Source organism: Podarcis filfolensis (assembly GCF_964270895.1).
Source record: "Podarcis filfolensis genome assembly, chromosome: 3".
Taxonomy (NCBI): Eukaryota; Metazoa; Chordata; class Lepidosauria; order Squamata; family Lacertidae; genus Podarcis; species Podarcis filfolensis.
The window spans coordinates 98,771,506-98,843,401 of NC_139606.1; the positions used below are offsets into that span (position 1 = coordinate 98,771,506).

General features: G+C 46.1%; 1 protein-coding gene across 1 annotated transcript; it reads left to right on the forward strand.

Moving 5' to 3' along the window:
• Window positions 1-4,695: 4,695 nt before the first annotated feature.
• PKDCC (protein kinase domain containing, cytoplasmic) lies at window positions 4,696-48,369 on the forward strand. The gene is made up of 7 exons (XM_083605277.1): window positions 4,696-5,825; window positions 24,750-24,872; window positions 26,233-26,504; window positions 29,315-29,394; window positions 30,623-30,730; window positions 44,083-44,256; window positions 45,786-48,369. Exons 1-7 carry the CDS (start codon window positions 5,094-5,096, stop codon window positions 45,869-45,871), a joined length of 1,575 nt encoding a protein of 524 aa, XP_083461403.1. The 5' UTR covers window positions 4,696-5,093; the 3' UTR covers window positions 45,872-48,369.
• The last annotated feature ends 23,527 nt before the right edge of the window (window positions 48,370-71,896 follow it).

Consider the following 71,896-nt stretch of genomic DNA (forward strand, 5'->3'; position numbering starts at 1 on the left):
GGTGCGATGGTTAGCATGATGGACAAAGACTGTATCAACCGAGGCACAGATCCCCACCCAATCACAAAGCTCACTGGCTTTTTTTAGGCTAGCCAACGGTTTCCCAAACTTGGGTCTCTGGCTGTTTTTGGATTACATCATCCCTAGCTAGCAGGATCAGTTGTCAGGGATGATGGGAATTGTAGTACATAAACTGCTGGAGAATTAAATTTGGGAAACCCTGGTAGTCAGTCCTACCGCGCAGGGCTGTTTTGGCAATAAAATTGAGGGGGCAGGGGAAGACCCATGCAGATCACTTGAACTCCTTGGAGGAATACATAATACATATGGTAATAAAAATATGCATTGTATATACAGTGGTACCTCGGGTTAAGTACTTAATTCATTCAGGAGGTCCGTTCTTAACCTGAAACTGTTCTTAACCTGAAGCAAAACTTTAGCTAATGGGGCCTCCTGCTGCCGCCGCGCCACCGGAGCACGATTTCAGTTCTCATCCTGAAGCAAAGTTCTTAACCTGAAGCACTATTTCTGGGTTAGTGGAGTCTGTAACCTGAAGCGTATATAACCTGAGGTACCACTGTATATACTATTTTAGAGAATGATTGGGCTGTGTAGCCACCTAAGTGCTACCTACCATATTTTTTGCTCTATAGGACGCACTTTTTCCCCTCCAAAAATGAAGGGGAAATGTGTGTGCATCCTATGGAGCGAATGCAGGCTTTCGCTGAAGCCTGGAGAGCGAGAGGGGGGTAAGTAGGCTTATTGGTCTACTCTGAGTATGGCAGAGTATTCCACAATACTTGGTCAATGACACTAAATGCTCAGTTGCTTGTTATTGTCAAATGGCCCTTGCCAACTTGGGGAATGAGCTTCTGCAGATGATCTCAGTGACTGAGCTGGGAATTAAATGCTCAGGCTGTCCCTGACTTATTCTGGACCTACGTTGCTCAGGGTTTTGTAACTTAATAGGAGAACCTTGAGCCCAGCTTGGTAGTCGATGAGCGGCCAGTGAGGATGCTGTAAAAATGGTGTCCCATGTTCTCAGCCAGATGCTCCTACTAGCTGTCAGGCCACTGCATTCTGCATCAGCTACAGCTTCTGACAATCCATTACTGTCCAAAAATAATCCTAGGTTCAACCAGATATGGGCAAGCATGCAGTAAAGATTAATCCAGTCTAATTGCAGACCTCAAGGCTTCAACATCCTGCCTGGTTTTTGTAACCCCCTTTCCCTTATTCCCCTTAACTCCTGCTTTGGGTAACATCTCTAGCCCAATGGAAAAAATGATGGCACACTTGACAGCTTGTGCACCATTTTGTTACATTTTGTTTGGTTCGGCTGTGAGCACGCACAGGTACATTGTCCAGCTATGGATTTTAGAGCTCCCCCCCCTGCTTATGGGCAAATGCAGCTGCCTTAAAAAGTAATAATAATAAAATCTTGTTATTCCCCTGAGTGAGTCAATGAGTCAGTCATTCCCAAATATTTCTATACAGACAGATAAGTCACTGTCTCCTCACTGTAAATCTCCATTCATTTTATTTATCTCTATACATACAAATAAGTGTCTGTGTTCTGTATGGTAGACCACACATATGTGCCTTTCATACATTTCTCCTTGTCCTTGAAAACAAATATAGGTTTATGACTTTCTCAAAGAAGTCAAATTCAGCCTTAATTGTAAAACCACACAGAACTCAACCCTGCTGATGTAGATTAAATCAACTCCCAAACTGCATAGTCTCATCCCAGGCACACTTTTTTTCCAGCAGAAATAAACAGGGTTTCTTCCCAAGTCATTAGGGGATCTTTATGGTGAGGCTAAATACACTTTCTCAAAATCAACAGGACATATGCACACAAACATATTTAGGATGGAGACAGCAGAGTACAAAGGGGGAAAAAAAGTCCAGTCTCCTTTACCTAAGCTTAACTTTGGAGGTTAGATCAAAGTGGCAAAAGTGAAGGCGTGAATGACTTGTGCATCCACAGTTCACACTTCTGATGAATCTTGTGGGGTTCTTGTGGGTTTCACTTTCAGTGATAAAAGCCTATTTTATATTATATTACATTAATAATACAATACAATACAATATAATATAATAATAAATGGTAGCTATAAAGTTTATTTAAACCACCTTTAAAGGCCCATGGTTTGTTTCAAAAGAAAGTTTTAAAAAGCCTGGGTGGATAATCAAGTCTTAACCTAGTATGGAAAATATTGTAAGGGGGAGGTTGGTGAGCTTCTCTGTGGATACTATTTTTTAAGTGGGGTGCCAGCACTGAGAAGCGCTCCCCCTTCAGTAGCCACCTGAATTCATAAAAAATAGTAGCCACAATTTATAAAAATTGAAGAGAGGAATGCATTGCTGATGGAGCTGTTTTCCTCCCTTGCCAGGAGCCTTTCCACCGAAGACCAAAACTCAGGAGGTGAAATTAATTGATTCTGCTGCCCGCAAATCTTCCGGCTGGTGGCGACTGACAGTTTCAACGCCACTTTCTTTTGTGTGGGTGACATGAGCGGCACCACACTCCGCCAGCCCTTTTTCTCAGAGGACTGGATTCGAGCCGGCTGCCTGGAGCCGCCGCCCTTCTCCCCAGCTCTGATGCGCTCTCCCTTTGTGTTTGCTAATTAGTTGCTAACAGCGCCGTCATGCAGACATTGATGGATAAGCGCACCATTAACACCCAGACCCTGCAATTCACGTCCTAGCTGAGCCGGGGGATCAAGGCCAGCCCCAGCCCGAGAATTGTAGGTTTAGCATTGCAGCTTTCTCTGAGGACCAAGACACAGGACACACACAACCTCCCTCCAACCGAAGTTTTTGTGTGTGGAATCAACTTCTCCTCTTACCAGAGAAATCGATCCACGCGCAATATTTGAAGAGGAAGGTTTAAACACTCTGTCGCTAATTGAAAGTTTGTAGCTCTTCCGCCCCTGAGATAAAACCTCACAATTCTTTGTTGATGGATATGCAGAAGTGAGTCCCTCTGGATGAATCTCAGTTCTATTACTAGCATAACATTTGTGTCTAGTGGGGTTTACTCTCAGGTAAGTATGTCTGAGATTGCAGTCTCAGGCAATCCCATTAACCTCAACGCGATTTACTTTTGAGCAGATAGGCACACAGGGGACTGAGCTGGGAAATCTGAAATATTCACTCGCCTTAATGAAAGGCGCCCGGCCCATTTAAGACTCGCCTAGTTCGCAAGTCCGGAAAAGTAAATTTTCTGTTCGCCTCATTTAACACCCTCGGCCAACCTAATCGCGGCGATTTATCGCGGCATTGTTGCAACTGTGTATTTTAAATCGGATTTATGTCTCTCCCTCCAGGCAAAGGCGATTCAGCGCCGATGGCTGAGCCCCGCCTCCCATTTACACAAATGGCTTTCCAAACGACCCATAATTTGTAGGTGTTATGGGGCTGGCTGGTGGGGGGTGGGATAGGGGAGGTAAAGTAAGGTTGAGCTTCATTCAGTAGCCTTAAAATGCGGTGATGCTGAACACCGACATGTTTAGAGTAGACCCATTGATTTCAGTGGGCCTATCCTAAACGGGACCAAGTCTGGATCCTACCCACTGACTTTAAGGAAACCATCTATGTTTACACGGGAGTAAACTCGACTGAGTCCCGTGAACCTTGTTTCCTTCTCACGTAAGCAACCATCGATATTTGATATTGATCTCTAGCAGTACAACCGCCAGCTGCGAGCGTGGCACAAGCACAGTCTGAAATAAACGTTTATTCCTGTTTATTACAAACAGGCATTTGTCCATAACTTTAAATATGTACAAATTAATAGGGAAAGCGGTTAATCAGCGCTGCCATAAAGAATAAATGACCTCATGCAATTCTGAAGCTGATATTCGGTTTGGGACATATTTTTGAAAGGTCAGCAGTGGGGGGAGAAAAGCAACTTTCCTCGTCTCACCCACCCTTCTTCTGCTGCCCACTTCCCTGGCTCACATCGGCATTCCGACGTGGGCGCTGCCTGTTCCACAGAGGCTCCTTCACGCGTATGATTCATGGGACAATGCCAGGAGGGCGGCAGATGAAGGGGCGCGGCGGGAGGGTGAAAGCGACGGAAGTATCTGGACAGCTCTTGAAGCATTTAAAAATACACCCCACCCACCCACAAAATCACCACTTGATCATAGATAGAATCGTCACAGCATCCTCAAAATAAGAGGTTTGGAAAAGATAGAGGATGTCAGTTCGTCCGGCTACGACACGCGCACACGTGCGCTAGAGTAAAGGGATGAACTCCTGTCTTCAGATAGACACCCTGGGGCAGTCGGATCCCCAAATCCAGAAAGGTCGAAGCAGAGAAACAACCTTCCAAGACACCCATCCCTACCTCCCGCCCTCCGACTCCTGACGCTTACAAGCTCTACTTTCCGCATTCCGACGACCCCCTTCCCTTCCCTGCGGGTCAGGCGGCGATGCCGCGAACCAGCCGCCGGGCAAAAAGGGGCCCCAACCACGGTCCCATTCACCGCCGTCTTCTGCGGGCGACACCGTTATCGAGCCCGCGGCAGCCTCCTCCAGGAGCCCCCTTTCCTCTCCTCCGCAGAAGCGCCCTCTGGGACCCGTAGTCCTCCCTCCCCGCGCTCTCCATTCTCCTCGCCGAGCGGGAGACTACGTTTCCCATCCACCCCCGGGCCGCCCTCCGTGTTCCGCGGGAGGCGCCGAGCCGCCAATCAGGCGGCGTCACCATGTGTGCAGAACGCTCGGAGGATTCCAAATACATTTCCCTCCCCCGTTCCAAATGCGAACTCCCCTCTCCCTCCTGGCAGGGGTGCAGCTAATAATAAGCGCTTCGGGGAGGCTTTATAAAGGCGGCGCTGGAGGAGGCAAGTGTCATGAGGGTGGCAGGGCAGCGGAGCGGCGGCCGGGCAGCGTGAAGAGGCGGCTGGCGGGTGCTTTTATTTTTGGGAGAGCCGCTGGTGGTTTTCTTTCCTTGGCCGTCGCTGCTGCGGAGCTGGAATGTTGCAAAGGAGCTCGCGGCAGCCAAGCTGATCAGCAGCGGCAGCAGCGGAGGCAAGCAGCGGCGAGCCGCGATCGCTGCCCTGCCCGAGCTCTCCGGGGCGATGAAGCGGCGCAAGCTGGCCGTGGCCGCCGGCTTCTGCATGTCCTTCCTGCTGGGCACTTTGCTCAACGTCCTCTTCATCCCGGCCTTTGATCCCCAGCAGCAACAGCAGCAGCAGCTCAGCGCGGGCGTCACGCACTCGCTGGCGGGCTCGCCGGGGGAGGCGGGCGGCAGCAGCAGCAGCAGCCGCCCCCTCCCCGAGGACCTCGCCCGGCAGATCCGAGAGCGCTACGAGGAGGTGCTGCGCTACCAGCCGCCTCGGGAGGCAGCTGCCGCCGGCGCTCGCCTGGCAGTGCGACCCCTGGAGCGGCGGCTCATGGATCTCGCTCCGCAGCGGCTCTCTTCCTCCTTGTCTTCTTCTTCCACGGAGCGCAGCAGCAGCAGCCGCCCCAAGCTGCCCGGATCCCGGGCTCCTTCCTGGGGCGGCGCGCCCTGGGACCACCCGCGAGCGCAGCTGGAGCTCTCGCTCGGCCCGCTGGCGCTCGGCTGCCGGGACATCGGCAACGTGAGCAACGTGCACTACCTGGGCTCGGGCTACACCAAGGCCGTCTACAGAGCCGTGCTCAACCGGAGCCTGGCCGTGGCCCTCAAGTCCGTCGATTTCGGCGGCCACGACATCGACAACTGCGTCAAGCTGTACGGCTCCTTGGAAGGCTGCTACCGCCTGGCCTCCTACAAGATCGCCAAGGAGATGGTCTTGTTGCAGAGGCTGCGACACCCCAACATCCTCCAGGTAAATTGGGGGGGGGGATCCCCGGTGTGAAGAATTGCGGGGGGGAGGTAGAGAGACGCAGACACACTGGTTTTATTCTTTATTAATTGTGTGAGCGATTGAGTGAAGCATCCCAGTTACACCTTGGGGTTGGATTTTTTGTTGTTGAGATCCTGCCTTATTCATGGGCAAAATTGTTTAGACGTGTATTGCATTAGGAAAAAAAGGGGGGAATTTTGGGAGGGAAGCCATTGTACTGCCAATTCCCGGCGGGGCTGTATTCTTTGCTTCTGGAATAATGATGTTTTAATTGGGCTCTCTTGGAACTGGCGGGTTTGTGGAAGGAGAATTAATCTGCACCACAGTCCTCCTGACGCGTCAAGTTAGGGAAGTTTACTAGCGAGGCCGGCCACGTGCGACCTCTCGCTGTTGCTGCTCGCTCCTCCCAAGGCGAAGATGGCACCTAGGTGTGATTTGCAGTGTGATTTGGGATCGAGCCGTCTGGCAGCACATCCGAGACCCGTTTGCTTCTGGAAGTTCCCTTGCGATCTGTCCGAAGGCAAACATGCGCTGCCATGCTCTCCAACCCAAGATTTATAGTTCTAATTTTTATAGTTCCATTTTGGTCACCTATGAACTTCATTTGGAAATAAATCCTAGAGAGATGATATTTTGGGTGGGTGTGACAGAGAACTCTCTGAATTTGCACTTCCAGGAAAAAGTGAATAGGATCAGGTCTCTTGATTTGGGTTAGACTGCTTTCCCGATCCTCGACACCTAACGCTGTCTCCTCACAAGGAAGTCCCAGTGAGTTTCGTGAAACGTGCCCTTATACAGTACTTAAGGTCCCGGCATAAACTGCAGCCTAAATCCTATGAGATTTGCTTCCTTACGTTAATGTGCCAATTAAATCGCTTTGGTTAATCCACAGGTTGCAGTCCTAAACGCGCAGACTTGGGAGTAAGCTCCATTGAGTTCAATGGGACTGCCTTCCGTGTATACATGCATAGGATGTTGCCGTTCCTCCGTGTGTTTGGGGGTCGGGATGCTTGAGACAGCTGTTCTGGGGGTATTTTCCCTAAACTTCGGAAATTCTAATCCGATGGGGGAGAATGCTGGATAAATCAGAAATATTTGGCTGCTTTTATTGCGCTAGAGAGGGCCGCAATCCTGAGGAAGCCCAAATTGGAAATATTCTAGTGGGTTTAAGACCTCGCCTCCTGATAAATTTGCTTAAAACCCAGCTTAAAAAAAGAGAGGAAGGGCCCTAGCTCACTGGTACAGTCTGTTTTGCGCTCCGAAGGTCTTTCGTTTAATCCTCAGCATCTTCAGGCTGGGGTGGGAACCCCGCCTGAAATGTTGCAGCTCAGTGTGGAGACGATATAGAACTAAATGGTCTGCCTTGGTTTAAGGTAGCTTCGTAACACAGAGATACACAGCTAGCAAGGTGGAGGCTTAGAGCAAATTCTGTCGAGAGCAGAACGTGCCAAGTTTGGGAGTCGCACAGAGTTCTTTATCTGTTGCTGCCCGATGATTTGTGCTGTGTTAACAGCCTGGATCAAGAAGAAAACTTGAGGAGCTGGGGTAGACAAATAGGACTTTTCTTATGTCGATTGGGGAAACACTTCTTGGAATGAAGGTCTGACTAAGCCGCGACGGTGGCAGTCCCGCGTGTTCAAACCCGCGAGTGCCACTGTCGTTTAGACGTGGGCGGGCGACGTGTTCTAGCATCAGAAAGGATCCCCCAACCAGCTCTCCGTTTTAATCTCTCTCTGAGCTGGAGACAGGGGAGTGCCAGAAACCCGGGAGAAATCGGGCAAGCTTTCAACAACTCTTGGGAGGTTCGGTGTCCCGTCGAATCGATGTGGATCTTCTCTGAGATGAGGGGGTCGCGGGGTTCACAGCTTCGCCACGTCGGTTCTCTCAGTAGCGCGGCGCACAGTGGGATTCTGCCTTTGCACGGCGGCACACGAGCGCGCCCGGAGGACTAGCGCCGTGAATGCCTAATTGGAAGAGATCCTTGGCTTTTCGCTTAATGGAGAGAGCCGAGCTGCAAACTCGGAACCGATAAGCGCTCGCTTTAAGTTGTGGGTAGTCAACCGGGTGTCTGCGTTCAGCAAGACACGGGGCCTCGATAACATTCAGCCGCAGTTCTTAGCCGACGAGGGCATCGTGGCCGATCTTAGATCGAGCAGGTTTGAATCGGGGATTTTAAATACTCGTATTAGAAAGAACCCCTTTTCCTCGCGGAGGTCAAGCCTCCCGATGGTGCCCGAATGTCTGTTCCCGGTGCTCCTCGGGACAGGGAGCTCATACATTCTCCAGTTTTGTGCAAATATCAACCAGTTGATGTCTATGGGTAATAAATCACACCGTATTCTGGAAAACTGAATCACTTGCAAACTTCACACACACACCCCACCGCGGATGCATTAAATCAAGCCTTCACTTTCTCCCGTTGAAATGGCATGGGATCTGAAAACGATTAAGCTGGGAATCCTATTCCCGCTTACTCGCGAGTAAACCCACCCGAAGTCGATAGGAGTTCGTATGCGAGAGGAGCTTTATAGCTTCTTCTTCTTTTTTTTTTAAAAAAGACCACCCGCTATAATACACTTGTAATACAGAACCACCAAAATAAAATCCTGGTGAGTACGTGTGTGTGGAGGGGCAATCTGTCTAAACAAGAGTCTTGGCGGCCTCGACGCCAAACTCCCCTTGCTCTGTGACAGCAGGCGGCGATCGGCAAAGCAGTTGAGCAAGAGCCTGTTCCCATCGGCTTGGGTGCCCCTGAGAACAGAGACTCTAGCCGGAGTCTCTTTGGAGGAACCAGGCAGGCTTCGCAATTTCGAATCTAGGTGTTTTGACCCGGTTTGGCAATCGCTTCCAGCTCAGGAAGGAGAAAGAGAAACGGCTCATAGCTACGATCCTGCCAGCGAAGGGGTGGGGAGGGCGGCGAGGAGTCGGGAGGGGAGATGACCCGAGAGAGAGAGAGAGGGAGAAAGATCTCCCCTCTCCAGAAACAGCAGCGAGAGGAGAAGGAGGTCTCTGTTAGCAATTTTGACTCGGGAGCACATCAGATTGGTCTTGTCAAAAGCGCAGACAAGGCGGTCGATGGAGCTTGACAGCTAAAGCTTCCCTCCCCATCCCCCTCTGTTGTTGTTTTTAAAGAGGACTTTGTTTCACCTTGTGTTTCTCGCTGGAGATGGGTGTGCGCAAGTTCTTCCCCTTTGGGCCTGTCGACAATGGCATATTCTCAGATAAAGGAGAGAGAGATTGAGACTCCCTGTTTGTACCCCTTCTTCCCTCCCCTTGCCACTGTTTGGCTGCCATCCTATGCCTGGGAATAATCCACAGTGAATCTGCTGATGGGTCTTGCTTTCCAAATCAATAGGCGCAAACCTGACTGTAAACCCCTCTTCTCTCTCCCCCCACCCCAAGCAATACCCCGACAGCCTCTCATTCAGGCAGTTACATTTCCTACAGATGATCCCTTTTCAGGTCCTCACTCAGGACAGAGCCACGTCTTTGAACTAGCTCCAGTTTTGAGAAAAAGTGTCTTTGGACTAAGCCACCTTTAACGCAAAATCTAACCTGTCCTTGGGAAGGAAGTTTCGCTGAGTTGAAATGGGCTTACCCCAAGGAGGCATGGCGAGGAATACCAGCCCTAGAGAATTCCCAGAGGCCAATTTATTAGGGCTCCAGGGTCTCTCCGACAGCCAGGATCCGACTTCATCTCAAGCTGTAGCCATCGCTTTCAGGCCTCTTTAAGGACTGTGCTTGTTAACAAGAGCTTATGTGGGCTTTTCGGTGGGGTGGGGGACCCACACAGAATTTGGCTGGCCTCCTCACACAATGAAAGCTCGGCCTCTATCAAAAGCCGGGCATTTAGCCTCTCTCTCTGTAGACACCCAGCCGCTCTGCAGAGAAAAGATTTGTTTTGAGCGAGTCTCTTCCATTAGGCCCATGAAAATTAGAGGAGGCGCAATGAGCTGTTCCTCTTATTTGTAATTCCATGGAGCACGTCTCAGAAATGCCTATCTTCTCTTCCCCCTCCCCAGTTCCTTTTGTGAGCAAATATCCTGATGGGGAGGACCCTGAAAGAGAATCAAGGGCCATCTAGTTACCTCCTTTCAGAGCCTCTTTCTCCCGCCTTGGTCAATTACGACTTCATGGATTAAGTGCCACCCCAATTATGAGTAAATTTCATTTAAATAATCAGAACCATATTTGCCAATGGGGTTTAGATTGCTTTGGCTTCCTCGCAGGCTCAGTAAGGCTTACTCGAGCAGGATCCCCAACACACTGGAGGGAAGGTGGATGTGAAAGAAGAAAAACCGCCAGTATAATTTCATTTTTTAAAATCCTGGTGAAATGCAGACCAAACACTAAATGCTTCCTAAGGCATTACAGGCAAAGGATTTGAATAAAAAGGAAGCCAACAGATCTAGCTGGATATTATCGTGGACCCACTCCCACAGATAGATCTATTGTTGCTCTGAGCACTTTTGAAATAGCTTTTTCAGAGGATGTTTGGGGTAAGACCAGAGTGCGGCTTTCTGTTTTGTGTATTCAATATTCATGCTTTTTAGAACACCCCCCCAAAGGATTTCAGTCAGCTTTGAGGTTGTATCAAGCTACAGATGTACTGTGAATACTCCAGTCTGATTCTTTTCTGCTCCAAAATAGTGAGCAGCAACCTGTCTAGGACCCTACAGAAGATTGCTCTCAAGCAGCGGTTCCCAAATGCCCCCCTTTCTGGACCACTTAAATACTTTTCTGCCTGTGGTACCAATTGTAATTCCTTAGACTTCAAATGCAATATAAGAAAGAAAAGAAGCAATTAAAAAGTACATTAAAAATTAATATCAAATATTCAGTGAAATGGATGTGCCCATTTCCCAGCTTCAACCACAGATCTGCAGGCACACTGTGGGACCCCTTGAATGAAGATTGTAGGCCACAGTTTGGGAGCCTCTGCTTTAGACCTTCCCATTTTTAAACTGAGCAGGATTTAATGGTGCGTTCCAACAAACCCCAAGACAAGCCAATATCCTTTTAAGAGTTTAGAAGGCTGAATCTGTTCTGTCCTTGAGAGGTTTTGGAATATGGTTTAAGTGCGGGTCTCATTCCATTTTAGCTTTAAAGTGGATTTTCTTTTTCAACTGGGCTCGTCTCCATGCTGGAAGCTGGATTCTGTAAGGATGCTATGGAGAGCCCTGCTGGATTTCAGCAAAGTTCCATCTAGTCCAGAATCATATTTTGAATGCTGGCCAGCCCCAATATTTTTGGGAAGCACCCAGCACAGCCCGAAGCCTCCTGTTTTAATTGCTGCACTGTTGCCTTAGTGTATATTTTAATTACGAATGTTTATATCTTAATGTTTGTGCAATTGGCCTTTATATTTAGAAGCCTATTTTTGGCATCAACCAGTTTTTCATTAAATACTACTACTATTACTGCTAATAATAATGATGATGTTAAAAGCAGAAACCCCTGCAAACTGTCTCTCCACTTCTGCCTCAGCATAAAGAGGGTCTTCTAAACACGGAGATCCCATTTAGGACTGCCTGCCTTCATATAAGCCTATCTGTGTTTTAAGTTTTTAGGAAGCTGCTTTATGCTGAGACAGACTATCTGTCTGTCAAGCTCAGCATTGTTGACACTGACTGGCAGAGATTCAGATCAAGGGACCCTCCCAGCCCCACCTGGAGATGCCGGGGATTGAACCTGTGACCTTCTGCATGCCAGGCAGATGTTCTGCAACTGGTCCTTGCCAAGCCTTCTTCAGAGGCTGCCTTCTGTTTGCTCCCCACATCTGAGTTAAGGTGTATAATAGCAATGAGAGAGACAGGGCCTTCTTGGTAGTGGTGCCGTTCACCTGGTGCCTACTACTCTGTCCATCTTTCCAGTGCCAGTGGAGTCGTTCATATTTTCTAGACCTTTTTAATGGTTTTGCTTGAGTTTATCTCATTTTGGTTTTACATGTTCTTTCCCCCTTCCCTTTTATTTCTTATAAAACCACCCTGGCAAAAAAAGATGCAATACAAATATTATAATATAAACACACAAACAAAGAAAAATAATAATAATTTGAACAATAATGAATATTAGCCTCTCCTTCATGAATTTGTCTCATTCTTCCCCATCTGAGTTTCTGGCCAAGACTTCCATAGATTAATTTTGCATGCATTTGTGTGACAACATTTCTTCTGCCTTATAATCTTAGTTTCTGATTTCATCCTTCGTCCTCTGAAGTGAATAATGGCAAAACCAGCCTCTTGCAAAAAGCATCACTTCACTGATCTCTTTATATAAATTTCTGGAAAAGCTTGAAACTCCATCCCTTGGCACCCCTACCCCAGGCCCTTCTGACTTCTGATTTAATTTTGACAGGAGGGGACAGCCTTTCTAAATAAACCCAACCTGTTTAGGCGAACTTCCTAAAGCAAAGCTCTTAGTGTCCAGAGAAAGTGTAGAGAGCTTTCAAGAACAGAAGCTCATTTTCCTTTTACTGCTTCCTTGAGTGCAGGGAATACACTGGAGACCACCCATTCTCCTGCTCTTCTCTCCAGCTCAGCAGCACATCCATCTACGGTGAGTGACGGGTTGCCACGGGCCTCCAAAGCATTAGTGAATTAGCCTATTTATCCACAAATAGCCCCTTATTCTGGAGCAGCCTGTAATCTCCAATCAGAAATCAGAACTCGTGGCTTGGAATCTCAGAGTATATATGTGTGTGTGTGTGTGTGTGTGTGTGTGTGTGTGTATATATATATATATATATATATATATATACACACACACACACACACACAGGATCACTCAACACAAACTATTTACCCTTTCAATTCCCTTCAAGCAGTACTGGCTCCAGACAATCCCATACATGAGTTTTAAAATCCACGTGGCATCCTTCCCTGAGCAGTGAAAATATAATAGTAAATTCAGTGGCAGGTTGACATTCTTTCCCCATTTTTGGATCATTAGAAAGCTTTTACTGTTTCTGAATGTGGCAACTCTTGCTCCATTGGTGACCCATGCCTCTGGAAACTCAAGGCTTGATTACTGCAACACAGTTTCTGTGGGGCTGCCCTTGAAGGTGACTTGGAAGCCTTCTTACCTGGTGCAGAAAACTGCTGCATGCCTTCTGATACTCATCCTGTTCTATGACAGCTACCAGTTTGCTCCTGGGCCCAATTCAAGGTGCATGTTTGAACTTTGAAGGCCTTGCATATCCTGGGACTTTTGTATCTCAAGGATATTCTCTCTCTCCTCATAATCCACATGAGTTCACTCACCTGTCAAGGTACATCATTGAATATATGGGCTGTCTATATTTGCAGGAAGAACAAACTAGGATGTCTTGGGGCTGTGTACTCACAGTGCCAGCTCCAAAACTGTAATCTCCTACCAACAGAGATTAGACTGGCTTCAAGAGCAGTTTCGTTAGGTTGACTTTTGGCTGAATACTTTTTCTGTGATTCTTCACAGAAGAGTGGATTTATTTTAAATCCAAGCACCTCTTTTGCCAGCTGGGAATGGCAGCAGATGAGGGGAGGCAGAAATTTATTATTTATTTATTTATTTATTATATTTTATATACCACCATATACCCACAGGTCTCAGGGTGGTTCACAGGATTAAATCAGAATATAAAACTGCGAAATACATTATCAAATAAAAACAAAACAACCCAATTACACCCCCCCCCATTTTAAAAGGGCATAGGATGTCAATCAACCAAAGGCCTGGTTAAAGAGAAATGTTTTTTGCCTGGCGCCTAGAAATAAGAATTTCACATTATGCAAACATGGACAAACTACTTTTGTTTTTCAGCTGGGGTGCAGACAGGCAGCTAAATGTCTGTTTTTGACTCTTGGGGTTTTTTCTTAAAGGTAATAATAGCTAGTTCATATTCTAAAAATAAAGTGCCCCCCTTTTTCCCCTTAAAGCATTTAATGGGATATAAATAGACTGAATGCACAAATGTTTCTGAACAGCTGTTTAATTTATAAGAAAATGTAATTGAGTGATCGATTGCAATTTGAATCAGCATGGATGCCTTTAGTCGAATGATGACCCAAAAATGTAAGGAAACTGATTCTTTTTTTTAGTGAGTTAAAAAAAGAAAGAATTCCACCATATTTTCCTTTTCTGTGTACTAAATTTTGACAGGCGCACACATATATTAATAAATAAAATAAAATAAAATAAATAAGTGTTCACCTTCAGGAGTCCAGATGGGCCAAATGAGAATGCAAGGAGAACCCCAGCAGATCAGGCCAATGGCCTGTCCAGCCCAGCATCCTCTCCTCACCGTGGCCAATCAGATGCCATTGGGCAAGAGCACCCTCCCCACTTACACTTCCTGGCCACGGGTATTCAGAAGCATATTGCCTCCGACACCAGAGGTCACCCACAACCATCACAACTATGATTGATTAAGGCTAGCCATTGACCGTTTTATCCTCCATGATTTTATCTACAAATACCCTTTAAAGCAATTTGAGTTTGTCAACATCCCTGCACCTTGTTGATAGCAGATCCTGTGGCTTAAGTTTGCTCTGTGTGAAGAAGTGCTTTGGTTTTGTCTGTCCAGGGTTTTCCAACATTGGATGGCCAGAATTCTAGTATTATGAGGGAGAAAAACATAATTCAGTTGAATCAGACCTCTGTGACGTCCCCCTCTTACTTGCCTTCTTTTTTTCGAAACTAAACAAGCCCATGCCTTTTCTTATAAGGACGCTGCTCCCAGCCCCGTGGACATTGAGAAAATCAGAAGAAACACAGAGAACAAGATGAAGGGATATGGGGGAGAGTTCAGCTGTGGAAGGCCTGTCAGTGCCAAAAAACGCATCTTTGCAAAGAAAATACATGAGCCCCTTACAACTACTTTTTTCTAAATAACAACAGTAACAACTGCTTCTAAATAAGAACAACAAAAACGTGTGTGTATGTATGCGCGTGCGTGCGTGCGCGCACGCGCACACACACACACACCTTATGGGGCATTTCAAGTTGCTTGTCAATTTCAATTCCTCCACATGTCGCACCGAGTGTGGTTCCACCCCCGCCAGCCATTGTGATGGGCAGGTGCAGATCAAAATGAGAATGTCGTTTGTTCTGGAATGAAGGGAGGTGGTGGAGGAGCAGCGGAGGAGAGTGTCTCATTAAGGTTGATTTAATAATGAGGGGCATTTGAGAAAGGGGGGGGGATCTGGGTCACTGACTTATTGTATCTGAAGATTTAGAAGCCCCACTAATTGCTTTGCAGCCCTCCTCCATCAAACTCCGCTGATGGCCTGTCTATCTCTTTTCTCCTGACCTGTAAGTGGGGAGGGGAGGGGGAAGAATCGCCAAAGTCCTGGATTTTTACCATATAATACTGTGGAAAACAGCAGGCATATTCTTATATTGACTCTGTACCTGCCGCCACCTCCCAGTCTGGAGAAGACAGAGAAATCCTTTGCTTGGTAACTGCAGTAACTTAGCTGTTAATTTCAAACAATGGCTGTGATTGTAAAGAGACAATAGCGATGTTTGATTTACTGTAATCAAACATAATTATAAGCCTCATGCGGGCTCAGCCGGTCATAAACAGCTCGTCTCAAACAATTCTTCTTCTGATGTTAGCGCCAACTGGCAGGAAAGCTGATTGTAACCGTCAAGGGACTTTGGAAATGTGGTGTATTTCTCTTAGGGTTCTGTTCACCCAGTAGAGGCTCCCTGGGAATGGGGTCTGTCCAACCAGCTCTCTTATTTCCCCCCCACCGTGCAGTGAAGACTTTATTGGAGGGGTGTGTGTGAGTCTTCAGTGTATGTTGATAAAAACGAGCTTCTACTCATCTGTTTCCAGCTTTTAGCGGCTGAACTTGGCAATCCTAGATGCATACATCTGGAATGTTGCTGGCCATGGGAAAAAAATGGAAAAGTCATTTTAACATGTGATAATTTTGGTCTTTATGTGTTTCTTTGGTGTGGTGGTTTTTTGTTTTGCTGAAAGCCTCCTTGGGGTCCATATTAGTACAGGCATCCCCAAACACGGCCCTTTAGCTGTTATGGAATACAATTTCCATCATCCCTGACCGCTGGTCCTGTTAGCTAGGGATGATGGGAGTTGTAGTCCCAGAACAGCTGAAGGGCCGAGTTTGGGGATGCCTGTATTAGTAGAATAGCTACTGATTAAATATGATAAATGTTTTTCTGATTTGCCAGTAAAGTCACCCACATAGGGCCCTGTCCAACCACAGGCTAGATATCAAACTCTCTCTCCCCTTGTGATGTCATGAACTTGAGAGTTATCAGACCAGTAGATGCTGATTCAAATCTCTGCTCATTCAAGAAGGGTGAGGATAAATCACCATCCTAATCTTACCTCACATGGTTACATGAGGACAAAATGGGGGGGGGCGTGATGCCCTATGTTCTGCTTGGACCTCCTTGGGGAAAAAGCAGGAAACAAAGATGCTAAAAGTAGGTAATAATGTAGTTAAATTTTCTGTGATAAGTAACCATCAAGTTAAACCTACTGGAGCATCTGCAGTCTCCTTCTTCTTCTTCTTCACTGACTCATGATGGCCCCAGCAGAAGATTTCTTGCTGTGGACAGGACATCTCAAGGTGATGCATGTATCCAGCCAGATGGGCGGGGTATAAATAATAAAATTATTATTATTATCCTGGTTGGTTCTTGATGGAGGGTGAAGTGAGGTGGCAATTTGCTGGAGTCCACCGCGGTCCAAGGAAGGTTGCTGGAGGGGGCTGGCAGGAGACAGGAGGTGGGTTGAAGGAGAAGACAGATGCAGCTTGGTGTGGAAAGATGAATTACACAAAGTGCTTCTTTCTTGCGAGAATGCTTCCCCAAAGGCCCAGATGTTATCCTGAGCCTTTAAGAGTGAGGAAAGGATCTGTTAGCAAGAACTCTGCTGCCGTTGGAAGCCCAGAGCTGATACAATTGCAAACCAGCCATAACTATCCGTGCCATTATTAGACGAGTGCCGGAGGTCTCTGCTCTGAAAGGGTTGGACTGCAAATTCTTAGGGGGAAATTGGGGAAAGGTGAGGGGAGGCCCAGTGTAGTTTTTAACAGGAAGAGGGCAAAAATGTACCCAATAATGCTGAATAAAAGGCCCTACCTCCCTCGCTTTCCAAACTGCCCTTTTTCTAAATAAATGCAGCCCAATTTATCAAGTTGCATCTTTCGACACCCTCTATTATTCGTCTCATGTAAACCACTCCCTAAGGAGTCTGTTCCAGTTTGCTGTTTCTTTAATAGGAGCGGGTGACAACCCTCATCTGCTTTTTCTTCAAAATCCTCACCACAAAAGGCCTGTTCTTGGACCCGTTGTGACTAATTTCAGTAGCCTTTCGAAACAACTGAGGTTTACAACAGAAGGCAGTTTTATGTCGGAACAGGCATCTAAAGAGCTGGTTGAAGAGTCATTCCATTTCGCCAGCCCGGGAACACTGAGCACTGTAGGAAGTTATGCAAGGAGAGCCAGGGATACCTAACTCTGAATTCTTCGCACTTTCGCTTTGATCCTGTCTACGCTACACATTTAAAGCAGTAGAATACCGCTTTAAAATGACATGGTTTCTTCCTCCAAAGATTTCTGGGTGTTGTAGTTTGTTAACTGCATCCTTACCCCACAGATGCCCACTTGACAGCTTCAGTCTGCGGAACTGACACTGTTACAACTGCTACGTAACAGTCATTCCACATTTGTAAGAAATGAGTCTTTTAGTGTGGCAACTTTGGAACTCCCTGCCTATTGAGATCAGTCAAGCGCCTTCACTGTACTCTTTCTGGCACCTGCAAAAACCATTTTTTTTGTTTATTGTTGGTTTTAATTATGTTTTGAATGTTTTAAATAGTTATTTTCAACTATTTTTTACTGATGATTTCATCCTTGTATTTTATTCTTCTTGTGAACTGCTTTGAAGCTTGTTTTTTTATTTTTTGTTTACAATTAAGTGTCACATAAATTTTACGAAATTATATAAATCTGAAATGCTTCTTGGGAAGCAATTAATAAATTAAATACATGTTTAGTTTATTTTAACACACCTCCTCATGGTATTGCTTGTCATGAAAATAGCATATTTTCCAGGGCACACAAAAAGCAAAGGTCTGTTAGAGAAGAACTTAAAAATAAAAATCCACAGCTTGAGTGATGACTTTTATTAAGACCAACCAAACAGCAGCCACTGCTCTCAGGTGACACAGAAAGATGTTGCCCAGCTGTGGATTTTGGGATTTTTTCCCCCAGGGGCATCATTTGAAGTTGTGATTATCTTTTTTGGTGGGGAGTGTGCCTTTGTGTGTATGTATTTGTGGCAAACCTGTGTACGATTCAAGATGCAATTTCCAAAAGCATTGTGTTAAGAACACTTGATGCAGTTCTTATTACCGTATTTTTTAATGCTTCTTGATTTCCAGGGGATGGAGCAGCAGGGAGAAAATCTTGACGAATAGCAACATGCCTTATAGGCTTTTCATCTGCTGCTCTTGACTACAGTTAATGTGATGCTGTTTAACTGCTCTTTGTTAGCTTTCCTTTCTTGTGATCTTTTTTTTTTAAAAATAAAACAACAACCCGACAACTTATTTTTATTTTAAGCCACCTTTTTAGTTTGATTCCCTCTTGGAAAAGTAGGAGATAATTATCCAAATAAAGAATGTGGTCTGAAAGGCTGAGTCTGGCCAAATGTTCTCGCTCTTCCCTAACAGTATCCTTGCATCTTTCGTTACTTGGCTGCCTCTCAGGGTGAGCCAGCATGGCTCAGTGCTGGAGTATGTGAAGTGGAGTAATAGAATATTTTTCAGTGGCATTTGCTAAGCCCTTTATTCAAACATTCTGAAGGGCCGTGGCTCAGTGCTACAGCATCTGCTTTGCATTCTCTGGCATCTCCAGTCCAGGTAGTGATTGTTGGAAGATTCAGGACAGAAAAAAGAGAGGACTTCTTCACACAGCACATTGTTAAACTGTGGAACTCCCACCCACAGGAGCCAGCAACTTGAATGGCTGTTCTCTGCTTCCACGGTCAGAGACAGTAATAAATAATAATAATAATAATAATAATAATAATAATAATAATAATAATAATAAAAATTTATTATTTATACCCCGCCCATCTGGCTGGGCCTCCCCAGCCACTCTGGGCGGCATCCAACAAAACACTAAAATACAATAAATACAAAAGCTTCCCTAAACAGGGCTGAAGGGCTGCCTTCAGATATCTTCTAAAAGTTTGGTAGTTATTTTTCTCTTTGACATCTGGTGGGAGGGTGTTCCACAGGGCGGGTGCCACTACTGAGAAGGCCCTCTGCCTGGTTCCCTGTAACCTCACTTCTCGCAGTGAGGGAACCGCCAGAAGGCCCTCAGCGCCGGACCTCAGTGTGTGGGCAGAACGATGGGGGGGGGGGGAATGCACCTTCAGGTATACAGGACCGAGGCCGTTTAGGGCTTTAAAGGTCAGCACCAACACTATGAATTGTGCTCGGAAACATACTGCTTCTGAATAACAGTTTCTGGTATTCTACAGGAAGGGAGAAGGCTCTTCTGCTTGAATCCTGCTTGCGAGTTTCCCACAGGCATCTGGTTGGCCACTGTGAGAACAGAATGCGGCCTAGATGGGCCATTGGCTATTTTTATGTTCTTAGGTTAGGGCTGTCACTGGCATTGCAGCCAGGCTAAGCAGGCAGGTAGGAAGTGCCCAGGCACAGACAGCCAAGGTGTCCTTCTGTGGCTCAGATTGTGAACCAATCCGGAGGAGAACTGGGGCTCAGCATTATGGGGCAGGGCAGATTCATAGTGGTTCCTCCCCTCCCTCTGGAATTTGCCAGACTCCCTAGTTCCATTATTATTTATAAAGTGCCACTGGAATAAATGACGCTTCCATAGTAACGTAAGCAAAAGGCAGGCGTTCACCACTGAAATTTACACTGTGTGCCAGTGTGTATTTATTTTCATTTAGCAAGATTTTTTTGACCACTTGATCAAAACTGTCTAAGCTGTGTACACAACTAAACTGTCAAGAAAACACAGCTAGAATACACACAAAACCATTGATGTAACTGTATATAGGAACGAAAACACATGCAGATAAAATCTGGGAAACATTTAAAACTAGTATAAGTAAACAAATTATTGGGGTGGGGGTATCTCTCTAAGTAGGCCCATTGATGATGATGATGACAACAACAACAACAACAACAATTAATTTATTATTTATACCCCACCTATCTGGCTGGGCTTCCTCAGCCACTCTGGGTGGCTTCCAAAAAAATATTAAGATACCGTAATACATCAAACATGAAAAGCTTCCCTAAACAGGGCTGCCTTCAGATGTCTTCTAAAAGTCTGGTAGTTGTTGTTCTCTTTGACATCTGGTGGGAGGGCGTTCCACAGGGCAGGTGCCACTACCGAGAAGGCCCTCTGTCTGGTTCCCTGTAACTTGGCTTCTCGCAGCGAGGGAACCACCAGAAGGCCCTCAGCACTGGACCTCAGTGTCTGGGTAGAACGATGGGGGTGGAGACGCTCCTTCAGATATACTGAATATTGAAATTAGTGAATTTAGCTTAAGTCATGTCTACACTGAGTATTTATTGTGTTTTTATCCAAGGTGCTCAAGGTGGCATAGATGACTCTCCCCCTCCTCATTTAATCCCCACAGCAACCCTGTGAGGCAGGTGAGGCTGAGAGGCAGGGACTGCCTCTCCCAGTGAGCTTCACGGCAGAGTGGGGATTTGAACCCTGAGTCTCCCAGGTGCCAGTCTCGGGGTTTGTTTCATTTGGGGGAAGAAAGCTGGGGGGTTAAGTCAAAGCATTTGTGGATGTAGCAGGCTTTAATGTTGGTTTGGAAGAGAGAGAGAGAAGAGAGGCCTAGGGGAATTCCAGGCATTTGGAGCAGCGAGGGAGAGTGGTCAGAGGCGGTAACTAGAGCAGAACACCTCCATGCAGTGCCGGGTTGGATTATAGGAAAAATGCCTTTCTGCACTTGCATCATCCTTGCTACATAGAAGCTGGCTTTTAACTGTTTCTCTTTTTGGAACATTTTGTCCCTCCCTCCCTCCTCCTCCTCCTCCTCCTCCTCCTCCTCCTCTCTGGGCATAGAAAAGCAACACTTTTGCTAAGGCCTTTTCTTGGCATGTGTTCTTTTCGACAAATCCAGCTTTGGAAATCTCACTTAAGCCAGAAAGGGTTTTCTGTTTGTCTATCTCTACCCATTGACGACAGCTTACTAGGGGTCTTTTATTTTGTGTTTCGAACATGTCGGGTTTTGTTTCCTGTCTGACCTTTGGCTTCTGTTTGGGCAGGGGGCGCGTCTGAAAAAGGGTTCGTTCTCGTCGCCGTAATTTGTTGTTCTCTCCCACCTCCGAAGGAAATCAGAAGGAGCAGAAAAGGCCTGGCTAGTGGTGCAGTGGTAAAATGTGGCAGATACACACTGCTTGGATGTGCCCAAGGAAGAATTCGATGGGTGGGAGAAGCCCTGAATTAGATGCAACAGAAAGAGGTGGAAACAAAACCTATAGTGGTTAAAGTGAGGTTGAGAGGCCAGAGTTTGAACCCCCACTCAGCCATGAAGCTCACTCAGCCTAACCTACCTCACAGGTTTGTTGTGTGCGGGTAAAATGAGGAGGGGTAAAGAACTGCGTATTCCACCTTGAGCTCATTGAAGGAAAGGGTGGGGGAATATACATGCAATAATAATTAAATTAATAAGGGGGAGAGCGAGTGAGCGAGATGCAGGTTTGCAAGCTTCACCCCCTGGAATTTGGCCCTTGGCAGAGTACGCCCAACAAAATGCAGCCGTCTCCAGAACAAAGGTTGACAATCTGGGGTCTGGGGTCACTGCAAACGGTGCACAGTTCCAAAGGATTTTGCTGCCTTCACGTTGTTGTAACAAGTAGCGTTTGGCATTGAAAACTGCTACTAGTAGGAATCACTGGAATTAACAACTAATCTTCATGCTGTTATATGTAGGCCTCCATCCCAGAATTGGCATCACTTTTAATTTGTCTTGGTGGACTCCAGGCAATTCCTCAACACAGTTCCCACTGCTGATGTCCTTCTTTTTCCCCACCTGAAGGTGCCAGCTGCCTCCTGCTTCTGTTTGACTTTTGCTTCTTTCCCGCTTTCTTGGCCTAACACTCCCTTCCCAGTTCTCTGCCCCAAAAATTAAGGTGTAAGAAAACTGCCACAAGTACAGATCTGATGCCAAAGTGTCTATTGCTGGTTTCAGTTTCCTCCCCCCCCCCGCTTTTAACATTCCCATTTGTCCGATGCTCCCTTTCCTAAAAGCAGTGTTTTGATGTGCAAAGGCACTTATTTCAGACAAGGAGTAATTACTTCATACAACCATACATTTTTTGAAAGGCTCGGTTTCCCCAGACAATGACAGATCTCTGGCATGGGGTTGCAAGAGTCAAAGCTGGTGAACGTTCATTTGCACATTTTAAAGCGGCAGTAACTCCTGTGCAGACTTACCTGGGAATAGGTTCCACTGGAAACATTTGATTTTGAGTAAGATTTCTATAGCAGGGGTGGCTAACCATTTTTTCAGACTGGGTACCACCTTGAAGCTTGATCAGTCCCCCAAAGGGCTGTGTGTCAAAATGTGTGTGGCCAAAGTGCAAAAGTAGGTAGGGCAATGAAAAAGGGGGACACACACAAAAAACCCCTTTGTATAGCATTGCACGGTAAAATTCTCTTGCTATGATAGAAGGAAAGATTGTGGCAGCTTCTCCTTCCCTTTTTCCCCTGGTTCTACTGCCCATCTCCTCCAATACAGTGGTACCTCGGGTTACATACACTTCAGGTTACAGAGTCTTCAGGTTACAGTCTCCGCTAACCCAGAAATAGTACCTCGGGTTAAGAACTTTGCTTCAGGATAAGAACAGAAATTGTGCAGCAGTGGCACAGCAGCAGTGGGAGGCCCCATTAGCTAAAGTGGTGCTTCAGGTTAAGAACAGTTTCAGGTTAAGAATGGACCTCCAGAATGAATTAAGTACATAACCAGAGGTACCACTGTACAGTCATACCTTGGGTTGAATGTGCTTCGAGATTAGCACGTTCGAGTTGCGCTCCCCGGCAACCCGCAAGTCACGGAGCCCGTGACTTCCGGGTTTCGCTGCTTGCGCATGCACAGATGCTCAAAATGATGTCACACGCATGCGCAGAAGCGCCAAAACGTGACCCGCGCAGAGGCGCGGACACGGGTTACGTTTGCTTCTAGATGCGAACGGGGCTCCAGAACGGATCCTGCTCCCATCTATAGGTACCACTGTACTGTTTAATTGCTCATTGTAAATAGGCCAGACTGCATTGAAATATCTAAATTAGGGGTGGCTTATACATGGGCCGATTCTGACTCCCCACTTTTTTTGTGCACTCCCAAGACACCCCCTCTCAGTAATTTTTTTTAATGGCTGCTCCCGTGGGTCCCATGTTGGAATCAATATCCCCCATGCCCTGCGCAAGAGAGAGGTATTGCCAGGCTTGGCAAAATCCTGATGTTTAGGGGATCCCCACGACAGCTCAGTGGGACCTCAGTGAGCATGTTCAGTGGTCCCAGAATGCTATCTGAGTGTTGAGGGGGGCATAGTAAACCAAGGAGGGGGGGATGGGCTGGACTGAACAGGAAGCCCTGCACACTGCAAGATTTTGTTGTGGGTTCCACTTGTTTCATATTATGTTGGCAAACCGTACCAAGGACCTACCGTATTTTTCGCTCTATAACACGCACCGGACCATAACACGCACGTAGTTTTTAGAGGAGGAAAACAAGAAAAAAAAATATTCTAAACAAAATAGTGGATATATGATTTTTGTGGTTCATGCTGTGGCCACAGACATGTGATCTGACAGTGAGTTTGGAGTAGCCCAATGCAAAAATCCTGAGGATCCATGTGGATCCATGCTTTGTAACCATGGAGGAGGGAAGGAAGGGGAACCATGGATCCTCTGCTCACGACTGCAGCAGATCCCCCCCGCCACCCGCAGGCATTCGCTCCATAACACGCACAGACATTTCCCCTTACTTTCTAGGAGGAAAAAAGTGAGTGTTATGGTGCAAAAAATACGGTAACTTTTGAAAAGGTAGGATGTAACCATTTTTAGAAAATAAATGCTGATCTTTTCATTGAGGAATTTCAAATACACTTCTGAACAAACACCAGGGTTTCTTGACATGCTATTTGGAAAAAAACAAAAACAAAACACTACTGATCTAAGGGGAATCCTTTATAAATTATTTGCTGTTGAAGATTTTTTCCCTCCTGTATTACAACAGTGCATGAACACAGCACATGTTTTATTTCAGTGTTTATTTTCTTTAGTTTATTTTCTAAAAATATATCAATCAATAAATTTTTTGACTTGTCTGTCAAGCTGTATTTGGGGGTGGGTGGGGATTTATTGATGTAGTCCAGCCTTCCCCAAACTTTACCTTCCAGATGTTTGGGACTACAACTCCCATCAGTTCCAGACAGCATAGCTGGTTGAGAGTTGTAGCCCAAAACATCTGGAGGCTGAAGGCTCTGGGCTAATGTGCAATCACTTAACTTGTGGAAAGGTCTCCCCTCTAGATGCAGCCTGTAAGGTGATGGTGCTTATCTTCCACCTGTAAAAAACCTCCCTGCATCTAAGCACTTAAAATTTCTAAACTAGCCTTCACTCCATCCTCCTTGAGATACTAGCTTTCTGCTTGCGGAGGGTGGGAGCTTTTGGGTAGCAGAAGATTTAAGCAAACAACCCCTCTTCCTTCTGCCTAAACTGAAGTATACCAAAAGAGCAATACTGTCAGGTGAGGGCCTCTTAGTCTCTAATACACACCGGAGGGGGAGTTCAATGCACTGATGATATATATATATATTTAAAGCATGCTTACGTTCAAATAATGTACTTGTACTAATGCCTCCTTTCCTCCATCCACATTTGCAGCTTCATGGATATTGTTACCAAGACAGCAATGACATCGCAGACACCCTGACTGCCATCACAGAACTGGGCTCACCTCTGGAGATGATTCAGCTTTTACAGATTTCCTGGGAGGACAGGTTTCGCGTAAGTAGAGTTTCAAAGCTGCAATTTGAAGAGGCATTAACCATTGGTGGAGGTTTCAAAATATGTGTGCAGAATGGAGCAGGATCCCCAGGACCAGTGCAAGGCAGCTGGCAGCTGAATCTTACTTTGCCCCCTGTGGTAGGATAACATCACTGCACCTGAGGAAGCATGATAGTTTGGGGTGGCTGGGACAGACCATGAAGCATACAGAGCTGTTTCTTTCAACAAAGTGGCCTTAGGAGGAATAGACCAGAGGCTGCCACTTGCCCCCTTCCCCCTCGCATTGGCCGCCTGAGGCAGTTGTCTCACTTTGACCAACGGTAGGGCCAGCTCTGAGGAACACACCTGCTGTCTCAAAACCATCTCAAAAGCAGCTGGTTGGGTGAAGTGGCAGCACTGCCTCTGCTGGGCCCTCTCCTATATTGGTGGTCTGTGGTGGGCTTATGTGAGAATGGCAAGTGGCACCACTGTGATCAGCATGGAGAAAACTTTGAACTCCCGCAGTGGTGCATTCCAGATGTTGAGGACTCCAGTTCCTGTGTTTCCTGACCATTGACCATGCTGGCTCTGGTGCATTGTAGTCAAAAACGTCTGAAGGGTACTCCTTTGGCTTCCCCTGCCCTTGGGTGATGCTGTGTTGTGGGCAATTTTAATGGCAGCTCCTAGCCACCTGATGTAGAGGATCGAGGGCAAGTGTCTGCACAGCAAGGAGCCCCACTAGCTGCCTGAGGATGCTGTCTCCTGATGCTGCTTCTGGTTGCCTCCAGAGCTCAAGCCCAGGGTTTCCCAAACTTGGGTCTCCTGCTGCTTTAGGACTACAACTCCCATCATCCTTAGCTAGCAGGTCAGGGATGATGGGCACTGTAATCCAAATACAGCTGGTGACTCAAGTTTGGGAAACCCTGCTCTAGCCCTACAGATGCTGCTGGGGTCCCCAGCCCCTCATCAGCCCCAGCTACCATGACCAGTGGTCAGGGATGATGGGAGCTGTAGTCCAATGATATACGGAGCACAACTGGCTCTTCACTCCTCCAGTAAGCCAAGCCAGAGATGGGATTTGCAATCGGTCTTGCAGTGGTGTGTTGGCTTTCCAAAGATTAATGTGTGCACCTATGTGGTAAGCCTACATTTCCCTCTGGGACATCTAAGGGGACAAACTTGTGTGCTGAAGACCAGGGGAAATGATGGAGAGATCCTCTTGTGTGTGCACTTGGCTCTTGCAACCACCCAATCTGTTTCTAATGATGAAAGGGCTGTTGTCTTTTTAATTTTTTTTCATGCTCTGCAACAATAAACAGATCCTTCTAGGACGGCCTTGTTAGGGAAGCCAGGCGTGACAACGTGGCTCTTGTTCTTTCAGATCTGCTTCAGCTTAGTTCAGCTTCTGCATTATCTGGCCCACTCTCCCCTTGGCTCCGTGACTCTCTTGGATTTCCGACCCCGGCAGTTTGTGATTGTGGACGGAGAGCTCAAGGTGACGGATCTGGATGACGCCAGCATCGAGGAGGCCTCTTGCACGAGCAGCAGGGATTGTTTCATGGAGTTCCCGGCAAGAAACTTCAGCCTGCCTTGTTCTCTGGAGGGCAAATGCCAAAGTATGAATGAGAAGAGGAATCTTTACAATGCCTACAGGTATCGAAGCAGCTGGAAACGAATGGCTATGGGCTGTCAGGAGTGGGAAACCTTTGGTTCCCCCCTGTTGAGGTTCACATTTCCTTGGCAGTGTTGGGATCCACCTCCAGAGCCCTTCCGAATGTTAGAGATGGTTTTATTTCAGGAGTGGGGGACGCTACCATAGGCTACATTCCCTATGTGGCCCTCCAATGTTGCTGAATAACAACTCCCATCATTCCTGCCCATTGACTGTTAGGGTTGATGGGAGCGATAGCTGAGCAACACCTGGAGGACCACGGTTCCCCACTCTTGCCTTAGGGCCTGCATGCTGACAGCGAGCAACACCAGATCCCAAAGTGGGCAGGACTGTCTAGTGCATCCCGTCTTTTTCTGTGCTATCTCATCTCTCACCCTCTGTGCCACCTTCCACCATCCTGTCCATTTCAGCTCCATCCGTCTCCAGGGTAATGTTGCACCCTGGGCTCACTATCTGACTCACTATGGAGCAGTCATATTCCCTTCTCGGTCTCCCCAATTTCTCACCTACTTTCTTACACCAACTCTATGGGGCTGATGACAGCTCAGCTGTCCAAAGTATGCAGACTGAGCTCCCCCAAATCTTGAGGGCCCGGTCGCAGTAATGGTGGGCCTTGTGGCCTCCTCCCGACACACATGATGTCACACGCGCAGTGACAAGCTCTCTCTCATTTCACATGAAACTCTGTGCCTCTGCTCACACAAAACATAAAAGAGAAAGAGACCCTGAAAAAAGAAGGGCCTGGAGAGTCCCGCAGTGTCTGGTGGGCTGCATGAAATTAGGACAGGGGGTGTAACTTCCTCACGACTTATTTTCTTCTTGATTATCCAGAAGGACCACATTTGGAAGGGATGTCTTTAAAGACGCGCAGCAAACACAGTCTGGCTCTGAAGGCCAAATAAATGCTAAATTTAAAGTGTTACATTACTCACACTTTCTCCAAAAACACGCTCAAGATGTTTGTTTTGAAGAAAAATCAACTGCAGGGCCCTGAACTGCAACATACTCCCAACTCAAAGTAAGGAACAGCAACAGATTCTTGCTGAAAAAAAATCCCCCCTTAGCCTTTTGCTTCTGAAGGTGAAATTTGCCACAAACAGTACATTTTGCAGGCAATTGGGTACATGTTCTAGACATGAGCCCTGCAGCTGATTTTTCTTGAAAATATTTTTTTTAAAAGCATTTTGTTTTAAAGTGTGAGCAGTGCAAAGTGTAGTTTGGCCTTGACTCTCTATGGTTCATTTGGTGATCAGGATCATATGTTTACTCCCCATGTGTCTTCATGTTCTCAAGGCATGGTTTGAAGGCATGCGATGTAGCAATTTACTGAAGCTAAGCATGTCTAGGTCTGGTCAGTCCCTTCGGTGGGAGACTGCCTGGGAACCCTATAAAATAAAGCAACTCTTTATAGTGTGGCTCATACAAAACCACTCATCAGAGCTGAGAAGGACTTTAAACTTGAACCCAGCTCTGTATTCTATTTGCAAACCAACAAATCTTATATTAATTATTTCCTATGACTTCACTTAACACACATGCAGCAAGTGTTTTTATTTTCTCTCCCAGGTGTGAGCGACTTTTTTATATAACTGACAGCAGGATCTATGCATGCAGAGAAAATGTTATTTCTTACTTTTTAGGACAGGCGTAGGGACAGGGCAGCATCCATTGAAATGTCCTATTTATGTTACCAATCTGCCCATGACATAATAATTTACGTCTCATGGGTCTGTTTATACTGTCCATCTTGTTAAAAGTCACTCTGAAAAAGAGACTTGATAGACTGCAATGGTAGTATGGGATTGGCAGAAGAAATTCAAATTTCATATCCCTTGATAAATCATGCCATTGTGGTTTAAAAATTTTAGTTTTCCGGTAAGTTTTGCCATTTCTGTATATTCCAAAGGTTTTTGATCCATTCTTCTTTTGGAGTTTAGTTGATTCTGCTTAACATTACCTGCACCCCATCTTGAGACTATTATAAGCTCCAGACTTTCAGCTTACAAATATTGCTCAACTTCTCCCATTCAACCCACAAGTTTGATTAACATCAAGCCTCCAGAAAAATTCTAGACAACTCAAAAAAGTTTAATTGCTACTTAGTGACATTTTGATTGGTCCAAATAAGGTTATTGCCTGACTTTGGAGCCTTTGTGTAGCAAATTATGCAGAGCCACTAATGAAAATAGGCTCATTTAAAAAAGAGAGAAGGGGCGGGGGGGGGGGGAACCTATTATGAGGCATTGTAACTCAAATTCCAACAATGTGAATTAGAATTATAAACCAAATTCTGTCGACTGAATTCTGTGTCTTACATAAATTGTGTCATATGTGCCATACTTTTGCCGGGAAGCACTGAAAAATATTAGTGGTTTGATGTCAATCTGGCTGGTTGCTTTTTGGGATTGGACATGTGAAAGACGTTTTGAATTTACAGTCCTTAAATAAATAAAAAGCCTTGTCCAAGCAGAGGCAGACAGCTTTACAAATAGATCAACTTCATGGTGTGTGTGTGTGTGTGTGTGTGTGTGTGTGTGTTTTTACTTCAAATCTCTACATTAATAAAGTATTTACAGGTAGTTAGTTACAAGGTGGCCTTGTCCAAAGCAGCTCTGTCTATGCTTCACCCAGCAGCTGTGTGAATATAGCCGCAGCTCTATATTTAATTATAGAATATGATTCTATTTCCTGCATAGCTCAGATACTTGTAAATTACTGGAATTTTATTATTCATTTATGATGTCCTGCGGTTACTAAACTCGCAAAACTAACAACTTTCACTTCTTTGTAGGTTTTTCTTTACTTATCTTCTGCCGCACAGTGCCCCTTCATCCCTGAGGCCATTGCTCGATGCGATTGTCAATGCTACAGGTAAGGAACGTGTCATGATCTCCATTGGATTAAACTGAAAGCTTCCCTTCTCTCCAGCATCCTGCATCACACTGTGGCCAATCCAACGCTCTTCCTCCGTCGGAAGACCAGAACTCATGGGCATCCTATGAAGCTGAGCGCTGGAAGATCCAGGACAGAGAAGAGACAGAGAAGATGGATCTTGCTCCTACAGGAAGCACAGTGATGGCCGCCAACCTGGATGACTTTAAAAGAGGATTAGATGCCTTTGTGGAGGATAAGGTTATCATGAGCGGCTATGAGCCATGATGGCTGTGCTCTCCTTGGTCGGAGGCATTAATGCTTCTGAATACCAGTTGCTGGAAATGACAGGAAGGGGAGAGCACTGTGGCGCTCAGATCCTGCTTTGTGGCCATGGGCATCTGGTTGGCCACTGGCCTGATCCAGCAGGGCTGGTCCTGTGTTCAAGAAGTCTGGATGTAGGATTTGAAGGCAATACAGTGGTACCTCAGGTTACAAATACCTCAGGTTACAGACTCCACTAACCCGGCAGTAGTACCTTGGGTTAAGAACTTTACCTCAGGATGAGAACAGAAATCGTGCAGCGGCAGCGGGAGTCCCCATTAGCTAAAGTAGTCCCTCAGGTTAAGAACGGACCTCTGGAATGAATTAAGTTTGTAACCAGAGGTACCACTGTACAGTGGACGCTTGGGTTGCGAACGTGATCCGTGCGGGATGCACGTTCGCAACCTGCAGCATTCGCAACCCTCAGCGGCACGTCTGTGCACGCACGGGTTGCAATTCAGTGCTTCTGCACATGCGTAAAGTGCAATTTAGCGCTTCTGTGCATGCGCAACCTCTGAAACCAGGAAGTAACCAGTTCCTGTACTTCCGGGTTTCGGCAGGTGTGTAACCTGAAAAAACACAACCTGAAGCATCTGTAACCTGAGGTATGACTGTGGAGAGGTCTATCATCCCCCAGCAACTGGAATGCAGTGGGGGGAACGTTAAGAACATAGGAAGAGTCTGCCAGGGCCCCCCATTTGCTGCTCCTTGGAGAAAGACAGAAGTATGATTAATAATAGTTTCGTTTGTTCTCCCTTGCTGCCCCATCTATTGCCCCCGACTTCTGTCATTTTGCCCCCTGTTAGCCTCCACAATGAAGCTACACCTCGCCTGTCTAAAGCTCCCTTAGCTGTTGTTGTACACCAGGTTTCTTTCTGTCTCTAAGCTGTTTCCCTTGTTATAGGAGAACTTCAGTGGGGAATAGACGAAACGGCTGCTCAGCTTGAAAGAGTTTTGCATTTATACAAGAGTGGCGTGTATCTCCAGAATTCTACACGAACACCCCGGTCAGGTAAAGTATCATTCCCTGTGGGGCAGCAAATTAGTCCTGACTCAGGATGGCTGCATGCTGCCTTTCTGGCTAGGGGCCTGGTTGTTTTGTTGCAGTCCCACATGGGTCTTGATGGAGGGTGAGAATTCAAAGCAGCGCCACCTTTTGGTCTTCTTCTTCTTTGGCGATCACTCGTAGCAGAGTAAGATTGTCTTCCATGAACACAGTCTTAACAGTGAGATCGTAAGTGACTGTGGAGACCAATTCTGGATCCAAATGTCCTTTCACAGTGGGGACATAGGTTTCTGGGCAGGAGTTGATCGCAGTGAGGGTTTGGCAAGCATGCCTTCCGCCTTGCTCATTTCTCCCTTTCGTCCTGAGTTTGAGTGTCTTCAACGTCCATGACACCTTTGGTAAAGGCTGTTCTCCAATTGGAGCGCTCGCAGGCCATTGTTTCCCAGCTGTCTGTGTTTATACCACATTTTTTTAGATTTGCCTTGAGAGAGTCTTTAAACCTCTTTTGTTGACCACCAGCATTACGCTTTCCATTTTTAAGTTCAGAATAGAATAGTTGATCTGGAAGACAATAATCAGGCATCCAAACAACATGACCAATCAAACGAAGTTGATGTTGAAGAATCATTGCTTCAACACCGGTGGTCTTTGCTTCTTCCAGTACACCTTCTGGTAGCTCACTGACAGATCAGGGGTGGGGTTGGTAAAGGTGTCATTGGATTTGGGGTCTCAGAATCCTAATGGTGATTGAGCATCAATCTGTCTGTGTCTTTTTATCCCGGCTTGAGGTCTCTTGGCTGTGTGGTGCTATCATATGGGTAGCAGAACTATAGAAGTATTATCAAGTAGCATCCAGGTAGTCAGATGACCTCCCAACCACCCTATGGGTAGGCTTTGTGTATGGCTAAGGACCAGAGGGATGAACTAAGTCGAAATTTCAGTGAGGGGACTGTTGTGGGAGTAGTTCCAATCCTGGTTGTTGGGTTGAAACCACCCCTTAGGGTAAAAGCTGAAAGTTCAGAGCTCTTGACTGGGTTTCCATTCTGTTCCATAATTACTTAGGGAGGAGATGAGGCTTGCCAGTGTGGACAGCTCCAGGGTCAACATCTTAGTAAGAAACTGACAGGAAAGATTGGTACAGGTGCTCCTTTAACTTTTCATATTTTGCCGTTTTCCATCACGCACTTTGCTGAGTGACAGTGTCAACACAGCCCAATTGCATTTCAGCTGCACAATCCACCCTTGGTTGGGAGAGTGCCAGGATGCTGGGAATTATTCTGGGATGTCTGCTGAATCCAATTTTAACAGCATCATTAGAATAGTACAAGGTTCTGCAGAACACCCTAACAGAAACAGTGCGTTGGCCTGCTAAGATGGAGCAAAGCTACGCTGACATTCAGCTGGAGTAACATCTATTCAGACTTAGTTTTTATTCCTCGGGAACTCATATAACAGCAACTTGTTAGCATCCAACTACCTCTGCTTTGGGGACGCGGGTGGCGCTGTGGGTAAAACCTCAGCGCCTAGGACTTGCCGATCGCATGGTCGGCGGTTCGAATCCCCGCGGCGGGGTGCGCTCCCATCGTTCAGTCCCAGCGCCTGCCAACCTAGCAGTTCGAAAGCACCCCCGGGTGCCAATAGATAAATAGGGACAGCTTACCAGCAGGAAGGTAAACGGTGTTTCTGTGTGCTGCGCTGGCTTGCCAGATCACGCTGGCCACGTGACCCGGAAGTGTCTGCGGACAGCGCTGGCTCCCGGCCTCTAGAGTGAGATGAGCGCACAACCCTAGAGTCTGTCAAGACTGGCCCGTACGGGCAGGGGTACCTTTACCTTTACCTCTGCTTTGGAATTGACTGAGATCCATTTTGTTTAGAAACCATTACGATAGTTCTCCCTAAACTGCCAGAAGAGGCTAGGCTTTAAATCACAATAGTTTTTAATTATCTGTACATTTCATCCCTGGTCCAGAATCCTACCTGGTATCATGCAGGCTATCCCATCTATTTCAGTGGCAGCAGCAAATCTGCCTTTCCTGTTCAACGCTCGAATGCCCTCTGCCGCTGCTGGACTGAAGGTTCCTTATCAATGTATAGGTAAAAATGTTTAGAATAGCCTCGCGATTGAGCCTGAACTGTTTCCCAAAGCCTTTTCCCATGCCCAGTTAGTAAGGGAAAGTGTCAGTGGAAAAGCAACTTCATGAAAGTTCTTGTCAATCTGAGCTTTCCCATAAATAAACATTAACAAGATAAATCTTGGTCATGTTACAGAAGGACTTGGGTCTTAAGCTTTCACTGTGCTTTGGTTGTAAAACTTTTTATAGTGCCGTAAATTATATTCTACTTTGGACTTCGCTTTAGTGACACAGAAACAAAGCATGTGTGTGTGTGTGTTGCGGGGGGGGGGTACTTTAATAGTCATGTGTGTTTTCCCTAATCGTAAATCACCCCATTATCGAAGTTTGTTATCTGGATGCTGGGCTATTTAAAATGATGCTGAATTCAAGAATACTTCTACAGGTGTTTTTTAAATACAGGTTGCAATAAACCCTGAAACAAACAAAACAAAAAAGACTGTAAACAGGGAGGGCTAGTGGATCAAAATATAAACTACCTGCCTTTGAATATATTTATAGGTGGCACAACAACTAGAAACAAATATTCCAAATTTTAGAAACAAGGGTTCTAGTTCTTTAATTTGCTTATCCCCATATTTACTCTTGACAGTATCAACAGGAGTAAAATGGCTTCTGAGTAGCTTTTATGTATACTTATTTAGAAAATAGCTATGCCAATACTGCTTCCATTTGGAAAATTCATCTCCCTGATATTAATGGGCAGTATCTGAAGATGTGCTTCCAAGCATGGGGGAAACTTTTCTGTTTGTTGCTGATGTTGCATCCTGGTCCTGCTTGCAGGATTCTCATAGCCAACTGGGTGGTCACTGTGAGAACAGGATGAGGGACTATCCAGCAGGCTCATGTTCTTTGGATCTCAGAGAGCAGAGGTTTTCAACCTTTTTGAGTCCACGGCTTCCTTGATCAACTGCATTCTTTCTGCAGCACCCCTGTGGGGCTCAGGTGCCCAGTTATGTCACCCTTTGCCTACAGAGCTGGCAGCCTCTCACCCTTTTTTGAACAACCTCCCTTGGGGAGTGTTCTCTCAGCCTCCTCTTCTCTTCTTTCTCCTTGGGAGTCCTCCGGTCAGCTGCTGCTGCCATCCCTGATCTCTGAGCTGTGCCCCCCCCCAAGAGAGGTGCCTTCCTTATAGCCAGGGCTGCTGCAATAAATAGCTGCGCAAGCCTTTGGCAGACAGAAGCACGAGAGGACACCAGAGGACGAAGGGAAGGGGAAAGAGGCACAGAGGCCAGTGTTTCCCGCAGCACCCCTGACCAGCATTCAAGGCACCCCAGGGTGCCACAGGACACTGGTTGAAAATGACTGTCATAGTGGCATCCTGTAACGGAAAAGGATTGTTGATTACCTCTTCCATTTGTAACGCTCTCACTGCTACAGATGCTGTTTTAAAAGTCTTTTCACTCTTTACTGCAGAGCAGCGGTTCTCAACCTGTGGGTCCCCAGATGTTGTTGGACTACATCTCCCATCATCCCTGAGCTCTGGCCTTGCTAGCTAGAGATGATGGGAGTTGTAGTTCAACAACATCTGGGGACCCACAGGTTGAGAACCGCTGCTCCAGAGGAAGCTAGTAGCTGTAAATAGGATGGCCGCGTGTCCTGGTTCACAGAAAGAGGGCAGTCCTCTGTTTTGAGGCAGCCACTGTTTGAAGGGCTGTTTGGTGCAAGTCCACCTTGAAGATGGAAAACGTAAGAAAGGAGAGCTGGGAGGACCTTGAAGTTGCCCATCCAAGCCTCACCAGCAAACTGGACAGGCCACCTGGTCACAATCCTTTCCAGTATGCCAAGATGCATTGTATTTCTAGTTACATGATTTATGAATTTGTATTTAGGCCTATCGGTTAGCATATGTAACTTTTATGCAAATCCTTGCCCTCCATTTTGGCACCGCCTCAGCAGCTCCCCTAGCTATAACGCTGTGCCATTCTGCAAATAAGTTCTAATCACTTCCACTTCCCTCTTTGGACCCTGCCTTTGGTATTTAATTTGCCATTACAACAGATGGGTGGTGGCAGGGAGAGTAAAGCGATTTCTTTGTCAAGGCTCCCCGTTGCTGCAGCTGTGTCCCCGGACCAGGGCATATTGGCAGGTGATAAATAGAAAAGGAGACTGGGCAGCTTTCCAACTGGTAGCTACAGTTGGTAGTAAAACACACATACACACACACACACCCAATTGGGCTGCTGCGGCTGAAATAAATGGCCATTAGGACTGATTAAATTCAGGTGGAGGGTGACTCGAGCAGGCTAAAAGGACGAAACCGCAACCTGTTTTCCCTAATTTATATTAAATTGCCGTCCCAGAGCGTATGCTTGCGACCGAGTCTGGGGAGAGGCTGGCATGCCTGTCTGAGCGCAGAGAGCCAAGGTGGCTTTTGGTTTACCAGTAAGAAGGGAGAGAGACTGTTGCACCGTGATGGGGTGCAGCAGGGCTTGCAAAAGGCACTAAGTCCAGCCCCCAGCAATACCAGTTAAAAGCAGATGATGAGAAAGGTGTCTCTGCCTCCAGGTGCGTATGTGGGGAACTGTTTTTTCTACCGGGGGGGGGGGTGCAGTCTCTTGAGACTAATCTGTTGGAGGCCACATGACAGTGGAGGATGTGGCTGGAACCAATGGCGAACGAAGAAAAAGAATGCTGTGTTACTTTTATTGTTGTTAGCCGCTCTGAGACCGGCTTTGGCTGGGGAGGGCGGGATATAAATAAAATTTTATTATTCTTTTTATTATCTCACTGCTGCTATCCCCCCTCCCCCGGTAAGTACAAAACTCTTAATTTGTCCTGAGAACTAGTTCATACCCTCCAACATTTCTCCAACGAAAATAGGGAGTCCTATTTAACAGCACAACAATTTTTTTAAAAAAATAATTATACATCTGACTGGGTTGCCCCAGCCACTCTGGGTGGCTTCAAGCATATTTAAAAACATAATAAAACATTAAACATTGAAAAAAACTTCCCTATACAGGGCTGCCTTCAGATGTCTTCTAAATGGTTGTATAGTTACTTGTCTCCTTGTCTCGGGGGTCCCATAACTCCATACCCTCCAAAATTTCTCTGATGAAAATAGGGACGCCCTAAGGAAAAGCGGGACATTCCGATATCAAATCAAAATCCAGGACAACTTCTGTAAATCCAGGACTGACCCTGCAAAATAGGAATACTTGGAGGGTCTACTAGCTAGGAAAATGTAAACTACTGAGAAATTGGAGGGCAGATTTTGGCACTGTGGGAGTACCCTCACTTCATTGACTGTCTTGTGAACTTTACAATAATAGTTTTAAGCAGAAATAAGAGTTTGGGATTAGGATGATGAGTACATTGTAATCTCTATAATGTGACATTGCAGTGGTAGCTTTAAGCCATGCCATGCCAAACTCTCTCTCTCTCTCTCTCTCTCTCTCTCTCTCTCTCTCTCTCTCTCTCTGTGTGTGTGTGTGTCTGTGTGTCTGTGTGGCTGAATGTGTGAATTTATTGCCACTGTTATAGTATTAGGCAGGTTATTTATAGGTTTTTAACGCCATTAGTCTGGAAATTGAGCAGAACTTTGACCTTTTTATGATGTGAGTTGCTATAAGGAGCCTTCAAATTCCATGGACACCACTTAAGCAGGTTTCAAGTTTTGGCGACACAAAACAATCCTGGCTTGAACCAAACCTTTCTAAGTGGGGTGATTGTGGTGGAATTCCTAAATTTGGTTCCAAGTACATTGAATAGAAATAAGGCCTGTGTCACCAAATGGCATCCTATTACCAGGAGTTTTTTGAGGGTGAAATAATAGTAGAAGAAGAAAATATGGTTTAGGTTTATTAAATTTATGTATTGCTTCCCACTAATAAAGTCCCGAAGCAATTTAGTGCCAAGTAAAAATATAATGTTGAAATCACTAAACATATTTAAAACAGATTTAACAATGCAATACCAAATCATTGGTCTTGCCCAAAGGCCTATGAAAAGAAAATAATTTTTTACTGGTGCCAGAATGCTGACAAGGGTGAAGCCAGGTGGGTCTCCTTGGAGGAGAGCAAACCAGGGGTCAGCAAACTTTTTCAGCAGGGGACCGCCCACTGTCCCTCAGACCTTGTGGGGGGCCGGACTCTATTTTGAAAAAGAAAGAAAGAACGAATTCCTATGCCCCACAAATAACCCAGAGATGCATTTTAATTAAAAGGACACATTCTGCTCATGTAAAAACACGCTGATTCCCAGACCGTACGTGGGAAAATAGGGACCCTTGGAAGGTCTGTAACTCCTTAGGAACGGCTAAGGGAGCTGGGCATGTTTAGCCTGGAGAAGATGAGGTTAAGGGGTGATATGATAGCCATGTTCAAATATATAAAAGGATGTCACATAGAGGAGGGAGAAAGGTTGTTTTCTGCTGCTCCAGAGAAGCGGACACGGAGCAATGGATCCAAACTACAAGAAAGAAGATTCCACCTAAACATTAGGAAGAACTTCCTGACAGTAAGAGCTGTTCGACAGTGGAATTTGCTGCCAAGGAGTGTGGTGGAGTCTCCTTCTTTGGAGGTCTTTAAGCAGAGGCTTGACAACCATATGTCAGGAGTGCTCTGATGGTGTTTCCTGCTTGGCAGGGGGTTGGACTCGATGGCCCTTGTGGTCTCTTCCAACTCTATGATTCTATGATTCTATGATTCCTGTAGTAGAGTTTATACACCCCCCCCTCCCCAAATGCCCACTCACATTGCTGGATTTAGATGAAACCAGACAGGAAGACCACATATTCCACCGCCCAGAGTCCATGTGCCATGGCACCTGTCACTATGGCAACAGCCAGGTCGGAGTAGGAAGTGTGGAATGTGAAGAGGAGCCTACTTTAGTCCTTTGGTGGTCCAGTCTGAACCTACTTATCTCCTTTAATTGCATGTACAATCCCCCCACAAAGGAACCCCGTTCAATTTTTCTGTATACTTTAAATACCCATGTGACTAGAGTATAGTCCTCCAAGGCCTGAGAGGCACACTTGCCATAGGTTTCTAGTGATATTTATGAGTTCGTCATAAAGCTCTTGTTTCAAATGGGCCTAATTCTTAAGAAGCCATTACAGCCAGCATCTCTTTCTCTTTGTCTAATAGTTTGCATCCATCTGTGCTGTGCGTCAAGGCTTCTAGCACGTGCTGACGGGTTTATGGATCCCCTGGGCCTTGTCTTCCAGCCTGCATAGTGCGTTTTGGGTGTGTGTGTGTGTGTTTCTTCCATTGGCTGGCCTGCTCCGCTCGCTTCTTCCGTTCCTCTCTGGCAAGGCAAAGCAAAGCAAAACAGAGGACAAATAATGTTGCGTTCTTTTCCTCCACCGGGTGTTCTGCCAATTGTCAGCCGGTGTGGTCCATTTGACAGAGTACTGGACTTTAACCTGACTTCAGACCTTCGTTCAGCCATGAACTCAGTGGGTGGGCTTGGGCACATCATTTTAGTTGGGAGTGATGCAGGCCCACCTTAGAAAGTTGCTGAAGCAACAATGAGCAGGTACCTCACAGATTCCTAAGGCTGCTGGGGTTCTCCACTTCAGTGAGGGACAGGATGTTCTAGAGCAGTGCTACCGAGCTGGATTTCGTTGGATGAGACTGTGATGGATATTTGAAAGTAGCTTTTCAAAAAGCTTTTGAGAAAGTCCCGCGAGTCAGCTTAGCAGTCGTGGAATAAGAGGAGAGGTCTTGTTAGGACCGGGAACTGATTAAGAAACAGGAAGCAGAGAACAGGAAAAAATGGACGGTACAATAAAAAAAACAACAACTGCAAATATATTTAGAATAAAACAGTGCAAGATTCTAAATAGGCACCCATGCTCGAGAGACCCATTCATCCAGTTGAGAAAAAGTTCTGGAACAAAATGTCATCAGTTGTTTTCCAGAAAGTGCAGATAGTTCCTGTCATATCACAACAGGGAAATAGAAAGTGAAGTCCCCTAAGGATTGCTATTGAGACCTGTGCTTTTTAATTTGTTCATTAATAAACTAGAGTATTGTGTACTCACTTGGACGTACCTGCTTTTTGCCTTAAGCAACTAGGGATGTTCCTATTCACAAAGCTAATTTTAAAAATTAGTAATTGCTCTTCAGTTCAAACTGCAAATTTAGGATTTTGAATCGAATAGATACAGTTGGTTCTCGAACAGAATGCGTTCCGGGAGTCCGTTCGACTCTCGGAACCGGTCAAAAACCAAGGCAAGACTTCTGATTGGCTGCAGGAGCATCCAGCAGTCTATCAGAAGCCGCTCAGGACATTCGGCTTCCGAAAATCATTAACAAACCATAACACTCACTTCCGGGTTTTGATCGTTCGGGAGCCGATTTGTTTAGGAGCCGAGGCATTTGAGATCCAAGGTACAACTATATAAGTAAAAATCCAAAAAATCACTGGTGAATACCAGTGATTTAAAGGGGAAGGGTCACAGTTCAGTGATGGCGCATGCTTTGTGTACAAAATTTCCCCAGTTCAAACCCTGGCATCTGGTGAGGCTGAAACCTTGGAGTCCTGCCACGACTCCTTGTAGATAATACTGATCTATTTTACATATTTCATTTCATTTATCTGGGCACTTCTTCCATCCTGGAACCCAAGGTGATGCACCTATGGTTCTGAATCAGTCCAGACCTAGCCCTGTTTAGCTTCAGCAAAGTGGTGGCCTCATGGGACTTCAGATCATCCCCTGGAACCAATGGTCTGGTTTGGTGTGAGACAACTTCCTGTGTGACTATAGGGTTGGAGAACCTCTTTCAGTCGTGGAGCCATATTGCATCCTGGCCAGAGGCAAAAGGTGTCAGAACAATGGATGGGACTTTTTTTACATTTGTGCAATGAACTAAATCCCAGCCATCCTCCATCGAGGCAAGCAATGGGGATTATCAGAGTTGAAAGACAGAGTTCATAAGTTTATGGCCCTATTCAGCCAGGTCAAAGCAGCCAAAAAGCGTGCAGAGCAGGACTGGTGTGGGGTGCAGCCTGCAGAGAAAGGTCATGGCCTATGAGAGTCCTGAGGGCCAGATAGAAAGATCTTGAGGGCCACATTTGGGCTTCCTCACTCCTGCTGCAGATAGTTTTTGGACATTGAGAGCATTTGCCTCTTCCAGTTTACGGGCGATGTTCTCTGTGTTCACAAGGTCAGCTGATACTCATTTCACTCTGTGTGGGGCACTGTCTCCTTCCTGGAGGAGGAGCACCACATTCCGTTCCCCCACTGGCCTTGCTTTTAAACTAGCAGGCAGACGGAAGAAAAATAACAACTGTTGAAAATCAGTGGCTATTCCAAGTTCCGTGCCAGTCTTGAGAATCTGCCAAAAACTGCTCCAAACAGAGGCCCTGTGTCCTCATAGAGGGCCCCCTTCCAGTTGTCCTCCTGTGGTGCTTCTCAAACCTTTCTCTTTCTCAGATGGCAGCTTTCTACCTTTCCCCTCCTGTTCAGCAACTTCCTCATCTCGGTAGGGATGGATGAATCTGTCAGATTCAGTCCTCACCCCCCCCCCCATTTCTCATTTTTCCAATTGTAATTTTCCACATGCATTGCTTCTATTAAAAAAAAGAAGTCTACAAAAAACATCATAGCATTTTTGTGCACATTAATCCTAATATACACATTTCTGGACTCATTTTTCGTTTGGGGAGCTGCAATGCAAAATTCAGTAGAAGCGTGAATTTCAACGGGTAGTTGCATTTTTCAGTCCACGTATAGTTTTCGGGAAGTGGGAATGAGTTGGGTGGTTCTCATTAGAACGAGACCAGAAATTATTTTTCGACTCATTTCGGGACCCAACTAGTCCCCCTCCTCTCTTCACATTTGTGTGCAGCCTGCGTTGCCATTTACTAAATATGTTATGACATAGTATTTATATTAGTCCAGAGCCCGGAGACCTTTGGAGACCTCTGTGGCTTCCGGGCTCTAGGAATTTGACAGATGGGTCTGTGCCGCATACCTCTGCAAGCTGCCAGGAGTGGAAAGATTTACTTTATTTGCCTGAACCTTTTCGCAGGAACAGAACACGTTAGGTAATATTACAAGAGCTTTATTTAGACCACGGAACTCACAGGGGCTGGGGGGGGGGAGAAGAGTGACCGTTAGTCTATCTCTGGTAATGACATTTCCGAGCAGGCAGAGCAGTAGGGCAAAAGCCAGAATTAATGGCAGCAAAAAGAACAAGCTATGCAGACGTTGCTTATTTGATAATAACGAATTGATCAGATACTGTATAGAATCAGAGAATGGTAGGGTCAGAACGTCTCCCTAGGGGTAAAGGTAAAGGGACCCCTGACCATTAGGTCCAGTTGTGGCCAACTCTGGGGTTGCGGCACTCATCTTGCTTTATTGGCCGAGGGAGCCAGCGTACAGCTTCGGGGTCATGTGGCCAGCATGACTAAGGCGCTTCTGGCAAACCAGAGCGGTGCACGGAAACGCTGTTTACCTTCCCACTGGAGTGGTACCTATTTATCTACTTGCACTTTGTGCTTTTGAACTGCTAGGTTGGCAGGAGCAGGGATCGAGCAACGGGAGCTCACCCCGTCGCGGGGATTCAAACCGCTGACCTGATCGGCAAGCTCTAGGCTCAGTGGTTTAGACCACAGCGCCACCTGCGTCCCAGCCCCCAAGGGGTAATCTCGTCCAACCCACAGCAATGCCATACCATTCAACTGCCCCATTTTAAGCAGGAATTACAGAAGCCAATCCTGGCTTCTGACCCGTTTTTGGTCCAGTACTCTGGTGTGACCAGCCTGACTCGCACCAGAATACCGGACCAGAAGATGCAGCAGGCTGAACTAGATGATCCTTGTGCATAGCTGTCATCTTTTCCCTTTTCTTGAGAGGAATCCTATTTGGAATAAGGGAATTTCCCTTAAAAAAAGGGAAACGTTGGCAGCTATGTCCTTGTGGCCCCTTCTGAACTTACAGTGCTATGATTCTATGAAGGCTAGCCCCCAAGCATCTCCTTGGGGTTCAACAGGAGTTGCTTTAGCATGACAGCTTTCTCCTTTTGGCTTTGAGCTGCAACCTGGAGTTTCAGTGGGTGAGGAGTGAGGTGGGGCTGCATGTCAGATGAGCTGGAAAACAGCGCTCAGCTTACACTCTTCAGGCTTTGAGCCAGAGCTGCTTAAAAAGGACCAGGAGGCTTGGGGGAAGGAACAGTGAGATGTCAGTGCACTAGTTTAACCCCAGACTCAGGTTACCAATCGTTCTCATTCTGAATTGCAGATTCAGTGCTCTTGCCATTCAGGCTAAGTCCCCGTAAGGGTCTCTTGTCGTCTTTCCGGCATACATAGAAGGGACCCGAGGGTCATTTGGTCCAACCCCCTGCAATGCAACTAATACAGAGGATTAGTTGGGTTTTGTGGGTCTTGGGAGTTGATCCCAAGGTTTGGGATTTTGTCCTTCTGGTCAGCACCCAGGAAAGGTGTCAAATATCAGGATGTAGGTCCAGAATTAAGAAGGCAAGTTATTTTGAGAACCTCTGTGGTGAAGCTCTGTGGTACCCATTTTTGTCTGGATTTTGCTTTTAAAAGTGGTTGCTGGCAGCATGAGACTTTTGGCTTTCTCCACCATTTTTTTTTTTTTGGGGGGGGGCTTCAAAAGCAAATTCCCATCCTTTAGGATTCAGATAATAAGTTTAGTGGGCAGTACCTGGTGTCTGTGTATGCTGCTTGAGTAAGATTTCTATGGATTGGGGGTGGATGGCATAGAGTTTTAGCGGCCTGCATAGCTTCATGTCTCTTCCACAAGTGGCATGCAAAGTTTGTGACTGTCCTTAATATGGACAGCCTGCAGCACAATCCTGCGTAGGTCTACTCAGAAGCAAGTCCCACTGATTTTCATTGAGGCTTCCTTTCAGGTACATGGGTATAGGGTTGCAACCTAATACCGGCCGTAAGTTCCGTCTGTGCAGAATTTTAATTCTGTTTCAGAACTCAAGCTCCGTCGAGAATGCAGGAGTCTACTTCCTGAATGCGGTTTTGCATTTTGCTTCCTCGTTGTCAGAGGAGGAGAAGCCAAGGGCTGTGTGAAACCAACGTGTGTTTACTAAATATTTCACATACTTTCCAAGGAGATGGTGTGTGGAATGCATGCTTAATGGCGTGGGGAGCAATTTTCATATAAACCAATCTGTTGTCTGTTAGAGTGTGCGCAGTCCCCAGGACGTGAGGCCTCCTCTCAGGTAAGCCCGTGTATAATTGCAGCCAAAAGTTAACTCTGTGACTGTTGAGTTGGAAGCATCCTTAACAAAGCCCGTTCCAAAATATCAACAGGCTGAAATTTCATAGCTGCAGGCAAAAAAACAAAACAACCCCCTCTTTTTGAACTGAAATGACTCCAACAAAACACGAGGCCGTGAAACTAGAAATTCAGCTTACAGTTTGTTTAATGGGTACAATTAGAAGCGCGTGGTTTTGTTTTTTAAAAAAACGGAAGGGTGATTTGCGAGTCCATCGGCTAAGTAGAAATGTTTATAAATGATTAGTTTGATTTGCCTGGTGCATTCATAAACCTGAGACTACAGGCAGCTGGGAAACGGCCTAGAGCCTTGAACAGGGAACAAGACAGAGAAAGGCGCTCAGAGAAGGGAGACTGAACGGCAGCCAATTGGGGCAGCTAATCCACAGGCAATGCCGCAGTGCTGGGCAAGCCCCGAACAACCCCATGTCATTCCTCCCCCCTCAACCCGCCCCATGCCTTTATCTCGGGGGGCCCATCAAGCAAACTGCCCTTTTGTATTCCTCCTAGGAAGAAATAAAAAAGTTTGCTTAATTAAAAACCTGTCTTTTCTTCACAAAAGCAGAGAAAAACAGCCACGCTCTCCTGACTCAGAAGGAGGGCCGAGACGCCTGATCAGGTCTTGCCCTGACAATTCAGCCCCCTGTTCAGAGCAAATGATGGCTGAGTCGCCTGTTCATTCAAGTGGATGTTGTTTGCTCAGTAGAACATTCTCTCTATAAAGAGCTCGACGAAATGAAAGGCTTGCAGTACGCAGGAAGGAGACGAGGGACAGAATTTTAGGGGCAGATGGAGTTTCTTGGCAAACTTTTTTCTTTTTTCTTCTCCACCCGAAACAAGCATAGCAAAATATTCCCTTTGGCAGATATTTTGTGCGTGATTAACACACACACACCAGCAATATATTTCAGAAACAGAGAAGAGGGCCAGTAACATTTTCTAAGACTGTGTTGGAGAGGACCCACTTTCCTTAAATAAAGCACATGTGGAATATTTGCATTTCTTTCCCCCTACAGATTACAGAAAGGTGCCTGAAGCCACTATCGTCAATGAGAATTACAGGTGCTGGCCCTCCTACCATCACAAGGAATGTCTCCTATCCGTGTTTGACATTAGTGAGGCCATGGAGGTTTGCGAGAGTCATTCCCAGTGCAAAGCTTTTGTGCTCACCAATCAGACAACGTGGACAGGTAACAAATGCCGGCGGACTGGAGTTACTATCATTCCCTCCTAGCAAGATGGCCACTAAGGAATGGGATTGGCTTGAAATGGGCATCAGGGCCCTGCTCTCCTTTCAGAGCTCAAACATGCAAAATAAGAGGAAAGCGATTGGTCTGTTTGCTGCTGATGTCACAGCAGCCTCTAACACTGCTGCATGGAGAGTGCCTTTCCCTCATTTATTTTCTCTAGAAAAATGGCAAAAACAAGGGGTGTATGGGGCTTGTCCACCTAGAGCAGGGATCGGCAACATGCAGCCCATGGGCTGGATCTGGCCCATGAAGACCATTTTACTGGCCCCCAAGCCCCCGAACTGAGCTGCCCGCTCAGCGAGTCCCCCCCTGTGCTGCGCTAAACCAGCGCAGTGCAGCACAGGGACCCCTGACCTAGAGGGCGCCAGTTTCAATGAGTAACTTTTTATTTTCCCTGAACTCTTCAGCATTCCAAAAGTTTATGGAATGTTTCTAACTGTCTTCATGGGGGCCCATTTGCACGGCCACCTATGTTCCTGGCTTTCAATCACATTTCGTTTCCCAGGAGTTCCATATAGCTGTTGAGCATAAGAAAATCTCTCTTGGCAGTGTCCAGAGCACAACATTATGTTGCTGATGGAAGCACTTGAGAGGCGGGTAGAAATTGTATTAAGTTTAGGCAGAAGGTAGAAAACAGCCGAGCAGCTGCAGAAGCAATCCTGCAAAATGCATTCCAGCACCTTGCCTTTATCGGTCGTCACGAGTGCCATAGAGATTAGTGTGTGTGCTGGATGACCGCTTCCAGCTGGATGAAATGTGAGCAGTATCTTCCTTTGACAAGCAGAGCATTCTGCCCTCCCATCTAGACATTGGCAGATGCGAACAAATGCTACTTTACAAATGCTACTTTACAAATGCTACTCATTTGAGGGAAGCCTCAAATGAACTCTGGGATCTTTGTGGGGATATACTTTAGAGGTCATGCATATTTCTGGTAGTCTTACTTATTTAATACGAGAGGAACTTTCAAGGAGTTGAACCCAATTAAAAACCTGCAGGTTTGCACTGTTGAGGTTTATAGGGAGCTCCTATGCATTGCTGTGTGGAAGTAACTATCATTTAACTCGATGGTGCTTATCTCTTAAGTAAGAGGGTTTCAAGATTGCACCCTAAATTATGCACAGTGCTGGAAACCTGCATAGCGTGATATTTATTCCCAAATAGAACATGACACCTGAAATTTCAACATTTGGTATTTAGTATTATTTGGAGTGCTGTTCTGAAATCTCTCATCCAGTTCTTTGTAAGTTTTCACCCTCTGCAAAATGTGCTTCCATTTTTCTACCTTATTCTCAGGGCACTTCAGAATTCCAGTGGGTGCAGAGTTTTGAGCTCATCTTACTGTTGCAAAGTGGCCATGGGCAACAAACATGTTCTCTGCAGCCTCCTTGACTCCCATCACTTCCTAATCTGAAAAAGCTCCAGTGTTTTTTTAAAAAAATCACCATTCTTTTTTGTTTTTTGCCTAGGTCGTCAGCTGGTCTACTTCAAGATGGGATCCACTTCCATTGCATCTGATCATGACAAGATGACCTACGTGAAAGTGATCAACTGAAAGCTAGCTTGACCTACAAGTCCAATTCTGTGCAAATTTACTCAGAAGTATCTCCTATGAAGTTCAGCAAGGCTTACTCTCCAGTTGGCATGCATAGGATTGCAGCCCTAGTTGCAAGCTAGTAAACTATGACTGCAGTCAGCACGCCAATGTAGAGACTGCTGTTGTACGCAAAGAAACTGAGGATGGGGAGGGAATTGCACTATCACTCCTAATCTGCAGAGCATGAAATCAAACCTTAAAAAGAAGAGACCAACACGACCAGGACGAATGTGCAATAGGATGACATTTTTAAGATGTGACTTGGAAGAAGCAGAATGAAATCCAAAATGTGATACACTGTGTGGTTATCTATAGGTTGCTAAAAAGGAGCAGCCACCTTTAGTGTGCTTTTCTCACTATGTATAGGGTTTGCGTAGGCTTTGGTTGGAAATTCTTGTTCATTTTCACAGGGAGTTTGGAACCTCCAGTTCAGATATTTATACAGGCAAGTACAATCACTGCAGCGTTGTTAAAAGCCTCATTGAGTTCCAAAGCTTATGATGAAACCTCCTGGGAGACAATCAGGACTTCTGTTCATTGAACCAAATATGCAAGACCAAAAATTATGGTTGTCCTTGTGCGATGGAACGCTATAGCATCTGTTAAAGTTGTCACACATTCCCCCCCCCCAAAAAAAGCTTGCATTAAGTCAGCTTAAACGGATATAAATCTGCATTATTTGCCTAAGAGGGGGAAAATGCAATAGTTCAAAAAGAGGACAACTTTTTAAAAAGATGATACATGTGCATGTTGCAGCAGGCATTGTTTTAGGGAAAACAATCCTCCACTCTTATGTAGGAGAGAACGGAAATCTAATTGGTTAGTTGACTGAATGTTGCAGTCAGATTATCTACAGAGTCAAAAACATAGCTATTTTCCAGTTTAAAATAAACAAGATGCCCATCATTGTGATGGAGGGAGGAAAAAAGAGCCGCTTGCTACAGAGACCCAATGCGTGTGCCTGTAATTAATCAAACAGACACACTGCATCTGTCTCTATCAGTGCACCAAATGGTGCCCCAGTCCTAACTGTGGCTATTTACTTTTCCCATACAAGTGAATGGGAGCCAAGCTCTTGGATAAAGTAGAAGGGTGTAAGACAGCATTGAGGTTAGGAGCCAACCCTACCCCTTATTGCTGTTTAAAGGGAGGGAGATATTGTCCCTGCCTCAATCAGTTTGTGACAAAATGCATCCTGCTTGCATTATCCCATATCACTTAATGGGAGCCATTGACAATCAAACCTGTCCTTATCTGCACAACACTCTTGGCTTGATCCCAATAAAACAGGATAGTACAAAGAGGCAAAACCCAGGAACTGGTTTTTGGGTAAGCTGATCAGCAGCTGTCTTAATTTGAAAGCCTGTCCCAGTTTTGTTTGCTTATCTCAAAACCAATGAGTAGTATCATCTAGGTTCGTGTGATATTTCATTACATTGGGCTAACGCAGATTGTTTGTGTTGGGTGAATTTAAAAGGCTTGGATATAGGCTGAAATAATGGGCTTTCTTGGGGACTCGATCAGGGCCAGCTCTACTGTTTGACCCAGTGAGACAGATGCCTCAGGCGGCACAGAATCTGCAGCCCCTGGCTATTCCTCCTGACCCTCCCCAGCCATTCCACTTTGCCGCCACACGGCCTGTTCCTCATCAGACCTGCTACCTCAGGTGCAGCAAAGGCACTACTGCATCACCCAGTTGAAATAAGATTCAGTTGCCTGCCATGTTTGCTTCTGTATGTAGAATGCCACCCTGTACTCTGTCTTAGGCAGCAAAATTCCCCAGGCCAGCTCTGACTCTGGAGGATGTTCTGGATTGCTGGTTTCTCCAACAGATATGATAGGATCACTCTATCATAGGGATGGGAAACCTGTACTCCTCCAGATGTGAGAGTTCAGCTTCCAACGTAGTCTGTGGATGGGAGTTGGAGTCCAATCATAGCTGGAGGTCCACAGGCTCCCTATCCTAGCCCTCTAGGAAGCCATGTAGATAACTCATGCTGACCAAAGTTCTGCAGATGTACGTGTTCAGAAGAACACCTGAAGGAAAACATTGCATCTGATTCCCGTATGTTGCTTTGGGACTGCCACAGAGAAGTGTATCCCTGACACATCAGCAGAGCCGCTATTCAAAAAGCGCAATTTTTCAGCAGTTGCGACAAAAGGTGCATTTCTGCTACTGGATCTTTTGCATTCTGAAGGTGCTGCTGCTTTCCTGTTTTTAAGAACAAATAACCTTTGACAGCAAATGAACCCAAGCCTTAATAAATGCAATAGAAATAGCAAAACCTTTTTTTCTTATAGGCAGAGTGTGTCTAAAAATATGCTTTCAGTGAAAGCAGGTGAGAAAATGTTTAAAAGTGACAAATGTCATACTGTTTTCTAGTTTGTACATTCAGAATCTTTTGTACTTTGGTTCTTAAATTGTTTATTTTTGTAATAAAAAGAAATGAAATGGATGGACTTGTGATATTCTCTCTCTCTCTCTCTCTCTCTCTCTCTCTCTCTCTCTCTCTCTCCCTCCCTCCCTCCCTCTCCCCCCGCCCCGCACCCTCTTTTGTTTTTGGATCTTTGATCCTTATAACTGATTTGCTTCAGAGCTGTAGATTTGGTCTGAAGGTACCATAGGCTGCCTCATGCTGAAGTTAAGCAGGTTTGGGCCAGGTCAGTGCCTGGATGGGTGGCCGGCTGGAACCACATGCATGCTGCCTGGGGGTTCCATGATGGCATACAGGCAGGAAATCACTTCTATTCCCCTGACAGAGCTACAATTCGCAGAAAGGTTTAAGAATTGATCCCTCTGCCCAGGGAACTCTGGAAATGTATAGTGGGGCTTGTAGCCAATGAAGTTCTGCAATGAAGTATACTAATGAACCTAAGTTACACACTTAGCGCTTGGACTAAAATTGCCGACCAAATGCTTTACTTTTCCGGTTTATCACCACAACAGTTATTCACACTGGGCTTCAGTAAAGCAAATAGTTAGACAGTGCCTATATGATACTGAGCGACAGAATAATTTGGCCACGATAAGGAAATTTTGTTCGTGGCATGATTATTTTCCACCTAGTCATTTTGACACGCTGGCACCCTATTTGCAAAATTTAACAATTCCAAAATACAGATGTGCTTTCACTTACGCAAGATTGAATATTCTGCCTTCAGCTGCACTTGAGGGTCAATTTCAAAAGATTCCACTGGAAAAAAGGTTATGTCTGTGTGGAGATGGCAGTATTTAGTCAGTGGATCGTGTGCTTCTGGCTTGCACTCTTTATAAAGATTTGAGGAGGGTGGTTTTTTTACCCCTCTATTATTGCCCATGCCTGGTCGCTCAACCATTGCTACTGTGTCCTTTCTTCTAGCAGATCAAGATAATCAGGTGACAGTAAATAGTAGCTGTCAGAGCTACCCTAGGTCCCAGCTCACAAAGGACCAACGCTGCTTCGTTGTTAAGTATAAAAGTCTTTATTGAAGTTCAGTTTCACTTCCAGAGCCGCAGCGCGCAGCTCCACGTCTCAAGTGTCAGACCGCTGATGCTCCGTCTGAGTCTCCTCCCCCTTGACACCAATTTAAGATTCTAGCCTTGCTCCACCTTCTCCGCTGCTCCTTCCTCCTCTGGGTCCGCCTGCCCGCCGGGGTTCCGCCCTTTCTAGCCTCTTCTCCCGCTGATTCCCCTGAGCCTTCTCCCTCCCTCCGGCGGGCTTTAGGAGCTGGTTCCCCATCCGGGTCTCCTGCTGTTCCGCGCGCCTGCACATTTGAACTTGGCGCGCGCGCCCAGCCAGCAGCTTTCCTCCTGACCGTTCCACTGCTGCTGTCACTGCTTCCCCCTTCGGGGGGGCTAGCTGCAACTGACCTCCCCTCCGTTGGAGGCGTGGTCAGCCCTGACTCCCTCTCTGGAGGAGACACTGCCCCTGACATATGTGACTCTTCCCCCCCACTACGCTCTGGTGGGGAAACTGGTCCCGATCCTCCACTGCTGCTTTGGGGTTCCCCTCTGGCTCCTTGTTTCTGGTGCGTCCCCCCTGGGACCCCCCTTGCCCTGACCATCGGCGCCCCCTTCTGGGAATCTTCTGATTCGCTGGAGAAGCTCATGGAATCTCTCGGGCCACTGTCATACTCCCCTACGCTGCCCTCGGATTCTTCCCCTTCGCTCTCCCAATCCTCTCTCCCCAGTGCTCCTGCTCCTGATTCCCTGACAGTAGCTATTAGAATAAGATCTATTATTTGATTATTGATGTAAACCTCCAAAATGTACCGTATTTTTCGCTCTATAACACGCACCTGACCATAACACGCACATAGTTTTTAGAGGAGGAAAATCCATAGGCATGCCACCCGTAGGCATTCCCTCCATAACACGCACAGACATTTCCCCTTACTTTTCAGGAGGAAAAAAGTGAGTGTTATGGTGCAAAAAATATGGTATTTTGATATAGTTTAAGTTTTATTACTATGGCTAGTGGCTGACGGAAATAAAGATTCTTCTGATCTGAACCTAAGTTAGTCATATCAATGGATTCCAATGGGTCTACTCTGAGTAGGCCTGGCATTGGACATAACCCATAGGCTCTCTGCAACACTGTATCAAACCCCTTTCCCACTGTGGCATAATGTAAGAGATGGCAGGATTAAACGGTAGTCAAACTTTGGTATGGTGTGGTGCAGTGTAGTGGTTAGAGAGCTGGGCCAGGATTGGGGAGATCCAGGTTCAAATCCAAATTCAACCATGAAGCTCACTTTGAGCCAGTCACGGTCTTTCAAGCCTAACCCGCCACACAAAGTTGTTGTGAGGATCATTAAATGGGATGGAAGGGACCGTTTATGTTACCTTGAGATCTTTGGAGGAAAGGTGGGTTATGCAAGGTGTCAGCTAGCAGGTGTCAACTAGGATCAATTGTGCACAAGCTTAGAAACCTACGGAAACATGTTTTCGCTTGGAAACCTACGGGGGGAAAAAATCAGTATTTCCTTAGAATTGTGGATAGAGATCAGGTTGGTGTGGCAAACACGTATTTGATGGACTCAAGCTGTTTCTTATTCTGGACTACTGTGGTTCCTAGGGACATCAAAATATCAATGATGCCCATAGGAGATGTGCTGTAGATACCCCAGATTGTCAGATGCTAATCCCTTATGAAGAAAGTTTGCAGCCTTTGGGTCTTTTTAGTTTATAGAAAAGGCAAGTAATAGAGAATGTGACAGAAGCCTATAAAACTAATGCATGGAATGGTGAAAGATTCCCTGCCACCTTTGGTTTTAATGTACTTATGCGGAGGGTTGTTGTTCATTTAGCTGTTGCTTTGAGTTGCCTTGGGCAAAAAAGGTGTCTATAACAAATTAAATTAAAATAAATGGATAGAGAGTCGTTTTTGTCCTCCTCCACTAGAACTCAAGGACACCCTATTCAACAGAGTGCTGGATGGTTAAGGGCAGAGAACAGAATATAATTATTCACACCGTGGGTAGTTAAACGGTGGAACTCCCTCCCACAAGAGGCAGCGATAGATGCCAACTTCGATGACTTTGAAATAGGATTAGACACATGGAGGATAAGGCTATCAGTGCCTGAACGCCAGTAACTGGAAACTACATGAGGGGAGAGTGTAATTACACTCCCTGCTTGTGGGCTCCCCACAGGCGTCTGGTCAGCTACTCTGAGGGATGCTGGACTAGCTAGGCCGTTGGCCTGATGCAGCAAGCCCTTCTGTTTGGTTTCAGGATCGGTTCAGTTGGTGCCCTCTGTGGCGATCACACAGGGTCCCCGGATGCTTCACCGTCTATTGATCCCTGTGCCACCACTTTATTTCCCGCTGCCACTACCCAGGCCCTACCTGGTACAATACTGAGTCCAGTCAGGGTTAAATTGGAACATAAACGTCTGTTTATTTATTGCAGTTTAACAAGCGTGTGGTTTCATAAATGGTATCGGTCAATTACAATCATGGGGTGCCTATCCAGACCTATAACTTCCGCTACCTGCCCTCACTCACTAAACCACCTCTCAGATTTTTACTTGTCTTCCTAGCTCCTAACTGTTGCTGACTCAGCTTACACTAACTCAACCTACCCACAGACTCTATCCCAATTCACTACCACTCCAACCAACTCCCAATGAACTCCTTCCTTCGCCCCTCCCAGAGCTGGTTTTATAGTCCCTCTGACTCCACCCCCTGGGTTGTGATTGGGTTACCTGTTTAAACATTTCACCTCCAGCACTCTCATAGGTTAACGTCACAAACTCTCACTACAGAGCACTACATGTATAGGATTGATTTGTGGTTAAAAGTGTTTTTTTTTTTACATATATAGAAAAAATCATCTGTTTAAAGTTCTAGCTGGTTTATACATTTCCTTGGCTTCTTTTAAACAACTTCCTGCAGCTTCAAGGTAGGAAAATGAAAGAAGACACCAACTCTGCTCTAAACAATTGATCCTCGGGATAAAGGGGAGAGAAAATTCCTGAGATCGGAACACAGAGATATTATTTACAGAGAGCAAAAGGAACTGTCAACTTATGAAATGAGCATTCTGGTGGGCAACTTATCGAATGGGACAGGGGGAGTGGAGGGGAAGGTAAAGTTTTGTCTCTAAGGGGCAGGGTTCTTCAGAAACGTCAGCTGTGCTCTGATTTGAAGGAGTTTAACTGCAAATTCCATTATTAGAAGACTGGGATATTCAGATGATTGTGGAAGGGGGCATTGGGAGAAATTTGTTAATTTTTGTTTATTTCATAAAATATGTATTACACTCAAATCTTCAGAGTACATTACAAAAAGAATAAAACAACGAAATTATAAGTAAAAAATTAGTAGCTATCTAAAACATCCCCCCAAAGATGGAAAAATAAGCTAAAAATCAGATTAAAACATATGCCAAATTTTTAACGTCTGTATAGGCTTGTCTTAAATTTTTTTTAGCAAGCACCAAAAATGGTACGGTGAAGGCACATGCCTGATGTCAATAGGCAGGGAATTCCAGTGTGTGGGTGCCACCACATTAAAAAATTGATTTCTTACAGGTGTGGAATGGATATTATGCTGCACCTGTAGCAGTTCCAGTTCTCCTTGTCCCCCAAAGTCCCTTTAGTGCTTCAGTTAGGGAAGCCCTACTCATAGGTTCATCTTCTGTGTTCAATCAACACACAAAGAGCAAGGATGAATATGCTAGCTCTGCACCCTACACTTCCATGAGCTGGAGGGCATTCAGCTGAGGTGGGGACCCTGCTGCACCCATGGAAGGTCCTGCAGGATGTACAACCCTGATATTCCAGACTTCAGACAGTCACCTTCCAGCTTGAGGAGATGAATAGAGGCACTTCTGCGAGGGGGAGGGAGCTAGTGTGCTCATCCCCCCTTTCTCTGTTCATGCGGCTGATTTAACACAGAAGACTGAAGAGGGCTGGAGTGCCATTCAAAATTGCAGCGCCCAAATGGATTGCATTCATTAGTTTCAACGTTCTCCTCTGGTATCTGTTTCAGCTGCAATCACCACTCCTGAGCCACTCCATTCATCCTGCTTCTTTTTCTGTGGTCACAAAACCACATGCTATAGGTTAATGTTTAACAGAAGTCTGTTTTCAAAACCAGTATCTTTTGAAAAATAAGCTTGTAAGTTCAAAGAGCATTCAGCATGTCACAGACTTTGGGCTTCTTGTTCGTGGTTGTTTCTCTACTATCCAATCGGTGGTGAACTAGACCTATGCATTCATAGGTTTGCCCCAAGACTCTGTTGAGGGGGTGGGGCAGGGGTCATACATGCACTGAAAGAGGGCCAGATCCTGGAACATCCTCCTGTCAGATGTCAAAGAGATAAATAATCATATGACCTTCTATAGATATCTGAAGGCAGCCCTGTATCAGGACGCTTTTAATGTGTGATATTGTGTGGTTTTGTATATTATGCTGGAAGTCGCCCAGAGTGGTTTGGGCAACCCATTCAGATGGGCAGTGTACAAAAACCATGTGGTGGTTCTTCTTCTTCTTCTTCTTCTTCTTCTTCTTCTTCTTCTTCTTCTTCTTCTTCTTCTTCCTCTTCCTCTTCCTCTTCCTCTTCCTCTTCCTCTTCCTCTTCTTCTAGCCTTAGCCCTCCCTTGGTCTCATTCCACAGCAACTGAAGCTCAGAGGCATATTACTTCTCATAAAGTGAAGTTAATAAATTAAGTGACGTAATGGAACAACTGACCAGGGATATGTCTTGCTCAGCACTATGGAAGTTGAGGGATGTAAGAAGGGATCAGACCCATCTAGTCCAGCTTCCTGGTCTCATGTTGGCCAACAGCATCCCTAGGGGGGTGTCACAAGCAGGACCCAGGAGCTCAAGGTGGAGTACATGATTTTCCTCCTATATCAAGGACTGCCTGGAACCAGAGGAGTGGTGGGAGTCACCCCCAAGAGAAACCCCAGAGGAGGAAGGCTCAGAGCTACGGGATTGTTGGTGGAGGAGGAGAGGTCTGAGGGAGGAGATTGGAAGGAGGGGCTGGATGCTGAAGGGGCAACAGGGTTTAGTGAGCAGGGAGAGCCTATGACAGGGAGCAGCTCAGACTCCGAGGCAGAAGCAGAGGAGAGGTGTGTGTGTCAAGAGGCTGCTGCAGAATCCAAGGAGTCTCCTTCTCCTGCTGCGACAAGCTCCCTTCCCCCCGGTCTCCAAGAACACCAAGATAATGAGGAAGGCAGAACAAAGACAAGAGGTGCACAGGCGCAGTTTGAGACTGCTTGGGAAACATCCAGGAGAGAAGGAGCCTTAGAGAGAGTGGAAGGCAGGGACCTTCAGTCCTGGGCAACTGCTCTATAGGGGAAGTGTTGCAGAGTTACATGCTGTTTCCTTGAATAAAGAGGTACGGTAACTTCACTGACAACAGACTCTTTCTGACTCCAGCCCTGACATCCCATTCATTTTACCCTCACAATGATCCTATTTGGTAGGTGAGGCTGAGAGAGAGTGAATGGCTGAGTGGGGATTTGAGTTCTGGTCTGCAAGGTCCTAGCCTGACTCTCTACCCACCATGTCACACTAGCTCTTTTGAATTGATCTTTCCCCCTTCTCGCCTCCTTATTTCCAAGTGGTTGTGAAATCTGGCTTCCCATAGTGCATGGTGTGCTCAGCAGGGAGGCACTGCCCACAGCATCCCTGTGGCAATTTTTGCAGCCTTCCTCTGCTGATATTGAACGGTTTGCCGCGGGGAGTCAGGCGAAGCGATGTACCGCCATTGGCAGCTTTAGCCGTGTTGGAAGCTACACAGGATTTGCCCATAACAGCAGAAGACTAGCATCTTTGTATTCATGTGCGCACACTACCTCCAAGGAGGATATGAGTGCTTGAAAAGCATGCTTCTGGCACAAGCTGGCAAACAGATCTAATCCTGCAGGTGATGTGTAAAGGGAAAAAGGGAATAGAAAGTGTCAAAATAAGAAATATATCAGTCAGGTCTGAACAAAGACATGGTAGATGCTCGCTCCATGTGCTAAACTGGTTGTGGCTGCATGACAGAAACAGTACCAGAAATTCCACTCAGAGACTCAAGGAAGGATTAATTTTTAATTCCCCAAAGCCAAATCAGGATACAGCACAGCTCATGCTGTTTCAGTTCCCAGCTCCTTAAGAATTTCCTTCATTCCTATTTGCAGTCCAGGGCTGTCTGTGTTTACACTCCTTTTGGTTCCTGAATCCTGCTGCTCCTCTCGGCTCCAATCGCTGGATACTTTATGCTCCCTGCATGCAAATAACACCTTGCTCAGACATCATTTTTAACTTGGCTACCCAGAAACCCTCCATCTGCTCCCAGCCAGTTTTTATTTTGTTAAACGGGTCCTCAAACTGCAGAAGCCCTTTTCTCACCTTGCTTATCCTTAAAATAAAATAAAATAAAATAAAATAAAATAAAATAAAATAAAATAAAATAAAATAAAATAAAATAAAATGTTTCATATGGGTAAACAAAAGTAAATTTAAAACAGTGTTAATTATTTGTTTATTTGTTGCATTTCTATCCCATCTTTCACTCCAAGGAGCTCAAGGTACTACAATCATCTGCTGATGTTTGTTTCTATATCTTTTGCTTTTAAGTTGTTTTAAACTAGTTACTGTATGGCTTTATATTGTTGTAAACTGCTGTGATGTATCTCTAAGCCACAGCAGTATATAAATGTTTTTTCCTAAATAGAAATAAATAAATAAGGTGGCATAAATGGTTCTTCCCCTGCCTTGTTTAATTCCCACAACGGTCCTGTGAGGTAGGTTTGACTGAGAGGCAGAGCCTGGCCCAAGATCACCCTGTGAGTTTCATGGCTGAGTAGGGAGGACCACAGAGTACTTCCTGTCCCTCTCTCTCTTCCTTTGCCCAGTATTGGATCTAGACATGCCTCCACTTGCTCCAGCTTTTAGGCACATGCATGAAGCTGGTTATACTGTAAATATAAGTATTTTGCCTGCATAGTTTTTATTGCTGCCTTCGCTGTGAACCAATGTGTGATTATAAAGTAAGTGTGATGGGATGGTGAGCTGCTTGTGCGTAAAATCCTGATCCCTCAGAGCTTGGCTAAGTTCCCAAACCTCTGTCTGTGATGGAGCTCCTTAAGCATGGCTCCATCAATCGCTCGTTGAATCGGACAGTGGGCGTTTACGGAATTTCTTCCAGCATAAAAGCTCCTTGACGGAAACGCGTCTTCTGGACTCTCGGCGTGACAGTTTCCGCCGAGGAGTGGGTGTGCCTACGGGAGGTCCTGAAACCTCTCCACTGTTCCCGCTTGAAGTATCTCTGAGCTCTCCCTCCGACTCACTTTCCCTTGTAACTCCACTTCTCCCCCTGCTGGTCCCCTCCTCCGCTGAGTGGTCTCTCTCACCCTCCATGAGCCCTTTCACCTCCTTCGTCTCAGATGACAGTTCCCTGACATCCACCTCCCCTCTAGGGCCCCCTTCACCCCCTTCCCTCCCCTCCTCTGCGGGAGGCGAGGGAGCAAAACCCCTGAAGGAACCTCCCTCATCTTCCGAAGTTTCGAACACTTCCCTCCACCTTTTGCTGTTCCCGGTTTCCAAGTACTCCTCCTCCTCGGAGTCTGTACCCTCTTCCAACTCCGATTCCCTGAATCCCTCCAGTTCCTCCTCATCGTCGGTGGTGCCAAAGTACTCCCTCCGGAACCTCGCTACTGGTTGAGGTTTCCTGGGGAACCTTTGGTGGAACGTTTCGATCAAGACCTCGTCATGGACCTCCTCTGCCTTCACCCAGGTGTTTTCCGACTCCGGTTCCCCTTCCCACGCGACCAAATACTCCACCTGATTACCCTTCCACCTGGAGTCGATGATTTCTGCCACATAGTTGCGGCTTTCCCTTTCTTCTATGGCTGGCCCCCGTGTGGATACCCCTTCACCTTCCCCCCTGTATGGTGACAGTAATGACCTGTGGAATACTGGGTGCAGTTTCATGTGGTTCGGTAACCGGAGTCTGAAGGCCACTGGGTTGACCTGTTGGATGACCTCAAATGGTCCCAATCTTTTGGGTCTCAATTTCTTGCAACTACCCTTGAACGGCAACCCTTGGGTTGATAGCCAGACCCGACTCCCCACCCTAATTGTTTCACCTACCCTTCTGCTCTTGTCTGCCTGCCTCTTATATTCTTCTTTGGCCCTTTCTAAGTTGTGTTGGAGTTGACGATGGATCGCTTCCATTTCTTCTACAAAAAGTTCAGCGGCCGGAACACTCCATCTCTCTCCTCCTTCCCCTGGAAACGCCCTGGGGTGGCACCCATAATTAGCCATAAAGGGGCTCATCCCGGTGGACACATTCTCTGCATTATTGTAAGCAAATTCCGCTAGTGCCAACTTTTCGACCCAATCGTTTTCTCTGTCATTGACATAACACCTCAGGTATTGTTGAAGGATACCGTTTGCCCTCTCCGCCTGCCCATTGGTCTCAGGGTGCCTGGCAGTCGAAAAGTTGACCTCTACGTGCAACAAGCTCATAAGCTTCCTCCAGAATCTGGACGTGAACTGTTTCCCTCTGTCGGAAACCAGCCTCAAGGGGGCGCCATGCAGCCTAAAAATATGTTCTACAAACAATTTTGCTGTCTCTTCCGCCGTGACTGCATGTGAGCAAGCTACAAAGTGACCCATCTTAGTTAACTGGTCTACTACGACTAGTATGGCGGTTTTCCCCTGGGATTTGGGCAGATCAGTCATAAAATCTATCGACACCGCCTCCCACGGTCGTTCTGGTGTGGGTAACGGTTCTAAATACCCCGCTGGCGCCCGCCTTTCTCCTTTGGCTCTCTGGCATTGGTCACACCTTCTCACATACTCCCGTACATCCTCCCTCACCTTGGGCCACCAAAACTCCCTGGTCACCAACCACATGGTCTTGTGTTGCCCAAAATGCCCCGCTGTGGGATTGTCGTGCAGCTGTTTGAGTACTCTCCCCCTCAATTCCCCTTCAGGTATATATAGCGCCCCTTTGTAATACAATGCCCCGTTTCTTTCTTCAAAACCTCCGGGGTCTTCTCCCTCTCCCCTTAAACCTCTGAGCTTATCCTGGGCGTACTCATCATTTACCGTTCCCTCTACCAGTTCTCTTTGCCCCACCCAGGCCACACCACACACCCAGTGGTCCTCTGGGATAATATGTCTCTCTTCTGGCGCTCCCTCCCCCTCCAAATATTCAGGTTTGCGAGAGAGAGCGTCCGCTCTGATGTTTTCTGGACCTGGCACATAGCAGATTTCAAAATGGAATTTGGAGAACTCCTGGGCCCATCTCACTTGTCGTTGGTTGAGCACTCGTGCCGTTCTCCAATACTCCAAATTCTTGTGGTCCGTACATACTTGTACCTTATGCTGTGCACCAATTAGTAAGTGTCTCCATCTCCGGAACGCTTCGTGAATGGCGAGTAGTTCTCGGTCATATACCGTGTAGTTCCTCTCGGATTTGTTCAGCTTACGCGAAAAGAAGGCACACGGTCTCCATTCCGACTTATTGCTCCCTGGCTGAAGCAACACCGCCCCCACCGCGCGGTCTGAGGCATCAGTTTCCACTCTCATGGGTTTTTGTAAATCCACATGCAGGAGCTGTTCTTCCGAAGCGAATGCCTTTTTCAATTCCTCAAAAGCGTGCTCCGCCTCCGCCGTCCAAACGAATTTCTTCTTGCTGCTCAGACAGTCCGTGATGGGAGCCGTTAAGTGGGCAAAGTTCTTGATGAATTTACGGTAAAAGTTCCCAAACCCTAAGAACCTTTGCACATCTTTTTTCGTTTTTGGTGTCTTCCATTCCAGCACCGCCTGTACCTTGCTTGGATCCATGGCTAATCCCTTGTCTGATAGGCGGTACCCCAGGAATTCCACCTCCTTGGCGTGGAACTGACACTTCTCCAATTTCACCCACAACTGGTTTGCTTGCAGCTGGCTCAGCACTTCCCTGACATCCTTTACATGCTGCTCCTCATTCTCTGAATATATCAGCACGTCATCGAGAAAGGCCACACAATTCTTGTAGAGCAAAGGTCCCAGTACATGGTTCATGAACGATTGAAAACAGGCGGAGCCTGCTTGTAATCCAAAGGGCATAACGAGATATTCGAAAGCCCCTAGGGGGGTGAACATCGTTGTCTTCCATTCATCCCCCTTCTTTATTCGTATCAGGTTGTACGCTCCTCTCAGGTCCAGTTTCGTGAATATCTTTCCCTTCCTCACCCTGGTCAAAATGTCATCAATTCTGGGCATGGGGAAAGTCACTGGTTCTGACACGGCATTCAGCCGCCGGTAGTCCACGATCAATCTCGGTTTATCCGTGTTTTTTTTGTCCACAAAAAACACTGGGCTGCCCCCCACCGCTCTGGACTCTCTGATGAAACCTCTCTTCAGGTTTCTGTCAATAAACTCCCTCAACTCCTGCATTTCCCTGTCTGACATGGCGTACAGCTTGCCCACGGGGAGCTGGGCCCCAGGGACCAGGTTAATTTGGCAGTCAAAGTCTCTATGCGGTGGTAGTTTATCTGCTTCCCTTTCGCTGAAGACCTTGCTCAGGTCAGCGTATTGTTTGGGCACCTTCCCTTTGTCCGCCACTTCCATCCCTGCTAGAGAGGCTTTTGCCCCTTCTGGCACCTTTCCCTCTTTGCAGTGTTCCAGGCAATGTGCTGACCCAAAGGAGACCACTCTCTGATGCCAGCCCACTAGCGGGTCATGCAACGCTAGCCAGCTCATTCCCAAAATGACTGGCGCCCCTCCCAGGGTGGCTACATTGAATGCTATCCTTTCAGTGTGCCTTGCCACCCTCATAACCATTGGGACGGTCTGTAGGCTAACTTCTCCCCCCAACAGCTCCCTCCCATCGATCGTGGTGACCTGCAGGGGGTTGCTTAAAGGGAGTGTCTGTATCTGGTGTTCAGCTGCAAACTCCTTGCTCATAAAATTACAGGAGCTGCCTGAGTCCAACAGCGCCTTGGTCTTTAGTGGGTATCCGTTTGCCAGCTCTAGCAGCACCTCTATTACTAGAGCTGGTCTTGGAGGTTCCGGAGTGGGCACTTTTACTGCTCCTTGGCCTGTCTGCAGTGCCCTGACAGCGGCAGACAGGCGCTGGCTTTTACTGGCTCCTGGACTTCCTCCTCCTTCCCCCCAACAGCTCCCGCCATCCCTTGCCATTCCTTTCTTTGTGGGCAGACTCTGGCAAAGTGACCTGGCTGCTGGCAGAGGTAACATTTCTTGGCGCTCTTTCCCTCCTTCTTCCTCCCTTCACTGGGATTTGAAACTGCGCGCGCGCGCGCTGTTCCAACTTCCATCGGCTCTCCGGGCGGGAAACTGGGTTCTGGAATCTCTGGAATGCGGAAATCCCTCCAACGCTCTCCTTTCCCCTCCCGCTTCTCCAAGGCTCTTGCCTCCTGGCGCGCTCCAATGGTCAACGCTGATTTGGTCAGCTGGTCCATAGACTCCGCCCTGGGCGCCCGGGAAAGTTCGTCTTTCACCGCCGAAGAAAGCCCCTCTTCAAAGAGCATTTGAATGGGTTCCGCCGATAGGTCCCACCCCAATTTATGTATCAACATTGTAAACTCAGTCCAGTACTCACGAACCGATCGGCTCCCCTGTTTGCAAGCCATCAATTGTCTGCGCACCAGTCCCTGTTCAATCTCGCTGGAAAACATCAAATCCATGGCGCGAAAAAACTTCCTCGCGTCCTTCAGCATGTCACTATTCCCTGCCATCAGGGGCCGGACCCAGTCTCTCGCCCCTCCTTCGAGATGGCCAATCACAAACGCCACTCGCGATGCCTCATCGGGAAAGTCGTTAAACTGCAGTTCAAGAGCATACTGCATCTCTGTCCTAAAGGCTTGGTAGTTCCTGGGGTCCCCCCCAAACTTCTGCACCATTCCTGGCATCTTTCTTGCTAGTGTAGCGCCTTTTGCCTTTTCTGCATCCTGCGCCCTCCTTTCTTCTAGCCTCGCCGTTTGCATTGCTAGCTGGAGTTCCAAAACTCTGCACCTTTCTTCCAGAGTTGGACCTTCTCCAGCTCCTGCTGCTCCTCCGGCTCCAGCTGGGTTGCTCATGATGCCTCTCTGCACAAGCTGCTTTCAGGGACTGTCCGATTGCTGTGATGGGATGGTGAGCTGCTTGTGCGTAAAATCCTGATCCCTCAGAGCTTGGCTAAGTTCCCAAACCTCTGTCTGTGATGGAGCTCCTTAAGCATGGCTCCATCAATCGCTCGTTGAATCGGACAGTGGGCGTTTACGGAATTTCTTCCAGCATAAAAGCTCCTTGACGGAAACGCGTCTTCTGGACTCTCGGCGTGACAGTTTCCGCCGAGGAGTGGGTGTGCCTACGGGAGGTCCTGAAACCTCTCCACTGTTCCCGCTTGAAGTATCTCTGAGCTCTCCCTCCGACTCACTTTCCCTTGTAACTCCACTTCTCCCCCTGCTGGTCCCCTCCTCCGCTGAGTGGTCTCTCTCACCCTCCATGAGCCCTTTCACCTCCTTCGTCTCAGATGACAGTTCCCTGACAGTAAGCAAATCTTATTTTTAAACTTGCTTCCCAAGTTGTTGCTTGAGTCTTTATTAAGTGGGGTACAAAAGGAGAGTTCATAGCTGGACTTGCTCAAAACAAGGTTTTACATTCCTATGTTTTAAATTTTGCTGCCAAGGATGGGATTTTAAAACTCCGTTCAACTCACACATGTGGGCGCCTGGAGGGATAAATTGCAGTTAATATATCCTCTCTTACCTATTAAAACCCATCCCACACATAATACATGGGAAAGCGTTGGGTATCTTTTTCTCTATCTCTCTCACACACATTTGCTGTGCTCTTCATTCTGACTGGATGTTTAATATGCTGTACAATGTATTTTGTCCGGAGACTTAAAGACATCACTACAATAGTATCCATGCTGCATTTTCTTACGTACCCAATGTACGTAAGAAATGTGCATACAGTATGTTGCCTCAGCAGCCTTACAACAACCTTGAAACCCCAGTGTCATTCTTTCCACATAGCAGAGTGGGCCTAACCATTACACTTCACTGACTAGTTAAAGTAGTAGGAGTCTCCTAATAATCTTTGTTCCAAACTGGCAAATGGAGAGATTCAGTTTTTGAGCTCATCTACACTTTCACTTGACTCATATTTTGATCATATTGTGTACTAGTCAATTCCCCTGGGAACCAATAGCTTTTCTTGTTGCTCTGTGGAATCAGAATTTATTAGATATGCGGAAAATCTGAAGAAAGATTTTGTTTAGCCGAGCTTCAGTTCAACTGGTATGATTGGATTTTCACAAGGCACAGCTGTGGAACAGAGAGAAAAGGTTTTGGGCCCACGGGAAATCAGTCAGTATGCAATATGATCAAAACATAGGTTAAGTGACAGTGTGGACGAACCCTTAAATTCCTTCTAAAGCTGTAAAATCAAACTGAAGTTTTCCATTTTGTGATTTCATAGGAATGACGGGATTCCTCAGAGCGTGTTAGCTGGGCACAGTGGTGATGCCAGGGCAGGATTTGGAGTAGAAGTCCTGGGCTCCGCTCAGCAAAATTGGCAAGAGAGGGGCTGACTGACCACATTCCGAAGGAAGCAAAATAATGAATGTTACCATGTAAAGAAGTAGGCTGACTTTAGACTATTAAGTCCAGAGTCTAAAATTATCTATTGTACTACGTGACTGAACAAACTGAAAATATTTTGCTTGGCCAGTGCATGTTTGACTATACAGTCCATTGTACACAGGACTTGGCCAGACAACCTCGTTTCACTCGAATAGCAGCATTAGAATCAGCCCAGTAAAGTCTGTTCTAACTGCATCTTGGGTAGAGATGGGTGAGCCTGGCAATTTCTGTTGTTCTCAGCTGCTCATTTCCCCAACTTAAGTTCACATTTCTGCATCGGTTTGCAAATTATTATTTTTTTTTAGGTCCTCCGGAAAATCCATCTGCATTTTAGTGCAAATTTCTCACAACTTGTGTATGTTTGTATGCAATTTTGCCCACATGCGCCCATTTTTGCAAAGAAACTGCAAAATAATACAATGCAATTTTGTATGTTATTTTTGCTAATATATGCATTTTTATGCATGCTACCTCAGTATATGCATTTTTGCACACATTACTTGACTGGAAAACTGCATTGCAAAATTCGTAGAAGTGCGAATTCTGCAAGACAGCTGCGTTTCGGTTTGTGTGTTGTTCTGGAAAGCAGAACAACTTTGCGTTTTAATGTGAACTGAATTCTCCCCCATCCCAAGTCCCAACCACATACACACCTAATTCCTTTTTTAAAATGGAGATGCCAGGATGAATCTTGGGCCCTTTTGCATACAAAGATCATGCTATTCTACGGAGCTGTGGCCTTTCTCATAGGCTGGCGTTTGCAATAACCATTTATGTTGATGCAGAGTGGAAAAAGAACCCTGTTATCTGAATCTATCCCAAAACATCTTAAATATAATCTTCACTTTCTCCCCCCCCCATTTTTACCTATACATGATAGTTTGTACTGCAGACAAAATATTAATGACATTTCAGACATGGTGCTGTCATTATATCTCTGATCTATTCAAGCTTAGGGTGATAAGATTTCATATTCCTGTCAAGCAGAAAGTCTTGGGCTGGGAACAGGGGGAGGCAGGGAAAGAGACTGGTGGAAAAGAAAATGGCAAATTTGCTATGTTTAACACATTGGAGGCCATCTGTATTTTATTCAAATGGGGTTATATATTTTGTGAGAATAAAAAACAGCTTCATGAGTCAGTGTGTGTATGGCAGTCGCTTGAATATCCCATAATGGGAAACATGTTTTAGCTTGGAAGTTGCAAAGGGAAATCAAATGTTTGAAGTGTCAAAGCTGGAGATACATAAAATATGCCTGACACCGTAGCTATTGGAGCCAAAAAGAATAAATCATTGTCTCAGGAAAGAAAACCCCACCAAGCTCTTGGCTGTAACACTCATTTTCCTACACTCAAATAAAATTACATACAACCTGATAATTTAACCAGACTTGTCAATGGGGGGAAATGATTGATTCCACAGACATCATCTCTCTGTGCTTCGTTTTATAGGCAGGAGCATCAATTACATTATCTGAGAAATGAATTGAAATGCCCAAGGTCTCCTTTGCGAATCAGGAGACTAGGGGAAGGGGTCTTAAAAACACTAAGCTGGTTATTAAAAATGAAACATGGCAATGTTCCGTTATGGCCGGTTATTAAAGGTGAAAGTAGGCTGGTTATTAAAAGCAATGCATTTTGGTTATATTTCAAGAGAAGCAAAACCTGTAGGAATCTAGAAAGCTGCCTCATACTGAGTCAGATCTTTGGTGTACCTAGCTCAGGAGTGTCTAGACCGACTGGCAGTGGCTCTCTAGGGATTCAGGCAGGAGATTCTCCCAGCCCAAGCTGGAGATGCTGGGGATGGAAACTGGGACCTTTTGCATGCAAAACAGATGTTCTTCCATTGAGCTATGGCCCTTCCCAATAATGTATAGACTGCGTCCATGCAGGAGGTCTTGGGTTTGCATCCTGACATTTCCACTTCAAAGGATTTAAGGATCCTGAGAAAGATCCCTGCCTGAGACTCTGGAGAGCCGCTGCCGGACTACATCAGCTGTAGCCAACATATGTTCTCCAGATGTTGTTGTACCACCACTCCCATCAGCCCCAGCCCACATGGTCAATAGGCAGGGATTATGGGAGTTGGAGTCCAACAACATCTGGAAGGGACCACATTGCCTATCCTGAGCTAGATAGAGCAATGATTAAATTCAGACAGATTCATAGGTTCATGGTTTAGCCAACAGCTCATTAACTGCTGAAGGTTTGCTCCTGAGTCAGTTCAGTCCTTTATGACAGGGCCAAGAAAAAATTACTCTATGAAGGGCCAGTAACCCATGGGAAGTGTCAATTGGGGCTGGCATCTGACAGTGGATGAGGCTATAGGCAATGGGGGAGGGAACCAAAACTGGCAGTGGCCTCGACATCTATGACCCTCCCAAAAATGCCCAGCCCACCCCACAAAGTTTCTTCCAAGCTTAGTTTCAGCACTTAGATTGGTTTATAATTAACTGTTGATGTTCTCTGCTCTTTCACGTGGTGTTTAACATTAGATCACATGAGTAAAGTGTTTAGTTGCAAATCACCATTTTGAAGGGAGTTATCTTTGGAGGTTTTTTGTTTTGTTTTGTTTTGGTTTGGTTCTCAGCCACAGTGGGAGAAAGATGCACATATGAGCCTCTCTGAGAGAAAAAACAGCCATAGGCTAATGGAGGCTGCAGGGAGAGAAAGATCTTTGATTTTAGGTTTAGAGTTTCATAATATTTATAAGAAGATATTAAACTTATGCTTGGACAAGCATATGTCTGTTGAAACTAATTGATTGCTTTATGTTCTGTTTTGAAAGAGTTCTGTGAGTAAAAAATTGAATTATCTTTATGGGTCTGGACAATGTTTATTCCAAGAGGAGTCAGTTTTTATGCATCCTATTGTTTAAAGCTGCACAATATTAATATCTGCAATAAGGAAGACCTCTACAGGCGCTCATGTGGCTACCCATTGGCAACCTATGGATTGAACTTTTTCTCTTGTGTGCTGCTGCTCTGATTAAATTTGCTCCCAACTCCCATTGCTTTTTAAAAAAGGAGGAAGCTCGACTATATGGGAGCTATGAGAAAATCTTATTGCAACTGCTTTTGATTCTCAGACTTTGCCTTTGACATACCATGCACAACACCGACCTAATGGAGGGTGTATTCCTGCCTTGAATGTGGAGGCACAGAAGGAAAAGTAGGTACCCTAACACTAGTGAACCCAACTGACAGGCGCGGTGTGTGTATGATAACAGATAAACTGTGGGTGACTGATTGTTTAGATATACTTAAGGACTGAACCAACCGCAGCATTAGTCACTGTACAGAAAGCATGTTCTGTCACCCACATGCCCATAACATCCTATGTTTCTGTACATTCTTTGAACCTGCTTGTATTCATCGTGTAAATATTCTGTATCAAATGATAAATGAGCAGAGGTTGGGGAAAGGTGTAGGATGAGACATCGGCTGGTTGGGCCTTCACCACAGTGCTAGTGTTAGCAAAGAAACTTAAATAATGTGAATGGAATCCAGGGGAAAATAATTCAGATAACACTTTGCTGAGCAGACTGAACAAAGGGAGTGTATAATTTGAGGAGAAAGGAACAGAGTTTTTATCTTTTTTTAGTTCGGGCCTTGTACACAACAGGAGGACATTCAACCAAAAGGATACAGGAGGAAAACTATGCTGCCAGAGTGTGTTACCTCAGTGAAGATCATGTCATGATACCTTCAACCTCTTTGCAAGTTGGCTTTAACCCTGACAGTGTTAACCCTTAAGTTACCAACTGAATGATCCCTGATGTTGCACTTTCAACAGGTAAAACAGCCTTTGCAAGCTGAAGGTCACAGTTGCTCACATTTGAGAACCTGGAAGCCCCTACCAGTCAGAGTGGGCTAGATGGTGAATAGTATGACCTTGCAAAAGACTGTTCCTAACATTCCCCGCCACCTCCCCAAAATGGTCCCTTGCCAAGCTAGCTCCCATCCTGTTCTCATGGGTGTCTGCCTCACCCCAACTCCAGGCTCTAGATCAGGGGGAGCCCCTATGTTGGACTGAGTGGAATTACTCAGTGTCTATACTGCTGATACCACTAAGGTGCACCAGAAGTGGTTTAGTCATGCTGGCCACATGACCCGGAAAACTGTCTGCAGACAAACGCCAGCTCCCTTGGCCTGAAAGCGAGATGAGTGCCGCAACCCCATAGTCGCCTTTGACTGGACTTAACCATCCAGGGGTGCTTTACCTTGACCTATGATAGCAGTAGTTTCTGAATACCAGTTGCTGAGAATTGCAAGTGGGGAGAGTGCTGTTGTGCACGGGTTCCACTAATGGGCTTCTCACGAGCATCTAGTTGGCCACTGTGACAACAAGATGATGGACGAAATGGGCCTTTGGCTTTTTCCAGCAGGGCTCTTCTTAATTTCCAGTACTCAGTGGTTTTATTTGTTTGTTTGTTTCTGGAGGTGTTGTACATTCAACAAAATGGACATTGTGCATACCCTTTAAGTCAGGGGTTGGCAAGGCATACCGGAGATCATCCATGGGCTGGACCAGCGCAGCGCGACGCCGGAAATCGCTTCTGCGCATGCCCAGATGCCAAAAATCGTGCCTGCGCAGAAGCATTTTTTCAGCATCTGGGCATGCACAGAAGCGATTTCCAGTATCTGCGTGTGTGCAGACACGATTTCTGGCACCACTCGGTGAGTCTCCATGCCGCACTGCACTGGTTTAGCGCAGTGCATGGGGGACTTGCCGAGCGGGCAGCTCAGTTTGGGGGTGGCTCATGGGCTGGTAAAACAGTCTCCGTGGGCCACATCCGGCCCATGGGCCACACGTTGCTGACCCCTGCTTTAACTGTCCTGGAAAAACTGTCACATTTTTGTGTGAGAGTATGGAGGCCATTTTGGGCACTGTAATCTTGCCCCCCCCAAAAAGTGCTATTAGTGCAGGTCACATGACTCTCCTGACACTGTGGGTTGGAAGACGAGCATCCCGGTTTCTGGGCTGGACATGTTGCGGAGTATGCATTGTGGGGACATACTATCTCTCTCCTGAGAGCCTCAGCAAACCCTGCTTTCAGATTAGAGCCTTCTAGAACAGAAAAGAAAGCTAATGCTAGGGCCTTGTACTGGGGGAGAGGGAATGATGAGTCACTATTGATGATTCATTAAGGAATGGGCATTCCTTAAATCCCATAAGCAATGAAACACCATCCATCATAGGTGCCAATTCCCTAGGTTCCTGGGTGCCTGAGCACCTACAAAATTCCCCATGAAAGGGATGGGCACCCACAAATTTCAGTGACAGGGCCATGCACGCTGCAAGACACCCACAGCCCCAGGCACCCAAGGTCGGGGGGCCAAGCTGGCACTCCTGCCATCCATTAATATATGAAAAACATAGTCGTGGAAGGGATGAGAAGCAACCAAAACCAAAACATTGCAATGGAAGGGGGAAAGAGGGAATAAACAAATCCATATTTAAAATCTGCTGCAGTCTGTAAAGTACGGTAAGTGATAGTCCTGCCATGTATTGGGGCTGCACCCCAACCCTGCCTCCAAAAAAAGGGCTAATTCCACGATCAGAAAAGCCACCCAATTAGCCTAGGGAAGAAGGGAGATGGCTGTTGGATTGGCCAGGATTCTTGGCCAGCTAATGTATCTCCCTTTCATTTGCAGCAAAACATCTGCTTCCCCTACTTTTTGCTTTTCTTTTTGCAAAATGGTTATGTAAAGGGAAAAAATTGTCCTCAGCAGTTATGCTCAGCCCCACTGCAATTTGCTGAAAGTTGCAGGTAATAAATGTACCAGTGGAATCAGCTAACGTTCCCCAACCTCCCGGGGCACTTTAGGTTGAATTCAGAACAGCATTAGGCATGCCTGTAGGGATTAATGCTGGAGAGTGTGCTTGCCCTGTGGGCTGTTAATACACTCTTTAAATACAGCAGTATGTGCCCCACTTTTATTCTCACTGGGAGAATCATGCTCAGTGAGGCAATACGTTCTTGACAGGAAGTGTTGTGTCCTCCCTCATCTTTGCTGTAAAGCAGGGGTGGGAAACATCAGGCCCAGGGGCCAAATGTGGCCTCTCCCCGGGGATACCACCCCTAGAGGAAACTAAAGCAATCAAAGGCCTGATCCAGGAGGCCTCTCATTCCATTCTGCTCTTAGGAGCATGGTTCATTCTGGTTCCAACGGCTGAAGTCAATATGAAAATAGGACTTGTATTCCAAGACCGTAGCTTGCATACTGTAAGCACGCAATTTGCTTTTCTTTGGCATTGACTGATTATTGTTTTTAAGCCAATCCTTTGGTGTATAAACCGCCCAACCTTCCTAAATGAAGATTAGAGAGAAATAATTACATAGATACAAATGGAATTAACCCAGGTTGGAATTTATCAGGACGCTTTGAAGGTAACACTCCCACATCTGACTAGGATTTTAAAGCACTTAGGAATGCCCACATAAAACAGGCTGCCAGCAGAGAAAGGGCTCCTCCAATTATTTCTCCAGCAGGTGCCAGGGATTTGTTTTTGGGCCCATCGATGGTAGGAAACTTCACCTCACCACCTGGTAGCTGCTTCTTAAACAATGAAGGGAAAGGAGGCAGGGAGGGCGCAAAAGGGCACATTCTTTCCCAGCACCCATAAAGCGATCCTGGAGACACCTTTTACTCTGAACTGTAAAAGTGAATCCATCTGCTGTGGTTCCTTTCAGCTTCTCATTTTCTCAATCTTACGCTGATGCAATTAGCATGTTAAAAACCTTACACGTTAGATGTAATTATGCATTTCACGCCAGGGAGAGTTTGGAACTGGAGGTCCGGGAAACCACAAATGTATTATAGGGCACACAAGGGTGAAGTTGTAGCTGCCTCCAGATGACCTGTTGATTGAACATTTGATTTGTTTGGGTGGAGTCTAAATGACATTGCACCAAAGAAATGTTATCACACACTTTCCAGTACAATTCCCTGTCACTTTCCTTACTGCAAAACAAAACCAAAACCTGCTTTAGGCAGAGCAGGGGAGCTCCGAATCAACATTCACTGTGCAGCTTGAATGTGTTGATTTGTGACTAAACCTCACCCCAAAATAGCAATGGTCAGGAAGTGCCAATGATATCGTATTTTGGACATAACTTATTTTGGCACTCCCTGTCCTGCCTCCGCAAGTTTGCCCCTGCTCACTTTTGAGAATGCAGACATTTGTGATGAACAAACTTTGCAGAACATGTCAAATGTGTAGCCAGTCTTTGGACGTGCCCAATTTGCAGGTTCAAGGTCTGCAGTAATTAAGAAAGTCAGGGTCCTAGGAGTGAATTTTTTTATGGGAATCCATGCAGACCAACTGAATTTCTTACAAATATTTTTGGCTTTACTTCACACTATCATTTATTATTTTTTTAATGATCATAGAGAGAAACAGTCTTATCGGAAACATTGTGGGCAAAAAATCTTTATCCACTCAGCTTTCCAAAGTCTAGCTGTATTTACTGAAAGTTCAAAAGGTGCAGTTATATTCTCCCCCTGCTCCAAACTGCCTCTTTGAAAAATAGCCATTTATTCCAGCTTGCTGAAATGAGAAACATGCTCTTAGTCTACAATTTCAAACCCCCAAATTGCCAACTTTGGGATTTTATCTAAAGGGCTGACGGTTAATGGTTTGCATTTGCTTTCCCAGTTAAATCTCGTCTGCCCCCTGCAGAAATGTCAAAATTGGAAAATGAGAGTGGCCACAGGATACACTTTGCCCAGTTGCTCATTTTCCAGGGATAGAATGGTTGTAATGAGTACTCATTTCTCTGCGTCGTACAAGTTCCATCATGAATCTGCACTGTAAAAGTAGCTATTAAAATTTATGGGTGGAAGCAGTCCTTGGACTGGTGCGTGTGTGTGCGCGTGCATGCATTTTATTTATTTCTTTGTTTAAAAGTGTTTCTAAACCACTTAATATTCAAGCATCTTCAAGTGGTATATAGAAATGCAACACAGAAACAATAAAACAGGATCGTAAAAACAGAGATGTAACATGAAAACCAGTAAAGCCGTGCTCTACAAACAGATAGAAAACAGGAATTCCAGTATAATAACAGGCGCCAGTCTTACAGGTCAGGGAAACCTGGGGTGAAAAGATATGTCTTTTCAAGTTGCATGAAGCAACTGGTGGTTGATGCTTCACATATGGCAGAGTGAAGTGGATCCCACAATGCGGGGACAATGGTTTACAATCCTGTACAATCCAGGGTTGTAAAGACTGCGGAGAGAATAATTGGGTGCACTCTTCCCACCTTGGATCGAATCTATGCTTCCAGGTGCCATAAGAAAGCTGCAGAGATAGAGCAGGATAGTGCGCACCCCAGAAATGATCTCTTTCAGCTTCTGCCTTCTGGAAGAAGGTACAGGGTTATAAAAACTAGGACTAGCTGCCTGAGAAACAGTTTCTATCCAAATGCGATTTTGGTTTTAAACACAGTGTAAGGTGGTCTCTATGGGAGTATATTGTATTCAGTTATGGGGTATCAGAGTTTTTAAGGGGCTAACCAGGCTGGGATAGCAGGCTTGTTGGTTTTTGAATGTCTGATGTAGATTTTTTTCAATTTCGTTATATGGGACAATGACAATAAAGATTATCATATGGTATGGTGGAAGATGCCTTTTTGGGGTCACTCCTTCTGTGGTATCCTGTAGACCTTAGTGTAAAAAATTATCCAGAGGATCCAAGGGATCTTACAGGTCTATAATGGAGTTGTCTGTTAGTGTGTGTTTGTATTGGTGTGTGTATGCCCATACGCATGTATGGTGCATGCATGTGCCTGAAATTGTGGGGTGGCCCGGCACATGGACAGCTCATCTCAGCTAGTTTTGCACCACATATGCTTGTTTCCTTTTAGTTTTTGAAAATAAATTAACATTCATAAGCATTTGCAGCATGTGTGA

Coding starts and splice junctions, on each gene's coding strand:
- PKDCC (XM_083605277.1), top strand. CDS start 5,094: ATGAAGCGGCGCAAGCTGGCCGTGGCCGCCGGCTTCTGCATGTCCTTC. Junction 29,395..30,622: donor TGCGATTGTCAATGCTACAG/GTAAGGAACGTG, acceptor CCCTTGTTATAG/GAGAACTTCAGTGGGGAATA. Junction 30,731..44,082: donor TACACGAACACCCCGGTCAG/GTAAAGTATCAT, acceptor TTCCCCCTACAG/ATTACAGAAAGGTGCCTGAA.